The sequence below is a fragment of the Physeter macrocephalus genome, unplaced genomic scaffold (assembly GCF_002837175.3).
Source record: "Physeter macrocephalus isolate SW-GA unplaced genomic scaffold, ASM283717v5 random_456, whole genome shotgun sequence".
Classification (NCBI taxonomy): domain Eukaryota; kingdom Metazoa; phylum Chordata; class Mammalia; order Artiodactyla; family Physeteridae; genus Physeter; species Physeter macrocephalus.
In genome coordinates, this window is record NW_021145742.1 from 3,452 (window position 1) to 57,280 (window position 53,829).

General features: G+C 55.0%; 3 protein-coding genes across 6 annotated transcripts; all 3 read right to left on the bottom strand.

The window, feature by feature from the left end:
• Positions 1–12,553: 12,553 nt before the first annotated feature.
• On the bottom strand, positions 12,554–20,366 carry SHISA7 (shisa family member 7). The gene is made up of 5 exons (XM_024117592.2): positions 20,351–20,366; positions 18,631–19,340; positions 16,970–17,124; positions 14,765–14,914; positions 12,554–13,200 (listed from the first exon to the last, which is right to left on the bottom strand). Exons 2-5 carry the CDS (start codon positions 19,308–19,310, stop codon positions 12,554–12,556), a joined length of 1,632 nt encoding a protein of 543 aa, XP_023973360.1. The 5' UTR covers positions 19,311–19,340; positions 20,351–20,366.
• Positions 20,367–25,594: 5,228 nt separating this feature from the next.
• On the bottom strand, positions 25,595–32,439 carry ISOC2 (isochorismatase domain containing 2). 4 transcript variants are annotated; one of them, XM_007103233.4, is made up of 7 exons: positions 32,343–32,435; positions 29,033–29,076; positions 28,592–28,729; positions 28,261–28,470; positions 27,895–27,965; positions 27,621–27,738; positions 25,595–26,006 (listed from the first exon to the last, which is right to left on the bottom strand). In XM_007103233.4, the coding sequence occupies exons 3-7, from the start codon at positions 28,724–28,726 to the stop codon at positions 25,926–25,928; spliced, it is 615 nt and encodes a 204-aa protein (XP_007103295.1). In that variant the 5' UTR covers positions 28,727–28,729; positions 29,033–29,076; positions 32,343–32,435; the 3' UTR covers positions 25,595–25,925. The 4 variants fall into 4 exon arrangements, with proteins under 4 accessions (XP_007103295.1, XP_007103296.1, XP_007103294.1 ...); XM_007103234.4 differs by having other exon boundaries at positions 29,016–29,076; positions 32,343–32,432; XM_007103232.4 differs by lacking the exon at positions 29,033–29,076 and having other exon boundaries at positions 32,343–32,439.
• A 1,516-nt stretch (positions 32,440–33,955) lies between these two features.
• On the bottom strand, positions 33,956–40,755 carry CUNH19orf85 (chromosome unknown C19orf85 homolog). The gene is made up of 2 exons (XM_024117609.2): positions 40,583–40,755; positions 33,956–34,349 (listed from the first exon to the last, which is right to left on the bottom strand). The coding sequence occupies exons 1-2, from the start codon at positions 40,753–40,755 to the stop codon at positions 33,956–33,958; spliced, it is 567 nt and encodes a 188-aa protein (XP_023973377.2).
• Between the last annotated feature and the right edge of the window lie 13,074 nt (positions 40,756–53,829).

Below are 53,829 nucleotides of genomic sequence, written 5' to 3' on the forward strand. Positions count from 1 at the left end.
ACTTGCCCAGCCCCCCCCCCCCCCCGCCACTTGGGACATGGCGGAGGTGGTGGTCAGACTGAGCTGTATCTCAGAAGTCCACCCAACAGACGTAACTGATGATGGTCATGAGAGTGGTGGTGATGGATCCGGTGCTCGCTGGGCAGGGCAGGGTACTGTTCTAGTTTCTTTGCATGCTTCATCTCATTGAATCCTTGCAACAGCCCTGTCGGGTGGATGTTATGATCCCCCTCTGGACACCCTCAGTCGTTCAGTACGCTTTTATTTTTGAGCACCTATCACGTGGCAGGCAGGATCCTCTGGGGATATGGCTGAGCGTAAAAGGGACAAAATCCCTGCACACTCAGGGAGCTGACATCTTCGTGGGGAAGCCAGACAGTAAGCAAGTAAGTATATCCTATCATGTCAGCGAGTGATAAAGACGTAGAGGAACAGTCAGGGCCAAGGGGATAGAAAGGGAGGGGTGGGGGCTGCTCTTTGACCTGTCTGAGGAAGGATCGCTTGGGCTCCATACGGGAAGGTCTAGGGGAAAAGCATTCCAGAAAAGGGAACAGCCCATGCAAAGGCGAGGCGAGGGGATCGCGCTTGGTGTGTTTGGGGCGCCACCAGGAAGCCAGTGAGGGTAGGTCGGACGGAGGTGCTGATGTCCCAGAGGTAAGGGGGGGCAGCGGTTACGTCTCGTCTCTCTCGCCTCTGCCGAGGTGGGCGGTGTGTTGTTTTCAATCCCTGGGGAGCCATTGGAGGCTTTGACAGGGCGGTGGGCGGTAACAGAGAGGGAGGCCAGCAGGTTGGTGGCAGTGGGGATGGGAGACGTGATGGGGATCGGTGACGTCGACAGGACCTGAGGGAGAAGGAAGGAATCGCCTGCACCTTAAAATTGGGGTCAGCAAACCTCAGTAAAGGCTTTTGATTTTGCGGGCCATCAGTCTGTCCCAGCGTACACAGTTCTGCTGCCATAGCCCCGGAGTAGCCAAGCCCATGTGCAGATGTAGGGGCTGGCTGTGTTCCCATCAGTCTTTGTTTACAGAAACAGGCAGTGGCAGGGGTTGGCCCTCAGGGAGGCTGCTTTTTACTGACCCCTGAAATCCCAACAGGCCCCACCCCTGCTAAGAACTTTTCAAGAGCCCCCAACACACTGCGTTTCGAATAAATCCCAAACTCCCATGAGATCCATAAGTACACTCTCCCTGAGGCCCCCTTGGCCTCTTTCTGTCTGTCTCCCTGCTATAAGCCAAGCTCTGTCTGACCTGAGGAAGTTGACACGGGAGTCCCCTGTGCCAGGAGAGCTTTCCTCCTCCTCCTCTGTCCTCATGGCCCAGGCTCACCTTAAAATGTCACTTCTCATGGGACTTCCCTGGCAGCCCAGTGGTTAGAACTCCTCGCTCTCACTGCCAAGGAACTGAGTTCCGTCCCTGGTCGGGGAACTAAGATCCCACAACCTGTGCAGCGCAGCTGGAAAAAAAAGGCACCTCTCAGAGCAGCTTCCTCACCTCCACTCCCGTGCTCTGTTTACTTCACCCTCTTTGATCTTCCTGGTCCATAAGAATTTATTATTATTTGTTTGCTTACGTGTTTGTCTCTGTCCCCCGATGAGTACAGCCCCAGGAGCGCAGGGACCCTGTTCTTAGACTCTAGCAGAGTGCCTGACAGATCAAGGTGTTTGTTCAACAAGTATTTATTGAGCGCCTACTGTGTGCCAGGCACTGTTCTGGGTGATTGGGATACGTAAAGATCTTTGCCCTTGTGGGGCTTACTGTGGTGAGAGAAGACAGACACAGAAGTGAAATGTAATAAATAAATAAAATACGTGGTATGTTAGAAGGGAGCAAGTGCTGTGGAAAAAGAGAAAAGTAGAGCAAGGGAGGGGCTCAGGGTGTGCCAGGTTGTCAATTTTAAGCCAGGTGGCCAGGGAGGCCTTACCAAGCAGGTATCATGTGAACACAAGTTTGAAGGAAGGGAGCAAGTGAGCTATGTGCTTATCAGGGAAGAGCATTCCAGGCAGTGGGAACAGCTGGAACAAAGGCCTAGCACGCGCGAGGAACTGCAAGGAGGCCGGCTTGGTTGGAACAGAGCAGGCAAGGTGGAGGGTGTGGGGAGCTGAGGTTAGAGAGACGTACGTGTGGACGGAGTTGGGGAACCGGTATCATTCAGGGCCTTGAAGGCTGTGGCTAGGACTGTGGTCTTGTCTCTGGGGGAACAGGGAGCCATGGCAGGGCTTTGAGCAGTGGAATGCTGGGGTCTCACTGACTGCTGGGTGGAGAAGAGAATGAAGGGGGATGAGGGTGGAAGCAGGGAGGCCAGGGAGGAGGCTGTTGCAATAACCCTGAGGAGAGATGGTGCTGGTGGTCAAAGAAGATATATAAATGTCCAATAAGCACATGACAAGATGCTCAACACCATCAGCCATCAGGGAAATGCACATCAAAACCACAGTGAGCTACCACATTACACCACCAGGGTGACTGTAATTAAAAAGTGAGATAATATGTGTTGGGGAGGATGTGGAAAATTGGAACCCTCACACAGCTGGTGGGAATGAAAAATGGTGCAGCTGATTTGGAAAACAGTCTGGCAGTTCCTCAGATGATTAAATCTAGAGTTACCATATGACCCAGCAATTCCACTGCTAGGTATATACCAGAGAAATGGAAACATGTCCACATGAAAAGTCATACACAGATATTCATAGCAGCATTATTTGTAACAGCCAAAAGTGGGAACAACCCACATGTTCAGCAACTGGTGAATGGATAAACTAACTGGTATTTACTTACAATGAAATATTATACAACCATAGAAACGAGTGAACTACTGTTATCTGCTACAAAGTAGATGAACCTCCAAAGCGCTATGCTAAGGGAAAGAAGCCAGTCACAAAGGACTACATGTTGTATGATCCCATTTATATGAAATGTCAAGAACAGTCAAATGCATGCAGACAGAAAGTGGATTAGTGATTGCCTAGGGCTGGGGGATGGAGAGTTGATAGCTAATGGGTAGATTTTCTTCTTGGGGCGATGAAAATATTCTAAAATTGTGGTGATGGTATAGATAGATGCACAGCTCTATGAATATACCAAAACACTTTAAATTGGTGAGTTTTATGTATGGCATGTGAGTTATATGTCAGTAAAGATGTTATTTTTCTAAAAAGAATTTTTAAAAAATACTGAGATGGGAGGAACTGAAAGAAGTCCAGAGGGGTGGAGAAAGAGGGAGGGAGAGGTCTGAGGGAAGAATGTTCTGAGCCGGTACAGGTAGGCATGGAGGGGCTAGGCTTGGTAGAGCCCTAGGGAGCCAATGAGGAATTCTCACTGGCACGTGTGAGTGGATTTGGTACTGATGTTGAGATTCTGGCTCAGGGCTGCTGGGTAGAGACTAGATTGGAGGACCCAGAGTGGAAGCAGGAACTCCAGCAGGGAGTTAGTTGGTCGTGGGTTGGGCCAGTGGTGGCTATGGCCGAGAAGTGGGCGGATCTGAGAATGACTCAGGAGGTGGCCTAGTGATGGTCCTTTTGTGTTAGTTTGGGAGACTGGAATCTGCAGGGGATGGGCTGGGGGAGGGCTGTCCTTACTTTCCTAAATATTGGAGACCTGGAAACTTACTTTTGATCAATGAAACCCAAATTGTCCCCTCGGCTTGAATTCTAGCTTCAGAAATTAATCTTTATTTTTTCTGTTCATCTGTATTAAATCACTAAAGAAATACATGCTTGGAAGGAAATTCACACAGTTACTGCAGTGCAAGAAGTAAAAGTAGGAGGTGCAGCTCTAGCTCTCCTTCCACTCCCACATTCGCAGTCCCACCCCCTCAGGTACCCGCTGTTAATATCTGGGTGTCTTCTTCCCCACACTACTTGGACGTTTACATTCCCACACATCCTCCTTTGGCAGCATGCACAGCGGTCCTTGATAAGAACACAGGAGTTTCTAGCATTCTCCAACTAACGGGTGTTTACGCCGGTCCAGTCTGTGGCTAGAAGCTGCAGTGAGCATCCTCGAACGTTTATCTTTGGGCAAAAGTGTGAGCTTTCCTGAAGGAGAAGTTCCTAGAAGTGGAATCTCAGGATCAAAAGAGCATGAGTGTTTGCAGTTCTGCCGAGTAGCCCTTGGCAGGGTTCTACTTATTTAGATCCTCACCATTAGGCTCTGATCCATTCATTCAAGAATTCATTTAGAACCAGCTGTTTGCCAGGCCCTGTTTCTGTGTGCTTGGGATACATCAGTGACCAAAGCAGGAAGCAAGACACCACCTTCCCGGGGCTTCCATTCTGGTGGGGAGACAGATAAACAGTAAGCACTAAACCCAGGGTGGCCAACTGTACGGGGTTGCCCAAGATGCTGGACTTTCAGTGAGTGCCAGCACTGGGAAAGTCCCGGGCTAGTGGTAAGAAAAGTTGGTAGTATAAAAATATATTACCATAAAAATTAGAGCAGTTAAGGTGAGGCGGTTTGGGAACACTGGGCGGAGGGGGGGAGAATTTTAGATGCGGGGAGTCAGGGTAGATCTTCATTGAGAAGGAAACAAATATTTAAAGGAAGCGAGGGAGCAAGTTTTGTGCTTATCCAGAGGAGAAAGACTGTTCCAGGCAGAGGAAGCAGCCGATGTCAATATTTTGATGCAGAAATGAGCCCGAATATTAGCAGTCTTCAAAATATGTGCCAGTCATGGGCAAAGGTGCCTCATCTTTCATCGGCATTTCCTTCCTTCCCAGTGAGGCTGAGCATCTTTTCATGAGTAAATGCCTCCATCTTTATTTCTGAGTTCACAGTCTGTGGTTGCTGATGTGTTCTCTGCCCCTCAGTGGCCTTAATATTTTTAAGCGAGTTGACTGTAAGGCTGTGGTCGGTAATTAGCAGGAACCACTTTCCTTTGTGCCCCTGAACAGAGGTTAGAGCTCTCCCCCAGTGGGAGGGGCCCGCATTAATTGCTAAATATGCCTGCAGTGGATCAGGTGCTCCCTCTAGTGACAGACAACAGCAATGAAACGCGTTGCTCTTACCCGCTCCAAAAGCCCTAGACAGCAGAGCACAGAATTCGTGTTGGACAAAAACAAACTTTAGTAACTAGGGGCTTCCTATAACGGCCGTAAAACAGACACCTCTGAGGCACATCAAGATTAAACAGAATAGGGCTTCCCTGGTGGCGCAGTGGTTGAGAGTCCGCCTGCCGATGCAGGGGACACGGGTTCGTGCCCCGGTCCGGGAGGATCCCGCATGCCGCGGAGCCTGCGCGTCCGGAGCCTGTGCTCCGCAACGGGAGAGGCCACAACAGTGAGAGACCCGCGTACCGAAAAAAAAAAAAAAAAAGATTAAACAGAATAATGCCTGCTGCCGGCGAGAGTGGGAGCAAATGGACGTTCTAACATACATGGACTTGGCAAGGCTCTCGGAACTGCATCTTGGCGTTGTGTAGCAAAAGTCTTAAAAACGCACCTCCCTCCGACCCAGAAGTTCACCCTCCTGGGAGGTCATCCCAGGGAAAAGTAAGAGAATGCTCCCCATGGTGTGCAAAAAGATATTCCTCAAAGTATTGTTCATAGTATTGAGAAATGGGAAAACCCTAAACGTCTGGTGGTAGGGACTGGAATAAAAATTATGCTGCTGCCTGGACTCCAGAAACGTGTGTCGTGAAAGAGACTGAGGAACTGTTCAAGTCCAAGGAGCCTCGAGAGACACAATAACTAGATGCGACACCTAATCCCAGGGTACCAGGGACTGAAAAGAGAATTTCTCCAAAGGACAATACTGGGACAGTTGGTGAAACTTGAACATGGACTTCATCAGTGTTAAGTCCTTGATTTTGATAACTATACTGTGGCTGTGTAAGAGAATGTCCTTGTCCTTCAGAAATTTCCCTTAGGGGGCAACTTACTCTCAAGTGTCTCTGAAAAAAAAATATTTACATGGGAGGAAAATCATAAAGCACTGTGATGAAATGTTAGCAATTAGTGAATTGACAAAAGCTGTTCTTGGACTTATTCTTGTAACTTCTGCACGTTTGAAACTGCTTCAAAATATAAAGTTGAAAAGAAATGAAAAGAAAAAAAGGCACATGCACACAACATCTGGTATAGATTTCATAAGTTTGCAAGCCCGCCCCCTCAAACTTAGGTTAAGAATAGCTGCTCAGAGGCTGTATTTATCAACACAGTGGAGTTGCAAATTGAGCAAATGTTAGGTTACAAAGGCGAAAATGCTTATGCCAGATCTTATCCTTGACTTGCTCAACTAAAGCATGGTACATGTGGATCAGATTGCTTTCTTCTTGGCTGAACAGAAATGAAGTAGTTGACAGGCACATAGAGGCCATGTTGAATGAAAAGTACATACGTTTAAGCCTTGGCATTACAGCTCAGACTGGAAGCTAATCACTTGCATGGGAGGGGAATGAGGCTCTTTGTCTCCTGTGTCAAGCTCGCCCCTGGACATCTGCTCAGTGAGGGGAATGGCAGTCAAAGCCGGCACCGTTGACGTTTACATTTAGACTTTATTTTTTTTTTAAGTAGATAACACGCCTACAGAAAATTCAGAAGTGCAAGAGTGTACAGCAAAAACGCCATCCAGTTCCCCTCTCCACAGGCAAGGCACGTCGGCCAGAGTAGGCTGCACTGTCCTGCAGTAACAAGCAGCCCCAGAGCCTCAGTTGTTAAAGCAACAAGTGTTTGTATCTGGCACATCTAACATCTGGGAGGCAGGGAAGCACGGTCCTAGTTTGTGCCCAGGAGGAGACTCTCTGAGTGCTCAATGATCCCATACTTAGACACACTGCATCACCTCTCTCTCTCCCCACCCACCCCCAATTTTCTATAGACAAATCGCCAGCACAAAGAGGCGATTTCTAAGAATGGGCGAACAACCCTTACACGCACCAGGTGGGGCATTTCACCAGTGATCCAACACCAGTACTTGAAGGCACCACCCCTCTCCCACCCCACTAACCTATGGTCAAACAGATGGACCTCAGCAGGTGAAATCTAGCTGGTGGTGAACACTTAACTGCACCGAAGGGGGGCAGGCTTTCTCAACCACAGATCACACTCCTTCCAGCAAGTACTTCCCTGCGAGGATGGTTAGGTTTCATGTGTCCACTTGGTCGGCTACAGTGCCCAGCTGTTGGTTCAAACACAGCCCAGGTGTTGCTGTGATGGTATTTTGTAGACAAGATGAACACCTACAGCCAGTTGACTTTGAGTAAAGGAGATTATCCTAGATCATATGGTGGGCCACGTTCAATCAATCGAAGGCCTTAGAGCGGAAACTGAGGTTTCCTGGAAAAGAACGAATCCTGCCTCAAGGCTGCAGCCTAGAAAGCCAGCCCGAGCTTCCACGGTCACATGAGCCAGTTCCTTAACAGGAATACACACACACACACACACACACACACACACACACACACACTGGTTCTGTTTCTCTGGAGAACCCTGACTGATATGGAATAAAGTCTAATATCTGAGAAGCAAACACTTAAATACACTAGAGAGGAAGGGGTTTTCTTAATGATAAAATCAATGCTGAAATGCCCTGCACACACAACCCAGAGGCATGAGCAAACTAATGCTTTGATGTAATATGAGTCTGATATTCTTAAACAAACATTGAGATGCTCCTAGAGGTGCGCTGTCCTAAAGTTCATAAAACCAAGCCTTAGAGGCACTTCCTGAGACAGAAGGAGGGGGCAATTCTAGTCATCACTATGGAAATATTTTAATGCACTGGGTGGGAGGAGAGAGGTGTGGAAAATGTTTCCCAGTTATCATAAAAACTGACATTTAGACTATTCTGTCACACCCCGTTATGGGTTGAATTTTGCTCCCCGCCCACAGATGTTGAAGTCCTAACCTCCAGGACTTGTGAACGTGACCTTGTTTGGAAACAGGGTCTTTGCAGATGAAATCATTGGGGTGGGCCCTAATCCATCATGACTGGTGTCCTTATAAAACGAGACATTTTGCCAAGGAGACACGCATACAGAGGGAAGATGATGTGTCGAGGAATGCCAGCATTGCCAGCAAGCCACCAGAAGCTAGGAGGGAGGCACAGACAGATTCTCCCACACAGCCTCAGAAGGACTCAGCCCTGCCGACACCTCCCTCTCAGACTCTCAGCCTCCAGCACTGGGAGAGAATACATTTCTGTTTAAGCTGCCAGTGGTATGGTACTTTGTTACTGCAGCCCCAGGACACTAATGCAGATGCACCCCCCCACACACACACTTCAGTGATGTTCAGGCAAATAATTCAAATATAAGGAGGTGCAAACAAATAGAATCTGCAAACAAATGCTTACCTGCTCAGAGGGAAGAAGCTTTCTTAGGAAGAAACTAAGGATTTGAAGGCACCTTACAGTGCATCTCCCTATGCCTGACTCCTCCCTTGGTGACAGCTGGAGCAGCCCTGACCACCTACCTGTAAAGACACTTAGATGCCCACCTCCCTCGGCCACAAAGGGGACTCCCCAGTGAACTGCAAATGCGGAGATGGAAACCCATCCTTTCCCGACAGTATACTTGAGACCGGGGATCAGGAAAACATCTGTTTATTCAAAAAAATACCAAGTTGCAGCTCGGCTGGCTGTCCTCACCAAGGAACTGGGGCAAGAGTCCGGTGTTGAGGGGAGGAATAGGGTGGGTAGGGATAAGGAAGCAGGCAGAGCTTCGGAAGTTCTTTTGGTCCAGAATTGATCTTCTTCTTTCTGTACCACCCTCCAATGCCCCCTCACTGGAATGGGAGTGTGTGTGTGTGTGTGTGTGTGTATACGCACAAGCCTGTGTATGCATTTATGAGGTGGTGGGGGCTGGTGGGGGAAGACTTCGATGGCGAGGTCCCAGCTCTGGAAGCATCAAGGGGATCTGGCAGGACATGCCCACTTCCTCACCCACCTCGAGACCCCTCCCTACTATGGCTTATTTGAGATAAGAGGTCAAGCAAGGCCCCAGGGTCAGGCAGCCTGTGTCAAGTGAGTGGGGGGAGGGGGCAAGATACCTGGAATCCAGGCCGGGAAAGAGCAAGTTGAGGGGGGCATACAAAAGCTGAAAGGCCCCGAATCCCCCAATTCTGGGGGCTGGAGAAAGCTGAGGGCTCCTTGAGGGTGGTGAGCAGAGGGGAGGGGTCTGGGAGGGGCCGGCGCCCAAGCTGGCTCCTTTTGGGGGAAGTCACAGTCTGCCATAGGGACACTGGGCGTGGTGAGGCCCTCAAAGGGATTGGGGGAACCCACAGGAGCAGCTGTAAGCGTGGAGTTGAAAAACTGGCAAACTGGCACTGGGGCCCGGGTAGATTGGGGGTAACCCCTCAGTTTCCTCAGTGTGGTGGGAGCTGAGGGTCAGTTATCTGCCTCAGGCTGCTGATGAGAAGGGATGAGCTGAGGTGCCAGGATTTGTGGGGAGAGAGCAAAAGGAGGGGGACGGCCCAGGGGAGGGAGAAGAGGCCCCCTCACCTCGCCCTGGGGGCTGGGAGAGGGGGCATGTAGCCCTTTAAGAGTGGGGGAATGGCCGCCCCAGAACATGGCTATATACAGAGAGAATTGGGGGCAAATTGTGCGTTGGGTGTTGGGGAATCCCCGAAACCCCAAAGGCTCCCCAGTGTGTGAGGGGGAGATGAAGGAGAGAATGCTGCTTCTCTGCCATCTTGGGATGATGCGGAGCACCCCCCCCCACCCCCACAGGTGGCACTGGCAGTGGTCGTGGCTCTCCAGATGTGCCTGCCCCACGACCAGGGCAGCAGAGAAAACCACTGAAGGCCTCAGGGAGGTCGGCAGCTGTTGGCCCAGCCCAGGGGGGTCTCTAGGGAGAGTTTGGCCCAAGCCAATGGAGTGCAGCTCTGGGTGGGGATCCAGGTAACAGGGATTGGGCAAGGGGCAGTGACATCACCTGAGGACTGGAAAGCCCCCGCTCTGGTGATGATAAGAGTCTCTTTGTTGACCCTGTCACCGATCAGATGGTTGGGTGAAGGGCAGTTATCAGGAGGGACCTGGATGCCCTCACCAGGGGGAGATGGAGGACTGGCCAAGGCCAAGTCTGTGGTGCGGTTGATGCAGGCAGGCGTCAGCCTAAGTCAGGAGCACAGCAGTGACATCATCAGGAAGGGCCAGAGTAGGATGATGTCATCAGAGGGGGCCCCATCCCACTCCATTTTTGAGAGAATGGGAAAATGATGTGTATTGTGCTGGTTCCTCTTAAGGGAACAACTGTAGGTGACCCCAGAAGACAATTGAAATACAGCTGTCATAGTACTTGGCTCCCAAGATGATGGATCCTGGAAGGTGATGATACATGGTTGAAGTGGATCCTGCTAAAAGACATCATTGGGTGTCCTGGATCCTGGGAGATGATGATGCCATGGTTATGGTGGATTCCAGTAGATGGTGATACCATGGTTGAAATGGATCCTGGGAGATGATGACACTAATTGGATGTCATGGGTTCTGGGACACCATTGACTCTCATGGATGCTGGGAGGTGGTGACATCACTGCTGAGTTGAATCCTGGGAGGTGATGACACCATGGCTGTGGTGGATCCTGGGGCATGCAGACATCATGATTGAAGTGGATCCTGTGAGACAATGACACCACAATTATGGGGGACTGTGGGAGATCGTGGCATCATCAGTCTTAGTGGATGCTGGTAGAAGATGTTACCATCAGCTACAGTGGATTCTGGAAGGTAATGACACCGTTGGTCATGGTGGATTCTGGGAGATGATGATATATCATCAGCTATGGTGAATCCTGGGAGATGATGATACAATGGTTGTGATGAATCCTGGGAGATGATGACACCATGGTTGTGGAGGATCATGGAAGATGATGACACCGTTGGCTATAGGGAACCTTGGGAGAAGGTGACCCTGTAGTTACGGTAAATCCTGGAAGAGAATGATATCCTAGTTGTGGTGGATCCTGGGAGATGAATACACCATAGGTCAAAGGGAATCCTGGGAAATGATGTCATGATCCTGGGGTGCATCATGGTTAACACTGGACCCCAGGTGCAACTTACCACCAGGAGTGGTGGAAGTCTTGTGGTGCTGATGATGTCATCAGCTAGATCAATAGCAGGCATACGCCCACCTCCCCCCACCCCGCAACAGGAGGCCAGGACTTTGTTTACAGAGGTGATGATGTCTGTAGTTGCGGCAGAGAGAAGTAGCGCCACCTATGGGTCCCAGGACTCCAGGAGCCTGGCGGGCCAGAGTGGGCTCCGTGGGAGCAGAAGCCAGTCTGGGAGTGCTGTCCTCCAGGAGTCACACAGGACCCGTGGCCCAACCACCCTTTAGGTGAGGTTCTGGTGGAAATCCCGCAGGGCATGTCTCTAGGGTCAGGGGAAGGAGTGACCAAGCCAAGTCATGGTGGGACAAGGCAGAAACTCTGGTGATACCATTACAAGTAATGGCCTTCCAGAGCAGGCAGTGTCTCTGGTGATGACATCACAGCACTGGGGCAGAGCCTCAGCTGGGGCAGGGCCACTGCCAACAATCCACAGACGGACTGTCATCTGTGGCAGAGACCTCTCCGCCGGGGCAGCCTCCCCAGTGAGGACACCCCTAGATGACACCTCAGGACAGGGCACTTTCTCTGGTGACCCCCCAGGATAGTCATGGACTCTGGGTGTGCCCTGCCGTTCCGGGACTTGGCAGCAGCAGCGGAGGTGTCTCACAGCGTATGTAATCTCGGAGCAGACAGAGTCTGGTGGTGACATGGCAGAAGGGGCCTCGTCTTGGAGATGTCCCCAGAGTGGGCTGCCATCTCTGCTGATGACATCACGGAAAAGGCACAGTCCCTCTGATGACATCATAGGGCAAGGCACCTTCTCTGGCGATGGCATCACAGGAAGGAAGCAGAGTCCCTGTGATGATGTTGTAGAAAGGAGGCCTTATGTCTAGTGAGGACACAGCTGGTGAGGCTCTTTCCCCTGTGATGTGTCCCAGGAAGATGGCTTTGTCTGTAGTGGTGACTTCAAAGACAAAGGCATCTTCTTTGGAAGAAAATATTTTCCTGGTGATGATGATGTCAAAAGAGGCCTTTTGGTGCCAGAGATGACATCATAAGGATGAGATTTATCTATGCGGTGACATCATAGGAAGGACTCTCTTTCTCTAGGGATGATGTCATAAGACAAGGCATTGTTCCTCTTATGCCATCACAGGAGGGAAGTCTTTGTGGTGACACCATGGAGCGTAGACGCCTCTAGTGATGACCTTAAGGGTGGGCCTTTTCCTCTGTGATGACCTCATGGGAAGGAGGTTTTGTCCCTGTGATGAACAAAGACGTTTTCACTAGTGATGACCTCACATCCAGGCCTCTTCCTCTGTGATGACGTCATGGGAAGGAGGTCCTGCCTCAAACCGTGACTTAGGAGGAGGGGTCTCATCTGCCGTGACATCGCAGAAGGAAGCTTTGTGTCTGGTGACGGTTTCATCCAAAACAGTGTCCTTGGAGGCAGCCCTCCTGGCCACCGCAGATCTGGTCCCAGGTCCCTGGAGTGTGTTGGGGGCTGCAGCCTGGGATGGGGGCCCCAGGCTGCAGCCCCCAAGCCCCTGGCCTGACCTCAGACACTCAGACAGTCACCTCATTCTTGCTGGCAGTGCGGAGGTGTTGGGGCAGGTGATGGCCGGGGATGAACTGCAGCTGCTCCAGCGTGCCCTGGCGCTGGAAGGGCGGCCTGCGGGCCAGCGTGCCCCCACCTCCACCGGTGTCTGACATCCAGGCGGGCTGCGGCGAGCCGTGCAGGCCATGGTGGTGGTGGTGCGCGTGCAGGCCGGGCGGCGGGGGCAGCCCGTGCAGCGGTGTGGGGGGCCCCCCGGGCCCCAGCAGCAGGTTGGAGTGGGAGGCGGCCAGGCTGGCTCGGGCGGCGGGCTCAGGGGGCAGCACGGGGCTGCGCGGGGGTGATAGCAAGTGCTCGCGGCTCTGGCGCAGGGCCTCGGGGGACGACAGGAGCAGGTGCTCCTGTGACACGAGGCGCGCGCGTGGCAGTGTGAACTCATAGCGTGCCCGGCCCCCGTCGCCCAGCAGGTGCTCCTGGGACATGACGCGCCGTGGGTTGGGCGCGGGCGCCAGGCCCAGCTCCTCAGGGCCACCCCAGCCATCCATGCGATAGCCGCCCCCTGTGCCAGGTCGCCGCAGCGCATGCAGGGGCAGCGTCCCGCGGGGCATCTCCGTCAGGGGCCGGCGCTTCAGGTAGGCCTCGTCCAGATCCTTCTCCGCTGGGGGAGAAGGGAAGAAACCACAGAGGTGGGTCCTCAGCCAGCCCAGAACGTGCTCCCTTCCCTGGGGCACCCCCCCCCACCCCAGGAAGACCCCAGACATTACCTGGAACTTCCTGGTCATTAGCCTGGGCAGGGGCACAATTTTAACCAGTCAGAACGGCCAAGCTAGCAGAATGCAGATTCCCAGGCCCAGATTGCAATGCTGTGATCGTAGATGAGGGGGGACCTTTTTTTTTTTTTAATTGCCTGGGAACATCCCTTCTTTTGGGAGTAGAACCCAACTCTTGCTTTTGAGGAACCACTTTCCCTTCCCTTTCATCCTGTAGCACGTATTTTTCAAACTTGGAGATTCGACCCATTCATGGGTTGTAAAGGCAGTTTTGTGGGTAGGGACCAGCATTTGGCAAAAGGAAATAGAATAGAAGATTATCAGAAAGTGTTCCATAATAAGAGAATAAGGGTGAGTACCATTCACAAAATTTTTATTTCAGTTGTGTTGTTATTGACATATTAATGGATGAAGTGACATGCTATCTGGGGTTTGTTTTGAAATAATGCACCAGAAGATGGCGTGGGGGGAGGAGAGATTAACAAAATGCTGCCCGTTGTTAAAGCTGGGCGACAGGGACGTGGGGCTCATCGTACAATTCCTCTGCTCTCGAGGGTGTTTGAAAATGTCCATAACAACAACTTTCAAAACTTTACTGTAATTGAAAAGTGTGCCGGTGTATGTGGGTCTCATGGGACACAATATAAAAATCCTTTCTTACTGTGGATCTCCGTTTAAAATGTTTGAAGGCTGCTCCACTACCAGGGATCGGCCACTGACCCAGAAATGTCCAATCAGAGTCACAGTGATTGGTTCTGGGACAAGCATGTGACCCTTTTTTGGCCAGTGGGATCCAGGCTTGGGATTTTTGCTGGAATCATTGGGAGAGACTCTTCTGGTAGAATTGCCCTGAAAATTCTCAGGACAATCTTTGCCATCACAAGGGGAGATTCTATCTGAAAATGAAGCCAGCCCACTGTTCAGCAGAGCTGAGAGATGTAGAATCCTGGAGACAACTTTTGAGCACCTGGCTTCAGCCACACCTGAAGCTTGTGTGACTTTCTGTTATCAAACCAGCATAGTCACTTTTTTTTTTTTTAAGTTGTATTTCTGTTCATTGCAAATACAAGTCCTGATGAATGCAATAGATCTTGGGGGGAGGACCATGGGTTTGCTTTTTTTTTTTTTGTTTCTGACCTACTGTAACATCTTTATTGGAGTATAATTGCTTTACAATGGTGTGTTAGTTTCTGCTTTATAACAAAGTGAATCAGTTATACATATACATATGTTCCCATATCTCCATGGGTTTCCATTTTTAAAAAAAAGCACCCCAAGTAATTGTGATACAAAATTACCTCAGGTAATTCTGGAACAAAGTTGGAGAAAAATCTAAGGCGGGGGGGCGGGGAATCTAAAGCTTTAGAAGGCTATCGGGTCACTGTCCATTGTCCTGAACCCAGGCCCTGACCCCGCCCCATCGCCCAGGTAACTCCCCTTCCCGGGACTCACCCAGCCTCTTGAGGGAGGAGTAGCGGTTGAGTTCAGATTTCACAGCGGCCTCGTAGGACGGGGGCAGATGCGAGAGGTTGTGGAAGGACCGAGAGCAGGACAGCGTGGAGTAGTGCAAGGAGGGGCTGGGCGGCGGAATGGCCCGCCAGTCTGGGGCAGAGGGGCATGGCCGGGATCAGTCCAGGCCCTCCTCCCTCAGACCCAGCAGTTCCGGCCCCCAGCCCCCTTAGAGCATTAGAAATCTGGAATCCCAGCCCCTCAGAGCTGCAGCAGTCCAAGCTCCCTCTGCTCCGCCCCACCCCGCCCTCGGGTGCTCTGCTGGGGAAGGAGGAGGAGAAGGGGCAACCGGCGTTTGCTCAGCACTCGTTGTGTGCCCCACCCCAGGCTAGAAGGGATGCACTCCATGCAGCTTCCCGCAGACCACTTCTGGCATAGAGATGAGGAAACTGAGCCTCACTGGGTTACCTGGCTGGGCTGTGAGGACAGGCTCCCAGGGTCTCACACCTGCCCTATGCTGGGCACCTGGCTCCGGCTCAATACAAGGGTGGGAAGGGAAGGAGCCCTGCCCTCCCCGCAGCCCCACCCTGGTCCATACCCAGAGTGGCAGCGTGGTGTTTGGGGCTGTTGACGTTGAGGTGCAGGTAGTTGTGGTGCAGGTTATCTGTGGGGACCAAGAGGGGAGGTGGCATCACTGCCGTTGCCTGCTCCCAGCTGGACCGCTGTCCTGGTCTTGTGGAAGGATCCCCACTCATGTCCACTTGGTCCCCAGCTCTGGTCCCTCCTGCCTACTGAATCTTTGCCCTGACTTGCTTCTCCCTCCTGGATCATCAAACCAGGCTTCTGGCCAAATGGCCAGCCCGTCTCCAAGATCAGCCCCACTGTGGTACTTCTGACATGTACCCCTGCCCCTCTCCCCCTGCTGCTCGAAACTCTGCCCATGTCTCACCATCACCCGTGGGCACAGTCTAAGCTGGGGGCGGCATTTGAGGCCTGTGTGACTTGTCCCCAACAGACATCTATCTGCAGCCTCATCTCCCATCCCTCCGCTCAAGCCATACTTCTCTCTGACGCCCAAATGATCCAGCTCAGTTCTGCCACAGGGCCTTTGCACATGCTGTAATGCTGTTCTCTCAGCTTTGAATCCCTTCCTCTCCTTCTTTGCCTGAAGACCTCCTACTCACCCCTCAAGATCCAGGTCAAATGTTTCTTCCTTATCACTACTATTCAAACCCATCTCCTCCCCTCCATTCCTGATCCCAGATCAAGCCTTGTCCTTTACTGCCTGGATCATCATGCAAGCCTCCTCTGGAGCCTTCTTCCTCTCATCTGTCTTCCTTCATATGGGTTCCAGAGACATAGTTCTTCCACCCACTTCTGACTTTGCTGCTCCCTTGCTCTAAACTCCTCCATGGCTCCCCACTGCCCTCAGGACAAAGGCAGAGCCACTCAGCTCAGCCGGGTACTCAAGGCCCTTCCTGAGGTACCTGCCCACCCTCTCCTCAGCTTCAGCTCTGGCCACCTCACAAGCTCTGCTCCAGCCACTCAGAGATCCTCCTGCCCAAGAAACTCCCCTCCCCCTCCTGGCCCCTGCTCAAACATCACGTTCGGAGGGAACCTCCTCCCCCTCACACCAAATGAGACCCTTTTCAAACCCTCTTCTAGCTACCTGGACTTCTCCACTGATGCACTCATCATAAACTATAAGAATAACAATAATATGAAGTGAGTACTGTTATGATTCTCATTTTATGGATGAGGAAACTGAGGCCCAGAGAAGCGAAGTCACTTGCCCTAGGTCACAGTGGTAGAGCCAGGATTTGAATCCAGGCGTCTGGCTCCCGACAAATTCTAATTCAGTTACTAAGTGCGTCCTTCTGCGTCACTGGCTGTTGGGTGGTCTGACATGAGTTTCTCAAGTGTAGGGGCTGAGAATGTCTAAATGTAAATCATCCATCGTAGCACCCAGGGTTCCCACCCAGGGTGCCCACAGGAGGTCAGGGAGGAGGTCTGGCTCACTGCAAAGTCCAGTGCATTGCCCAAAGCAGGTCTCGGCCGTAAAGGTTCCGGGAAGGCAGAGACAGCGGGCTGTGGCTAGGGGCAGGGCCTGCGCAAGGGGAGGCGGAGCCATCCGTGGAGGGCGGAGCTACGGGGATGAGGGTTGGGGCGGCGGCAGAGGCGGCAGCCGAAGCCCCACTTCTCACTCACCGAGATTGGAGGGCTTCACGGTGTTGTAGAGGTTCTTGGGCGTCCTCGGGGGCATGCTGTCGGGACCCCCGACCCCCGGGGTTAGGGAGCTGCTTCGTGCCCGGTCCGGGCGGGTCCCAGGCCCCGCCTGATGCCTCAGGATGTCCACCAGAGCCCTAGAAGTGGCAGAGGGACGGTCAGTGGCCTGGGGACTGGGGGTGGGGGTGGAGAGAGGGGGGCGCAGGCCTCTTTCCCCTCCCCGTTCTCACCTTTGGGTGTATCCGTGAGCTCAGCTCGGCTTCTCGCCTTTGGCCACGCCCCTTGCTAATATCAGTCTGAGGCACCGCCTGCCCCAAGGTCCCTCGGACCACACTTCCCGCTTGAAGCGCCCCTTCCCCTATTTATCTGGACCCTACCCCTTCTGCGGTCCCTCCCACGTCGTCCTCTCTGTGGCCCTGCCCCGCCCTGAACCTGGGACCTCACTCCTGTTCCTTTTGCTGCCTTCCCCATGGCAATAAAGGGTGCTGTGTGGACCCCAAACCTTAGAATCACCCTTGACTCTTCTTTTTCTTCCCTGCACGGCCCTTAGCGATCCTGTGGATTCGCCCTCCAAAACGTATCCCAACTCGGAGCACTTGTCACCACCTCTGCTGCTACCAGCCCCATCTCTCACCATTATTGCCACAGTCTCCAATTGGTCTCCCCATTTCTGCCCTTGTCCCATGCAGTCTAGTTTCACACGCACGGCCCAGGGATCAGATGGTGACACATGGAGCTCAGGACACTCTAGTGGCTCTCGCATCACACTTAGGATAAACCTGGCCTCTGCCTACTTCTGTCCACCTTCTCCTCACCCACTGCACTCCAGCTGCATGGGCCTCTTCGCTGTCCCGCAAACACTCCACCTCAGGGCCATTGCACTTATGGCTTCCTCTCTGCCTGGAATGCCCTTCCCACAGATATCTGCTTGGTTCTCTCTTTTCCTTCAAGTCTCTGCTCAGAGAGGCCTTTCCTGACCACTTCGTGTAAAACAACACTGTCCCTCCCATCCACAACTCGTTATGCTACTTTGTTTTCTTCACAGCAGTTATCAATATCTAAAAGTATATTGCACATGTGTTTCCTTGCTTACTGTCTTAATGATAACGGTAGCCAGCATTTACTGAGGGCTTACCATGTACCAGGACTCAACATGAATTAACCCAGGTAATCTTCATTACAGTCTGACTAGGTGGGGAACAATTATTAGGCCCATTGTACAGACGAGGAAACTGAGGCATAGAGAGGTTTAAGCAAATTTCCCAGGGTCACACAGCCCGCAGGCAGCTGACCTGGGATTGGAAACCAGGTTTACTCATCAGTGCAGGGACTTTGTTTTGTTCACTGCTGTGTTCCCAGCTCCTGGCTCACAGAAAGTGCTCAAGAAATATTTGTTGAATGAATGAAGGCCTGAGCCTACCTGGTCACTCCATAGACTGCCACTTAAGTCACATATATTCTCATGTCCCGCCCATCTCTCCAAGGCATTGGCTTCTGCGCTCCTGGTGGCTGCCTCAGTCGCTGGCCATACTCCCTGCACCCTGCCATCCCCCGCCACCGGCCGCACTCCCTGATGGCTCCACCTCCCGTGGCCCCGCCCCCGCCCCCAGGTTTCCCACCCTCCGGCCCCAGAGCACACACACCTGGGTACGTTGATCTCCCGGTGCGCCCTGGGCGCACGGGACGCCTTGCTGAAGGCCACTTTGGCGCCGACGCCCACGGCCAGGGCGAAGCTGATGACCCCGCATACCACGTAGGCCGTGCTGCCCCCTGGGCCCTCGCCCCCACGCCCCCCGGCGCCACCCGCCCGGCCCCCTTCCAGCCACCCGGCCTGGCCGGGCCCGGGTCCCCCGCCCGCACCCCCGGCGCCCCCGGCGCCCCCGGCCAGTGGCGGCGGCGTGGTGGCCCAGCGCGGCGTGTCGTAGTTGGAGCAGGAGGCCTGCGCCAGGCGCATGTGGCGGTGCTCGCAGCAGAAGCGGTAGTGGCAGGTGCCGCAGCAGAAGCGGTAGGAGCCAGTGCTGCAGTTGAAGGTGGCGTCGTACTGGCCCATGACATCGTAGTAGCCGTGGCAGAGCTCGGCAGGAGGGGGCGCCCGTGCCGCCGCGCCGGCCGAGCTCGGGGTGCTGGTCCTGGTGCCGTTGGCCCCCGGGCCCGCCGCGCCCCCACCGCCGGTCAGCGCCCCGGTCAGGCGCCGCAGGTGCGCCAGCAGGGCGGGCAGCGGGCCCGGGGGTTCGGTGCTTGTGGCGTTGGACGGGCGCGCCCCAGCCTGGCCGGTAGTCGAGGCCAGGAGCAGGAGGGTCCCGAGGAGCAGGAGGGCCGGCATGGGGCAGCCAGGCTGGGGGGAGAACCGAGGCTGGAACGGTGGGCGGGAGAAAGATGGCCAGAGGTGGAGAAATGTGGAGATGGGGGCCGGAGATGATGGAGGAAGGCAGGCCAAGGGAAGGTAGAAGAGGACGGAGAGACACAAACCAGGAAGCAGAAAAGATGGAGCGGGGGATACGCATGGGCCCAAAGTTGGCAGTCCCACGGGACAGTGCACGGTGATGGGGGAGCAACAGGAGGGTGTCCAGCCGCCGCGGAAGGAAGGAGAACGGACATGATAACGGCAGAGAAAAGATCAAAGTGAGTGGTGGGTGGTGGAGGAAAGAGTGGGAAAGTTGACGGTGACATCAGGGGTGCAAATAAATGAGAGAGGTGGACAGAAGCCAGAGGAAAGGTGTGATGGAGGGAGAAGAGACCATGGAGGCAGGTGGAGGAGAGAGGGCGGAGGGGAAAGCCAGAGGTGAGATGCAGGTGAGGGAGAGTGGGGAGGAGGTTGGGAGGGGTCAGTGGGGACCCAGGGAGGCAATGCAGGGAGACGCATGGTGGGGTGGGTGAGATGGGAGGAGTCGGGGAGTTGGGGAAGGAGAGAGAAAGAAAGCAGATGGGGAGGAGAGAAGGGGAGAGAGAGATCGGAGTTGAGAACCTGAGTTTATAGACCAGGAGGAGGAAAGAGGGAGTGCAGGGTTTCTCACCCTGGGCGCTACTGCCATCTGAGCACAGAATGCACTTGCTTGTGGGGGCCCGTCCTGTGCATTGTAGGGTGTTCAGCAGCATGTGCTGGATGCCAGGAGCATTCACATTCCCCCACATCGTGAAAACATAAGATGCCTCCAGGCATTGCCAAATATCCCCCCGGGGGCACGTTTGCCCCCAGTTAGAACTGCTGCCTTAGACCCATGTGGCCCTCAGTTCCCCCAGTGCTTATTTCTCTCCTGTATTTACGTCTGATAATCAAGGGATCTTGAGCCTCAGTCTCTCTCTCTGCCTCTGTCTCTCTGTGGTTTCTCTCTCTCTCACGCACACACACACCCCCACGCTCACAGTTTCAGGTCTGACGTGTCTCCTCGCACAGCTGGAGAGTCAGGGTAGTAGTGGTTCATCCCCCAAATCCACCATGTGCCAGGTGCCTGATGCTGGATACACCGAAGTCCCCGTGTGCCTCAGTTTCCCCATCTGTAATCCAGGGGTAAGGATGGCTATCACTGGGTGGTTGGAAAGACGAACCGGTTTCATATGTGTAGAGAGTTTAGGGCAGTGCCTGGCCTAGCGCAGGTGCTTTACTTATAGGAGGGAGAACAGGATGGGAGGGGCCAGATGGGACAGGTCGGCCCAGCTGTTTTGTACGGCAACAGGCTGGCAGGAGGGGTTCCTTCAGCAGTGTTTACTGAGGCTGGGGATGCAGCAGTAGATGAACCACAGGGTTCCTCCTCTGTCTTTATGGGGTTTTCCTTCTGGTGAGGGGAGAGAGCCAGTACGCAGACACAAATTAATGGGATGCACGTTGAAAACTGTTATGAAGAAACACTAAGAAATTATGGAGGCCATGACGAAATAAAAGCAGTGCAAGGAGGTGGGAGAGAGGGTGGGTGGGTGGGACTAGTTTAATAAATGTCGTTCGGTATTATTTTTATCCTTTGTTCCTTCCCATTGAGTGCACGTGTATCTAGGGACCACACCATTATCAAAAACTGCTGGGGCCTGGGATGGGGAGAGGGCTCTGGGAGGCTGCACTTGGGGCCTCAGCGTTCCCTTTTAGCTCTGCTCCGGCCCCTCCCCTGAACTCGCCGCCAGACTGCCTGCTGGATGCCTCCACTTGGTGTTTAACGGGCATCTTAGAAGTGCCTTGGCCCACACTCTGGAAAGCAGTTTGGCAGTTCCTTAAAAGTTAAACATAGGGTTACCACGTGACCCAGCAGTTCCACTCCTAGGCATATGCCCCAAAGAATTGAAAAACATGTTAACACAAAAACACGAATGTCCTTAGCAGCATGATTTGCAACAGCCCCAGACTGGAGACCACCCAAATGTCCATCGGTTGATGAATGGGTAAACAAAATGTGGTCTGTCCATTCAATGGAATACTATTCAGCCACAAAAAGGGATGAAGCACCAATACATTCTACATCATGAAGCACCTCAAAAACATCAAGCGAGAAAAGCCAGACACAAAAAGTCACATATTGTATGATTCCATTTATATGAAATGTCTTCAATAGTCAAATCCATGTAGACAAAAGCCGATAAGTGGTTGCCTGGAGCTGGGGACAGGAGGGAATGGGGAGTGACTGCTTAATGGGGGCAGGGCTTCCTTTCAGGGTGAAGAAAATATTCTGGAACTAAATAGTGGTGGTAGTCGCACAACATTGTGAATATATTAAATGCCATCGAACTGTACACTTAAAATGGTTAAAATGGTAAATTTTATGTTATGTGTATTTTACCACAGTTAAGAAACAAAAACCAACCAACAAAGGTCAAATGATGTCGCAGTGCCCAAGCAATGGTGCTAGGCTTTGAACTCAGGGCACCACCACCCACAGAACATGGATGCCTTATCCCACACAGAGAAACATGGGTTGTCATGCACACAGACACACCACTTCTGAGAGTGACACGTGTGTGGCGATGTGGATTCCTTCATTCATACGAAGGCTGCCACATATGGTTGGGCAGGTTGTGTACTGCACAAGAGGGTCTGGCTGAGAGGCTGGAATCCAGCCGGGCTCTCCTTCCTAAGAATGCAGCTGGTGGGGCTGCATCCATCTGTGGGAAGGGGCACCTTTTCAAACACATGCAAGGGTACCATCTGTCTGCTAAATCATAGATGCTAGGGAGCTGCACTGGGCTGGGGGCACCTTTGTCTCATCTGCCCCACAGGGGTAGCAGTTTGCCCTCTCAGTCCCTGTGCTGTGCCAAGCCTCTGGCTGGGCTCCATGGACAGAATTTCTCCCTCTGCTAACAGAGTCCCATTGTCCCTTCCAACTTCACACACATGCACATACCCAGGGAAACGAAACTCTTGGCCATTGACAACTCTAAGGAGTGGGGCAGGAGGAGCGGTGGCATACACCCCCTCAGACCCAGCAACACACACACACACACGCGCGCACACACGGCCCCTCTGCCGGGGGTGTCCCATAGCCTCCTGTCCCTGCCTCACACCTCCTGATTCAGGGCAGCACCTCCAGGTGGGGAGGAGTCACACTGCAGACACAGCAGCTGGTCCAGACACAAGGATACAGGGAACCAGTTCTTCCTCTACCTCACACAAAACTATACACAGACACACAACAGAGCTTATATATGCACAATGACACAGAGCACAGGACACCCACACAGTGTCCCAGACACAACACGCAAGGACACCCAATGTCATCCTGGCGGCACACCTGAGCCTCCCTCCTCCCAAAACACACACAACACAGCTCCGTGTGGACACACACCATGCATTTCTGGGCATTCCCACCCACAGCACACAAGAGTCAGACACAATCTCGAACACCTTGACACACTGGGACCACACACAGCTCCAGAACATGGCCAGGGACCTGCCCCAGCCAGCTGCACGTGGGCACGCAGTGGCACACATCACAGCCCACAGTCACGCAACCTCGTAGGCACACACACCAGTGAGAACCCAGTGGTGGAGAGTCTGGAAGCAGGCATGTGGCCCTCCACCAGACACACCCAGACAGCCCCCCCCCCACACACACCGGAAGGCACACTCCTCCTCCACAGCTGGAGAGGAATGCCCCCCAAACCCCGATCTCCCTCCCCACACCACACACACCTAGCAGATCGGGGCCAGAACCCAGCACCCCCGCCCAGGACCCGAGAGACAGAGATGTGAGGACAGAGATCAGGAGAGCCAGTGTGAGGAGGGGTCCCAGAGCAGGCCCCACTCGGTCCCTGGGCTCCCGGAGAAGCCCCTCCTCCACCTGCTCCCCTGCAAGCGCTGTGCCTCACAGCCCCCCCTCTCACCCCTCTCCTGACCCTGCCAGCTGGGCTCTGGGGGCAAGGACTGCCTTCTGAGATGCCTGGCAGCAGAGAATGAGAGCTAGAACAGGGCGCGGGGGCGGGGGCAGGGGGAGAGAGCCCTCGGGGTGCGGGTAGAGGCCCAGAGAGAAGGATAAAGACCCAGGGAGAGGGGAACAGAGACTCAGGGAGAGGGAGACAGAGACCCAGAGAGAGAGGGACAGAGATGAAGAGAAGGGAGTACAGATACCCAAAGAAAAGAGGACAGAGCCGTGGGAGGGCAGAGGCCCAGAGGGCGAGCAGTGACGGGGTGGGGGTGGGGCAAAGACCCAGGGGACTGGGGATCCGAGATTGAAGGACAGAGAGAGAGAGAGCTCAAAGGGAGAACCAGAGGAGGATAGAGACCCGCAGAGGGCAGGAGACCCAGAAAAAGCCAGAAGCCCTGACCTCAAGCGACTGGGTGCTGGAGAGGGGTCCGCAGGTGGCAGCGGGGTGGGGGCTGAGAGTGGGCGGTGTCCGAGTGCAAAGGGACGGCCTCCTAGGAATCTCTGGGGTTGAGGGTGGGTTTGGGTTAGGCCTGTGGAAGCAGGCGGCATCTGGGTTCCAGAGGAGGCGGATCCGGCGGACCCGGCCGGAGGGGGAGCGGAGGGAGAAGGGGAGGGGTCTGGATGCGGGGGCGGGGATCCAGTTCCGGGCGGGGGAGGCGGGTGGAGGGGCCCAGCGCCGCCTCCGGCTCGCCACCCGGGAGGAGGGAGGTGGGACTGAGGGAGAGACGCAGCGGCCCGCCCAGGCCCCTGGCCTTCCTGTCTCTCACGCCTCTGTCTCTGGGAGTCTCTGCGTCTCCGTGTCCTTACCTCCTGCCGGGACGTCGCCTCCCACCGCCTCTCCCTCAGCCTGCCGGCGGGTCTCTCGTCTCCGTCGGGAGGTGCCCTGGGGCGCGGCCTCTCTGCCTGCCTCTCCCTACGTGTCTCACCGCATCCCTGCGTCTTTCGGTCCCTGTCCCAAGTCCCCTCTGCGCGCCAGCATTTTCTCCTTTCCTCTGCCCAGGCAGTCTCCGTCTCTCTACATCCCGTGTCTTCCCCGCTTCCACATCCCCATCTCTCGCTACCGCTTTGACTCCGTGTCTCTGTCTCTGTGTGTCTCTTTCCTAGGTTTGCTGTCTACAGATCTCTGTCCCCCTGAGTGTCTCTGTGTCTCCCCCCGACCCCGGACCACCAGTCTCCCTCCCCGGGCCCCCCACTCTCGCTCAGGCTCAGGTTGGAGGGGCGGGGTGGGGGGGCGCTGCGGCGGGAGCTGTGTGTTCCCAGCGCAAAATAGACTCCTGTTGCCATGGCGACGCGAGCGCGGCCTCCGAGACGCGAAGCTTCAGGCTGGGGGGTGAGGAGGGGGGGACACCTGGATCCGAAAAGCGGGGGCCGGGGGTGCCGGCGCCCGGTCCCAGGGGCTCCTGGAGGAGGGGGGAGGAAGGGACTCCTAGATCCCTGCGGAGAGAGGGGGTACTGGGCGCTCTGACCGCGGGGTCCGGTGACCGGGCCTTCTGGGAGGGATCTGGGATCCAGGGGCGGGGGGGGGCTCTTTCCCCAATGGGGGGCGGTCTGGCTGAGAGCTCTGATGTCTGGGTCCCTGGGGGACTCAGATTGCCTTCTTGGGCACCCAAGGATGCGGTGGGGGCGGGGGGAGGACTAAGACTCTGAAGGGGCTGAGGGGCCCTGACTGGGGGGTCCGTAGAGTCCCAACTCCCAGATTTCCGAGGGGGCTGCAGAATTCTGGGAGCCCCTATGTGGATCCCCGGGCTCCTGCATCTTAGGGGAGCAGGGACCACTCAGATGAAGCTGTCTGTCCTTCCCATCCATTCATCCATTCATCCGCATGCCTGTCTCTTCCTTCCTCCCCGCCCCCAAGTCCCTCGTGCCTCAGTTTCCCCCTCCGCACCGGGGTGCGGTCACGCTCACCTCACTTTCCGGATGCGGGACCCTGGGGGAGTCGGGGGTGGTGGCGACGTGGGGGGCCGGCCAGGGGAGGCAGAGCCAGCGCGTGTCTGCGAGCCAACCCGGCTGGGCGTGTGCGCGCGCTGATGGGGGGGCGACCGGCAGCGAGTTGGGCGACCCCGGGCCGGCAGTTCTTTTCCGTGCAGATGCGCGCCGGCTTCGGTGCAGATGTGACAGTGGCCAGCCCTCGCCTTTGCCTCGCGCCGGCTTGGAGTTGAGAAGAGGCACCTCCCCCTCCCCACCTGCTGAGGACCCCTCTTCCCCCACCGCCCGCAGCCCCCAGTCGCCCCCGGGATACCCCCCAAACCCAAGAATGGTTCAGTCCACAGTCACATCAATGTTTATTCTCTGAGACCGGGTCCCACACAGCCTGTGACACTCCCTCCCCCTCCCCTTGCCACCCCTTGAGGTGGCCCGGGGGCCGAGCCCCACCTCCAGCTCGGCTCAGCCAACCCCCGCCCAGCTTCCAGGAGTCTCATTTGCATTTCCGGGAGCTGCTGTCCAATGCAAAAGCAGCACCCACAGCCCCTCCTGAGGGGGCGGTACCCCCGGTGGACTGCACCACTCTGGGGATCCAAGAATGGGGGGGAAAGCGCTTCTGCCAAGGTCCCAGGGACAAGAAGGTGGTCTCCCCTCAAGGTAGGGTATGGAGTTCAGCGGAAGAGGGGGTTCTGGCCATGGAAGAGGCCCAGCAGCCCGCTGTCTGGGGCGGGCTCCTTGATGATCTTCTGGATCTGTAGGGTAGGGGTAGGGAGTCAGGCAGCGTCAAGGGTTCTCATCCCCATGACAGATCCAAGGGATACTTCTCCATTTTCATCTCCCTTGCCCCCTTAGTAGCAACTGGCCAAACCAACCATTGCCTCTTCTCAAAACTTTTCTTAGGGCCTCCCTTTCACCATAGCCACCAGGGTTAGCACCTGATCATCTGCCATCTTGGTCCACCTTGCTGACTTGGACCACTAAGGGTGACCGACTCTGTCCTGGGGCTTCTTGTCTATACATGCTTCTTCTTAAGTAATCTCCTCTCTCAAATCCAGCCCGCGCCTTGCCCCTCAACTCTGGACTCACTTATCCAGCTGCCTCTTAGAGGTTGGTGGTCACTTGACCTCTCAACCTCATTGCCGCCACTGCCACCCCCATCAGGAGAGAGCTTGAGCAACTGCGCTCAAGCCGGATCCTCTGTGCTGCCTTTTCACACCTTGCACCCATCAGCAATCCCTGTCATGCTAACCTGCAGAGATTAAAAAATGAAAATAAGCAAAGCCTGTATCCCCGCTGCTGCCTCCACCCTGGTTTCCCCCCTTCCTACCACATATCCATTAGCCACCTGGCACTACACACAGATCTGACAGTGTCCAGCCCCGCTGTGCAAACCCCCATGGCTGCCCCTCCCCACCCCCACCAAAATCTTTGGGAAGACTTGGCTCTGGCTCCTCCCTGCCTCCCCTCCTTCCACACTCACTCTCCACTCACCGTGCCCTGCTACCGTTCCTCGAATAAGTCAAGTTCAGTCCCACGTCCAGGCCTTTGCCCTAGCTGTCCCCTCTGCCAGGACCACTTTTTGGATGACTGGCTGCTCCTGCACTTTCAGGTCTCCACTTTACGGCCACCCCCCAGCTGCCAGCCCCCATCTTATTTCTCACACATTCTACATGTTCCCTCCCCAGCTCCAGGCCACAATGCGAAATTGAATACAGACTGTTTTTTGCTACTGCCCCTGGACCTGCCACAGTGGCTGGCACACAGTAGGTGCTCAATTAATGCTCAACAGACCTGAACTAAGAGGAGGGGAAGGGGCAGACCTCAGAGGGCTGGGAATCTCAAGTTCGGGCATGTCCCGTTATCCTGAGGGCCAAGGGTGTGAAGCAGCGGGGACTACCTGGCCAGACCTGGGTACTAGGAAGGCCACTCGGGTGGTGGGTGTGGAGGCTGGACCTGAGTGCCACAGACTGGAGGAGGGGATGGCGGGAAAGGGTCAAGGGGGTCCTGTCTACAGGGCCCCTGCTGGACTGTTCTCTCCCGTCTGCCTGGCTCCCTCCCATCTCCACCTCACTCTAAAATCACCTTCTTCCGGGAGGCCTCTGGACCACCTTAGGCAACCCCTTCTCTGCACACCTGGCCCCCTCCCCTGCTTTATCTCTCTCTACAGTCCTCGTGGCCAGCTTCTCCTTTCATTGATTTATGGTGTTGACCCGCAGTCTCCCCCCACTAGAACTTAGCACCCCTGGAGGCGGCAGCCTTCTGTGTTCCCGGATGTATTCTGTGAATATGTGGTGGGTGCTGAAAAGATATTTGCCGTTTACATGGGAGATGGGGGAGGTCAGAGTGTGGGGCGTGGGGGTCAGTACCTCCTTGAACTGGGGGTGGGCGGCATCGCCGACGAGCTGCAGAATGAGCCCTTCGCTGGTGGAGAGGAAGGCGCCGCTCTGGCGCATCCGGGACAGCGCCACCAGCCGGTCCACCTGGCTGCGGGGGGCAGGGGGTGTGTGTGTGTGTGCGGTGTCAGCGCCTTGGTCTGGACACCCAGACACCTGGCAAACTCGGCAGGGATCCCGCCCCCTGGTTCTTCCTGGGTGCTCCAAACCCATCCCACATGCACCCCACCCGAGGGGACCCTCTCACCTGCGGGAGGTGCAGGCGTCCACCACCACGTGGACCTGCAGCCCTTGGTCCAGGAGGTCCAGGGCTGTGTGCTAGGGGCAGAAAGAGGTCAGGGCTACCCCCAGACAAGAACAGGGATCCTGGGTGAGTGATTGGGGAACCGGGATGGGGATGAGGGAGGCTCGGATCAGGGCAGGAGGTCCCCAGATTACAACGGGATCCTAGGCAGGATGGGAGCCCCAGGTAAAGAGAGGGGTCCTCAGTGAAGGTGAAAGTCCCAGGTCAGGAGGGGAGGATAGAGAGTTCTGGGTCAGGAAAGACACGCTTTTTAGGTTGCGGAGGTCCCAGGTGTGAATGGAGGTCCCCAAGGTTCAGCTGGGGTCTCACCAAGATGCAGGCTTGTGTCTCCAAGCCACAGAGGAGCACAGAGCGCAGCTGGGGCCGCGCGTCCAGCTCCTGCTGCACCACGGGCACCATGCTGAAGCAGGTCTTGGACCGTGGCTGCAGACCCTCGGCCCCCAGCTCGGGCACTGTGGGGCCCAGGCCTTGTGGGTACTGCTCAGTCAGCACAACTGGCACATCCAGGAGCTGGGCCACCTGGGTTGGGGTGAGGAGCAAAGGCCTGAGCCCAAGGAAGGGGCTGGGGGCCCAACTCCTAGGTCTGAGGGAGGAGGGCTGGGGCCCTGGACTGGTGGGTCTGGGGGAGGAGGGGCTGTACCTTGAGCATGCGGGCAGCCACAGAGACGATCTGGGGGAAGAACGAGGCATGGCGGAACTTCTCCTGCATGTCGCACAGGAAGAGGATGGATGATCCAGGGATGATGCGTCCCAGGCCGGGCCTCACAGCTGCCATTTCCTGGGGCGGGCAGAGGGGCTGAGTGGGATCCGGCAGCGAGGGGGCTTCTCTGCGTGTCCAGGGTCCACACGCCTACACCCCAGGCTCCAACTGTGATCCCCCCCCCCACCGGTAAACCGAGGTCTAAGTAGTGGAGTGTCCTGACTGAGGGCCCACTGCCCACAGCAGAGCCAGCAGGACTTGAGCCTCAAGGCAAAAGGAGCTGCATCCTCCCAGCTGCACCACCTCCCTCCTTCATGGCCTGGGGTCCCTCAAGTCTGACTGCCTCCTCTGAAATGCAGTTTACCTGTGTGGAAAACTCACCAGCTGAACCCCCCTCCAGGTCTTAGAAAGAAAGGCTGGGGTACCTGTGGAGTGGAATATTATCCAGCCATAAAAAGGAATGAAGCAGCGACACAGGCAGGCCACAGCGTGGAGGCCCCTCACCGCGAAGCGCGGTGAGAGAGGCCAGGCACAAAAGAGCACATGCAGGAGTCCATTTACATGGACTGCCCAAACCCCAAACGGCTGAGTCCACAGAGACAGGGAGCAGGTTGGTGGTGCTTCCACCTCAGGGCAGCGGGGTGGGGCGGGGTGCGGGGGTGTGAGGAGTGACTGAAAAGGGGCACAGAGTTTCCGTCTGGGGAGATGGAAATGTTCTGGAGCTAGAGAGTAGTGGTGGTTGCCCCATATCATGGACATACTAAATGCCTCTTAATTGTACACTTTGAAACGATCGAGATGGTAAAGTTTAGGTTATATGTATTTTACCACAATTTTAAGAAAAAGAAAGAAAGGGACTTCCCTGGCGGTCCAGTGGTTAAGAATCTGTGCTTCCACTGCAGGGGGCAACGGGTTCAATCCCTGGCTGGGGAACTACGATCCCGCATGCTACGAGATGTGGCCAAAAAAAAAAAAGAGAGAAATATAAAAATTAAGCGGGGGGGGTACTGGTAGAGCCACCTGGCCAGCAGCCCTTTTAAAGGGGAGGACACTGAAGCCCATGGGAGTCCATGAAGGCCAAGGTCCTGTGGGGACTAGAGGGGAGACTGCCCCTCCCCGCCCCCGTCAGAGTGAGCATCTGGGACCTGGACACCCCACATCTCACATGTCCCAGCCCATGTACCCAGAGGCTTGTGTCCCTGGGTGCCTGAGTTGCTGCACAAATGGGGGTCCTGGCTTTTGTCTGCAGCTCCCTCCCTCTCTGCATGTTACTCACTTATTTGTTAATTTATTTAGGCAACGGAGACCCTGTGGACCCAGTGGACCCAGTGGAGGGCAAGCCGGCTGACACTCACCTGGGGAAGGTTTCCGTGCTGGCTGGTGAGTCCCTACAGGTGTCTATGATTATTCTTTAAACTGAACACATCTACCGTTGAAAATGTTTTCTATGTGTGACATATCTAAAGTTTAAAAACTAGTGGATGGCTAAAATGGTGAATTTTATGCTGTGTGAATTTTGTCGCAAAAAACAAATGGAATGGAAACTCTCTCAAAAACAAAACCACACTGAATTAATTAATTGCATAATTACAACTGTGACCAGTGCTAGGATTTCTAGGGAACCTAATCCATCTTGGCAGAGTTCTCCCTGAGGAAGTGAAGAGAGAGGGAAAGAAAACAACCTTTTTGAAAACACAGAGCTGACCCTATTTCTCAGCTCTCCCCAAGACCCCGTGGCTTCTCTCCGTCCTCAGGACTACGATGTACCCTCCTCCCACAAGGCGCTGGACCGGGACCTTCCAGCCTCGGTGGCCAAGTCTCACTTCAGGGCCTTTGTCCAGGCAGCTCCCTCCACCTGGAGTGCTCTCCTCACTCCCATTCAGGGTGTTAGCTCTCCAGGGGACAGGAGGGACAGGGTCAGGTGGGGGAGGGGGCGCTGGAATGTCCGGAAGCCTGTGACAGTGACAGGAGTCTAGAGTGAGGAGGAACTTCCCTTTGGGCTGTAGGTGTGGGGACTGCAAGAACCCCTAGGGAGAACCATGTGCCCACATTTCTCAGAATTACATATGCACAAACCCTGTGACCCAGAGAACTCACTCCTAACTATCCTAAGTATTTATCCTGCAGACATACCTGTGAAATGACACAAAGGTTTTCATTATGGGACAAGGTTATTCATTACAGGACAAGGTTATTCATTATGGGCGTCTTCCCAGAGCAAAAGAATAGAAATAAATCCAACATCCACGGTTAGGGTACTGGTTACATAAGTTATGGTATATCCATACTATGGAATTCTTTGCAGCCAGGAAGAATCACAAGGGAGATCTTTAAGTAACGACGTGGAAAAGTGTCCAAGAGATGCTAACAGTGAAGAAAAAAAAAAAGCATAATAGTGTGTATAACAATGCTCCCATTTGTGCCAAAATGCAAGAAAAAAAAGTGTAGGTACTGTTCCAGTCTCTATCTGCTCTCGCTGGAAGGCACATAAGGAACAGGCTCTTTCTGCAGGGACAGGCCTCTGAGGGGCAGAGTGTGAAGGACATTTGATTTCACTGGGTACTACTCTCTTCCTTTTGAATCTTGGACAGTGTGTAACAGGCTGTCTAGTCAGGAATAAATACAATACAGTAAAGGATTTACATAAGGCAAGAACCCAGCAAAACCAACCTGTGGCATTAAAGTTATGATAACAGTTATCCTTGGGCGGCAGTGTTGAAGGAGGGGGTGCAAGGGGGGTTTCTGGGGTGTGGGGGACGTTCGGCTTCTGGATTTGGATGCTGTTCACACCAGAGCGTTCTCTTTGTGAAGTTATTTGAGCTGTATATCTGTGATTTCTGTTTTCCTACATATGTGATATACTTCCATAAAAAGTTTTCAAAATATACAATAAAATAGGGAGGCCTCGCTGGCCGCGGTGGGGCTGGACTGGAGGTGGAGACCAGGGTGAAAGTGGGGACTGGGGTCCAGGTGGCCAAGGGTGAGGCCTGGGCTCCAGTTCAGGCAGCGGGGACAGAGCGGGGAGGGGGCAGCTGGGCCTGGCTGTGGTCGGAAGGGGAAGAAGGAAGATCCTCAGGTTGCCAGTGGTCCGAGGGTGGCAGGTTCCAGGGACTAACTGGGGACCTGGAGAGGGGAACTGATTTGGGGGAGAAGATGAAAATGTGTTTGCGTGGGGGGTGAATGTGGGGAGGGGGTCTCGGCTGGAGATAGAGTTGGCGGTACTCTGGGGAAGTGATGAAAATTCAGAACGCAGCTCGGGGGGGAGGGAGCCCGAGGCCGGAGGAGGAGGAGCGGCCCGAGGTGGGCGGCAACCTGAGGAGCGAATGGGGCTGTTTAGATCCCCACGTGGCCTGGGGAACCCGGTTCTGCAGCCGAGACTAGCTGGCGGTGTGACCTTCGGCAAGTTTCAGCTCTGTCTGAGCCTCAGTTTCCTTCTTGAGGAAATGGGAGCCAAACCCACCTACCACGCAGGGGTGACGCGGAAACTTGGTAGAGGGCGGAAGCGGCCCGTGGAGAATTCGAGCCCCTGGCTAGCCAATGCTGGAGGGCCCAGGCAGGAGTCCTCCCCCGGCTGTCCTCCACCAGCAAGGCGGGGAGGTTGGTCCCCCCGCAGCGCCAGAGGGGCCTTATCAGGAAGGCGCCGGGACGGGGCCCGGCCCGTCCGCCGCAGGTGAGGCCTGGAGTCACTTACCTCCCGCAGCCGGACTTCGCCGCTCTGGCCTACTCGCGGCGTTCGCAGGCCTGGTAGATGTTTCCCAAAGCCCGGACCCTTGGCCCGCCCCCGGCTCCGTCCGCGTCCCTCCCACCCGGGCTGAGCCGCCCAATAGGCACTCGTCTAGCTCTGCTCAGCCCCGCCTCCGCTCCCAGCCAATCCGCAAGCGCCGCTGCTTCTCCCTGGTGGGGTGGGGGCTGCGTGTGGGCCAGACTGTCCTTCCTGAGAGCGTGATTGGCCCGTCAGGGGGCGGGAAAGCAGCCAGTCTGACCAATGGGGAGTCGTGACAGGCGTGAATGGCGGGCCTTAGGCGGAGCGGCGCGGTGGGTACCGAGAACGCGGACTCCAGCTGGAGAAGTGGGTGGGTGGGTCGCCACCTGCCTGGCTGTAGAGTTCAGACCCCGGGGGCCGAGAGGGAGAGAGGGAGGGAGGGAGGGAGGGGCTGTGCCCAGGGCAGGGGAAGGTCTGGGGTTCGAACCCTGCCCTTCTGTTTAGAGACGGAAACTTAGCAAAGAGACCCAGGCATTTTCCTGGAAAAGGTTAAAGGCGCGAGGAAGCCAAGAAGTCCCTCCCTGTCCCCGCATGTTCGTTCTCTGTGCCTCAGTTTCCCCATCTCACAGCACCTGCATCCTACGGTGGTGTTCGTAATATTTAGACTGTGCTTGGAAATGGGGTTGAAAGAGATGGAGAGTGAATTTGCCATCAGTCTTGGAATAAAATCTAAACTACTCCCAATTCATGGTGTGCCTTTGTCAGCCTCTCGACCTCGCCTCTTACCACTCTCCCTCGTCTCACTCCACTCCAGCCATGCTGGCCTCCTTTACTGTTCCCCCAACGTCCCACCTCAGGACCTTTGCACGAGCTGGTTCCTCTGCCTGGAATCCCAGACTTTCGCAGTACCAGCTCCTTCTTGTCATTCAAGGCCCTCCCTGACCACCCTACATCAAGTAGTCACCTGATCAGGTCGCTGTTCTATTTTCTTCACAGCACTAATGCCAATCTGAAATTGGAAATTTATCTTGTGTTTAAAAAAATGTATGGATGTACTCATTTATTTTCAGTACCCCCGACTTCACCCCCTCCATGTGAACTCCACGAGGGCAGAGATGTTATCTGTTTTATTCACTGCTGAATCCTCAGCACCCAAACCTGGGCCTGGCACATAGTAGGCACTCAACAAATCTTTGGGAATAAATAAGATGACACCAGATACTAGGCAGAGGTGAACCAGGGTAAGAGGGAGCTGAAGGGACAGTTGCCAAGGAGGTGGGGCTGCGAAGAAAGAAGGGAGAAGGTGGGGGAGGGAGAGCGTGACCCCCCCCCCGAAGGGGCTGTGGTGGGGGCACTGGACCTGGGAGAAGACCCATGAGACCGTGGTCAGAGTCTGGGCTTGCTTCATATTCCCAGAGGCTGCCAGGAGGGTAGTGGATGGGACAGGGGGCTCCTGTGGGGGCGGTGGCTGAAGAGCTGTCACGGAGGGAGGGGCAGTCTGGTTTGTCTGGGGGCCTGGGCTGGGTTGTGATTGGGTGTCATGGGGAGCGGGTCCCCCAGCCTTCAGGGATCCTCTGAGAATGGCAGGCACAAGACACCTCTCACCTGCCCACCCAACCCCCCTCAGGAGCTGAGAGCTCATTCCCTCCCCCCAGGGCATGCAGGGCAGGGAGCAGGGGGTCGTAGAAGTGTGGGTCCTGCCTCAGGTCCGCCTGGCCCAGCACACAATGGGACAGGTCAGATGGCACTGAGGGACACTCTGGGGGGACCAAAATGTCCTCAAAGAGGTCGTGGGTGGAGGCGTCCAGGGCAGTGAGACTCAGGCTGGGGCCAGCATGGGGTGCCTCAGTGGGGGCCACAGCACAGGCCACCCCCAGGAAGGGGGATGGAGGTGGTGGAGGTGGCCTTTGGGGTGGCGGTCTCTGGGGGGGTGCCTCCTGGGACAGGATGGATATGGCCAGGTGCTGGGTGGCAGCTTCGATCTTGGCAAACTGCCTGCAGAGAGAGCCAGGCATTAGCTGGGTGACCACGAAGGATTCCCCTCCCATTTGCCATCCCAGGAGTGATTTGTCCCTTCTATCCTTCCACATTTTTCTTCTCTGTGCTAGTGTCTCTGCCCCTGGGTCCATTTTCATGAGTCTGACAATGTAATCTTTTTAACCCCATTCATAGGGAAGCTCTGAACAGCTGTGGGGTTTGTGCACTGCACAAGGCAGCACATCTTGTCCAACACTACGCACATTTTTTTTTTTTTTTTTTTTTTTTTGCGGTACGCGGGCCTCTCCCTGTTGTGGCCTCTCCCATTGCGGAGCACAGGCTCCGGACGCGCAGGCTCAGCGGCCATGGCTCACGGGCCCAGCCGCTCTGCGGCATGTGGGATCTTCCCGGACCGAGGCACGAACCCGTGTCCCCCGCATCGGCAGGCGGACTCTCAACCACTGCGCCACCAGGGAAGCCCAACTATGCACATTTTTGACATTTAGATTTAATATGACTATATTCCAACATGTAAAAGTAAAAAATGTTTTAAGGAAGGGGCGCCTTTAAAAAAATTTTCACACAAAGGCGCACTGTGCGCTGGCAATTTGACTATAACATGATGCCCTGTGGATTCTACTGCCTAAATAGTTATGAATCTGCATCTCCACCAACCCTCTCAGTATCTCCACTAACCCCTGGTTGGAGTCCCCAGCTTCCCCCACCTGGATGACTGTAATAGCCATTGCACGGGTCTCCCCCCAGTATTCCTTACCCCTCAGTAACAATGCAGACGGATCTCACAAACTGTTAGGGGCTGAACTGTGTCCCCCTAAAATTCATATGTTGAAGTTTTAACCCCCAGGACCTCAGAATGTGACTGTATTTGGAGACAGGGTCTTTAGAGAGGTGATTACATTAAAATGACATCATCAGTGTGGTCCCTAATCCAGCAAGAGGAGATTAGGACACACAGAGGGATGACGACATATGAAGCCAAGGAGAGAGGCCTCTCCCTGCCAACACCTTGATCTTGGACTTCAGCCTCCAGAATCATGAGAAAGTATCAATACATTTCTGTTGCACCGATCTGTAGTGTTTGATTATGGAAGTTCTAGCAGGTTAATGCAAAAACATAATGTTGAACAAAAGCGGTGAGACTTAGAATAAGTGGATACGTGATGCCATTTAAATAAAGTTCAAAAACAGGCTAACTCAATCGACAGTGAGAGAAATCAGGATGTGTGGCTCATGGGAGGGAGGTACTACCAGGGTCTCTGGGACAAGGAATGTCCTGTTCCTGGATCTGAGCGTTGGTTACGTTAGTGGGGCCCCTTTGGGAAAATTCATTAAGCTCGACACGGATGATGTGTTCATTTTTTTTGTACTACGTTAAACTTCCAGGAAAAGGTTTAATTAAAAATGTATCTGGGCTTCCCTGGTGGCGCAGTGGTTGAGAGTCCACCTGCCGATGCGGGGGACGCGGGTTCGTGCCCCAGTCTGGGAGGATCCCACATGCCACGGAGCGGCTGGGCCCGTGAGCCATGGCCGCTGAGCCTGCGCGTCCGGAGCCTGTGCTCCGCAACGGGAGAGGCCACAACAGAGAGAGGCCCGCGTACCGCAAGGAAAAAAAAAAAAAAAGTATCTGATATTGTATGACTCTGTTTATGTGAAATGTCCAGAATAGGCAAATCCCTGGAAACACAGAGCAGATTGGTGGTTACCAGGTGCTGGCGGGGAGGGGAGGATGGGGAGGGAATACTAATGGGTGCCGGTTCTCCTTTGGGGTTGGTGAAAATGTTCCAGAACTAGGTGGAGGTGATGGTTGCAAATATTATGAATATACAAAATGCCTCTGAATTGTACACTTTAAAATGTTCAAAGTGATGAATTTTATGTTATATATATGTTTATTTATTTAATTTATTTAATTTATTTACTTTTGGCTGCATTGGGTCTTCGTTGCTGCACGCGGGCTTTCTCCAGTTGCGGCAAGCGGGGGCTACTCTTCGTTGCGGTGCGCGGGCTTCTCATTGCGGTGGCTTCTCTTGTTGAGGAGCACAGGATATAGGCGCGCGGGCTTCAGTAGTTGTGGCGCATGGGCTCAGTAGTTGTGGATCGCGGGCTCTAGAGCACAGGCTCAGTAGTTGTGGTGCAAAGGCTTAGTTGGTTGCTCTGCGGCGTGTGGGATCTTCCCGGACCAGGGCTCAAACCCGTGTCCCCCGCCTTGGCAGGCGGATTCTTAACCACTGGATCACCAGGGAAGCCCAATGTTATATATATTTTACTATATTTAGTGAGAGCTGCCACTGTGACACTGCCTTTGATGCCAAGGAGGATAGTTATGCTCTGAGTGCCCCAGGGAAAGTTTTCAGTAATGGGAGGTCAGGTTAAATGACAGAGAGGATGCGGGGGTGGAGGCGGGGGACTGATTTAAGATTCGTGACAACTACATGCCATGTATGGTCCCTGACCTGAACAAAGTAAGGATAAATGGTGTTTAGGGCTGAAGAGTCGTGACATTTGTGGTTTACTTTTAAACTATTTAAAAACATATAGATGAAGGAAACAGGCTAAGATGTTATGGACAGTAAAATCTAAGTGATGTTACATGAGGGGTCAATAGGCCAGTGGCTCTTAAACTTCAGTGCACAACAGGAAGGACACCTGGAGGGCTTGTGGGAATGCTAGTTCCCGGGCCCCGAGTTTCTGGGGTGGGTCCGAGAATTTGCATTGCTAACACGTTCCCAAGTGATGCTGAGGTGCTAGTGGTGCTGATCTGGGGACCACCTTTTTAGAACTGCTGCACCAGACAACTGTCTTGACTTTTCTGTGGGTTTGAAAAATGTTCACAGAAACTTAAAATTTCATAGCGTGGGTGGGAGGGGGTTCCTGGGGGAGCAGGGCCTGAGCGGACCTGGGGGGAGGAGGAGGGCGTGGGTGGGAAGATGCTGAGGAGAGCTTGTCTCTGACCTGGATCTTCCTAGGCTGAGCTTGAGTGCTGAGGGGAATGTGCTTCAGAGCTGCCTGGGCTGCCCTCAGGGCCACTGGTGGGCAGCCTGTGTCTCTGGCGAGCATGTGGCAGAACCGGGCTTGGGGGTGGGGAGGTTTGGGATGCTCTAGCAGAGAAGCTGGCCCTGGGGAGCAGGGAGGACAGACAGGGAGCCTGGGAGGCCAGAGGCTGGCATTATCACAGGGTGCAGATTGGGGGGAGGGCTGAAGATGGGCAGGGGTCCTTGAGCAGTTGATGAGGAGGCCGAAGAGGAGTTAGGAGGCCAGCTCTGGAACACAGGGCTGGACCCTGTTTGGGGACATGAGTGTTTTCCTCTTCAGTGGTGTATGTGTGTGTGGGGGGTGAGCATTCTGGGTGTGGCCACAGCTGGGCATCCTGGTGGAAGGTGGCTTGCAGTATGGGGGCAGTGGTTAGGCTGGACCGGGTTCCCATTTACTCAAATTTGGTTCCACGACCTCCTGAGGCAAGGTCCTGGGCTGGCTGGGAGGAGCCACCTACTTACAGAAAAGCAGGTCCTTTGGCAAGTCACTTTACCTCTCTGTGCCTCAGTTTCCTCATCTGAAAAAGGAGGATTATGAGAGCACCTACCTCCTGGGGTTACTGTCAGGGATTAATGGGTTCATACTCACTGTAAATGAGTACAGGGAGTTAAAACGGAAGTACTTAGAACAGTGCTCAGCACATATTAAGCATCAGATAAATTTTAACTACCATCATCGCCATCACCACCATCATCACCATTATCACCACCATCACCATCATTGCCATCACCGTCACCATCATCATCACCATCGTCATCCTCACCATCACTATCACCATCATCAGCATCACGATCATCCTCTTCATCCTCACCATCACCATCACCACTGTCACCATCATCCTCACCACCATCACCATCATCACCATCATCGCCATCACCATCACCATCATCACCATCATCACCATCACCATCACCACTGTCACCATCATCCTCATCACCATCATCGCCATCACCATCACCATCATCACCATCATCACCATCATCATCATCACCATCATCATCACCACCCCCATCATCATCCTCACCATCACCACTGTCACCATCATCCTCATCACCATCACCATCATCACCGTCATTGCCATCATCCTCATCACCATCATCGCCATCACCATCACCATCATCACCATCATCACCATCACCAATCATCACCATCACCATCATCACCATCACCATCATCACCATCATCACCATCATCGCCATCACCATCATCACCATCATCACCATCCTCACCATCACCATCACCACTGTCACCATCATCCTCATCACCATCATCGCCATCACCATCACCATCATCACCATCATCACCATCACCATCACCAATCATCACCATCACCATCACCATCATCACCATCACCATCATCACCATCATCACCATCACCATCATCACCATCATCATCACCATCATCATCCTCACCATCACCATCACCACTGTCACCATCATCCTCATCGCCATCACCATCATCACCATCATCGCCATCATCGCCATCACCATCATCACCATCATCACCATCACCATCATCACCGTCACCATCACCATCAGGTCCCTGAGATGCTATATCCAGGCAGGACTATAAAGTGGTCCAGAGCATGGGCTCTGGATTCAGACTGCCTAGGGTTGTATCAACTGTCTAGCTGTGTAGCCTTGGACAAGTCATTGAATCTCTCTGAGTTTCCTTGTCTGTAATATAGGGGAAAGACAGAACCTACAGTGTGAGTTTGTTGGGAGCATTAAGTGACGTAGTGTATGGCAAGGCCTTAGTACACTGTACCTGGCACACAGCAACCTCAAAAAATAGTTACTGTCAGAGGGTGAGGGGAGAGCACAGGGCAAGGTGGGATGGTGCTGGGTGGGTGTGAGAGGGGGGACAGGCTGAGCAGAGACCTGAAGGAACAGAGATCTCCATCCACATTCCTGGAGACAGGGAAAGGCATTGTACCACAAAGGGAAGAGCATGTGCAAAGGCCCAGAGGCTGAATGGTGAAGTGCTAGATGGGGAGCTGAGGCTGGCAAGGGGAACAGGGGCTAATAGGGCAGAGCCTTTGTCCTGAGGGTGATGGGGAGCCATGGGAGAGGGGCCAAGTGTGGTGTGTGGGTTAGAAAGGTGCTACCTTCAAAAAGCCCCAGAGTCGGACCCCATCTCCACACCCCAGTCCCCCACCCATCATCTGAGCCACCATTATCCCTCACCTGGATCACTGCAGTAGCCTCCTACACAATCTGATCTCCGCTCAACAGCCAGAGGGATCCTTTCAGATTGTACCACATCCCAGCCCAGAGCCCAAGTCCCTCCAGAGGCCCATGAGGTCTCCACGATCAGGGCCCTGTTTCTTTTGAACCTAATTCCCTTCCCCTTTCACTCTGCTCCAGCCACCCCAGCCTTCTTGCTTGCCCTGGAACACACCAGGGATGTTTCTGCCTCAGGGCTTTGCACGTGCTGTCCCCTTCCTGGGATGCTCTCAGACATCCACAGGGCTCCTTCCCTCACCTCTCTCAGGTCTCTGCTCAAATGTCACCTCCTCAGTGAGGCCTTCCCTGAAACCTTACCTAAAATACCAACCCTCTCCCAGCATGCCCTCCGCAGCACTTATCACCTTCGAACACACCATATTATTTGTAAAAATCGAGGTAAAATTCATATCACTTAAAATGAACCATTTTAAAGTGTGCAATTCACTGGCATTCAGCACATTCATGATGTCGTGCAACCACCACCTCTAATTAGTTCCAGAACTTTTCATCACCCTGGAAGGAAAGCCGGTACCTATTAGCAGTCTCTCCCCGCCACCCCCCACCGGGCCCTGGCACCCACTAATCTGCTTTCTGGCTCTGTGCATTTGCCCGTTCTGGATGTTTCACAGAAATGGAATGATACAGTAGGCTGCCTTTTGTGTCTGGCTCCTTTCACTCAGCACTGTGTCTTCAAGGCTCCTCCGCTTTGTAACATCATACCGTATCATTCGTCTCTTTATTTTGACTGTCCCTTATCAGCTGCCTGCCCACTGGAACACGAGCTCCATGAAGACAGAGAATTTTGTCTGCTTTGTACTGATGGGTCTCTGGGGCCTGGCGCACAGTCGGTACTCAGTAAATGCATACTGGTGTTGATTGCATCCAGCGCCGGGGTCCACTTCTCTCTGTTCGGTCTGGGCCTGGTCTCCCCAACACCAAGGGCTCCCCTCCCACCCTGCCCCCCTCACCTGCAGATCTGTTTGTGCAGGAACCTCCTGTGGTTGGGCCTCCTTTTGGGGGGCCGGGTCCGCCGGGGGTGCAGGGTGCGCAGCACATAGGCGGCTGCCCCAGTCACGAAGGCACACAGCTCCCAGGGGCCGGGCTCGGAGATTCCAGGGGCTGCCGGAGCCCCGGGGTGCATGGCCAGGGTGATCTGGAGTAGCTCCCCACTATACTGCTCATAAAGCAGCTCCCCCCCAAATCTGTGAGGGGCAAGGAGCAGCCAGGGCTGGGGGTTCAGGGCTGGGGGGTGGGGGGGACAGGAAGAGAGATAGGCTTTGGGAGGGTGGGTGGGCTCTGCAGGGAAAGGCCCTCCCCGGGCTGGCAGAGGCAGGTCCTGGGCAATTAGAACAGGTCCTTCCTCCTGTGCCCTCGCCTCATCCCTGAGGTTTGAGGCACCTGTAGGTGGGGGTCTGATATAGGAAGGCAAGGGGGCAGGGAGGGGAGGGGTCTTTCTGTGTGCCCCCCAAGGGCCCAATGAGCTCATAGTTGGACCTGCGGTCTGGGACAGTGCAGTGCAGGTGGGGGGCCAGAGAAAAGCGCCTGGAGATGGCCAATTAAGGGGACAAAGCCCTCATTAGGGAAGCGAGGCCAGGAGCCGAGTCAACCGCAGCGATTAACAGCGATTAGCAGCGATTAGCGTGGAGGAGCCATGACTGCAGGCTAGCGGAGGGGCGGTGGAAGGCTTGGGTGTGGGCTGGGAAGGAGGGGAGGTGGCCCCGGGGGCATGCCGGGAGCCCCCCGCTGAGGGCAGACAGCCCACATCCACCCACCCACCTCCAGACCCACTTGCTCTGCCTCCTTGCCTCCCTCTGCTCCGGGCCTGGCGCCCCGGGGAAACAGCCTCAGGGAGCAGCTTGCCGGCGCCCAAGGTCTTCCAGCCTGCAGGAGGGGTTGGCTTCGGGGGGGAGGGTTGACCTTCCCAAACCCTGGGTTTCATTTCATACCCGAGCTTCTGAGTGAGCACGGGGGAGGGGAGGGGGGACACCTGTGGTATGGGCCTGGCTGCTCAGGTGGGTGACATGGGTGACAGCCAGGCTGTGGCAGGAGGGGAAGAGAAAACATGGGCATGGTTCCCCCCAAGGCATTTCACTGGGGGACTGGGGGGCCCTGGTGTTTCCAGGGGGCTGGGACGTGGCAGGGAGGCGGGGCTGGCTCCTGGGGCTGGGAGTGGGGTCCTCTTGCCTCTGAGAGGGTGTTGGCCAGAGTGGGCAACCTGGTCTCGGCGGGTGCGGGAGGGGGCGTCGCAGCGTTTGCTCTGAGAAGACTGCATTGGGGGTTTGTGTCGGGAGGTATATGAGCGTCCTGCGGGTGCCCTAACACATTATCGCAAACCTAGTGGCTTAAAACCATGCACAGGGGCTTCCCTGGTGGCGCAGTGGTTAAGAATCCACCTGCCAGTGCAGGGGACGCGGGTTCGTGCCCCGGTCTGGGAGGGTCCCACATGCCGCGGAGCGGCTGGGCCCGTGAGCCATGGCCGCTGAGCCTGCGCGTCCGGAGCCTGTGCTCCGCAACGGGAGAGGCCATAACAGTGAGAGGCCCGCGCACCGCAAAAAAACAAAAAAAACACCAAAAAAAAACCCCATAGGAGTCCTTTTGTTTATATATGTAATATATTTGTTTGTTTATTTGGCTGCACCAGGTCTTAGTTGCGGCATGCGGGATCTAGGTCCTTGACCAGGGATCGAACCCGGGCCCCCTTCATTGGAAGAGCAGAGACTTAGCCACTTCCACCAGGGAAGTCCCAAGGAGTCCTTTTGAAATGAAAGCTACCAAATGTGATAGTGTAATGTTAGGGAATAAAGAAACAAAACAAAACTCAGTGCCACCACTTGGGAGATCCTGTGTCCTGATTCCAGCTTCCATTACCTCACTGGTAAAACTGGGATAAGAAGGTAGCACAGAGGGGAAATTCTCCAAACTCACACAACGAGTAAGTGGCAAGGCTGGGGTCTGAACTTGAGATAGCCTAGGCCCGAGAGCAGGCCTTTGCTTCCCAGGCCCGCTCACCATCCAGCAATGCCAAAGGCAGCATCGGCACAGCGGTGGCATCCCGTTGGGCAGTGGTAGTGGCAGAGGCCCAGCCAGGTGCAGGGCTCAGGGTCGGGACCACCAGGCGGAGGTTGCCAGAGGTCCAGTCCCCTTGGGAGTGTATTGTGAGCTGCAATCAGTGAGGCCAGTAGCAGCGGGTGGACCAGATGCCAAGTACCACCCGTGTGCCTCACCACAGCCGAGGACAGGGCAGCGTGGACACAGGTGTGGGGACATGACGGGCCCCCTGCGCCCTGCCCCCGGCTCCTGTGACTCTCCGTCTGTCTGTGACTCTCACCAGCTCTGGTGTTGTCTCTCCATCCCCCTTGCTCTCTCCTCCTCTGCCCCCTGGCTCTCCTGCCCCTCGCTGGGTTGTCTGCAGCCCTCTCCTCTTCACTGTGTCTCTGATGACGCCTCCCACCACTCGTGTGCTTCTGGCTTTTCTCACCGTCTGTCCCTTTCACCACCTCTCGAGTGTCTCTCAGACTTTGACTGCCTCTCTGTCTTGGTCTGGGCAGACTGTGTGTGTGTGTGTGTGTGTCTGGGCAGACTGTGTGTGTGTGTGTGTGTGTGTGTGTGTCTGGGCAGACTGTGTGTGTGTCTGGGCAGACTGTGTGTGTGTCTGTGTGTGTGTGTGTGTCCTGGACACATGTGTGGTGTTGTGGGTTGGCATGCAAGGTTTCCTGTCCTGTTGCTCTCAGGCCCAGAGGGGAGGACCCAGGGTCCCTTGGCAAGGGGCTAGGAGGGGAGTAGACCCCGCTGAGGCCCCAGGACAGGCAAGGGGCCACCCCTGCATGGCTGGGGCATGACCTTTGCTAACCCAGCTCCAGGAGTGGGCTCACATCCAAGACATCAGGAGCCAAGGGCAACATCTGCTGGCCAGCTCTGTCCCACCGCCAGACCAGCCTGGAATACACTGGGGGCCACCGGCCGGCCGGCAGGGTCTGGCCTGGGGATGTTCCACCAGGGGGCGCCAACGTCCCAGGCTGGCGCTGGGAGTCCTCAAGGTGTGGCCCCCACTTTTGAGCCCTTCTGCCTGTTTTCGATCTTGATAAGCGTTGCTCACAGCTGGGCGCCGGCTGCATCTGCTGTTCGTTGAGGACCTGCACCTGCAGGTGTGAGAAGGTGTTCACAGGCTCTTTTCTCCTATCCCAGCCCTTGGAATTGGGCGTGGGTGGCGCGCATGTAATCATTCAACAAACATTTATGGGGCCTTCCCTGCTGGTCCAGCGGCTAAAACTCTGCGCTCCCAATGCAGGGGGTCGGGGTTAGATCCCTGGTCAAGGAACTAGATCCCGCATGCTGCAACTTAGAGCCCGCGTGCCGCAACTAAAATATGCCGTGTGCCGCAACTAAAAAAAAAAAATAAGAGATCCTACGTGCCGCAACGAAAGATCCCGCTCGCTCAAGGAAGATCCTGCGTGCCGCATCTAAGGCCCAGCGCAGCCAAATGAATAAAAAAAAAAAAAAAGCATTTATGAAGCACCTACTGTGTGCAGAAGCTGCGGATGGAGTGGTGAGCAAGACAAACACCGTCTGTCCCTGTAGGAGTCTGGGAGGGAGACGTCTGTAAACAAGAAATTATGGTTCTGGATGTGCTGTGAGGATGCTGAGACTGGACAGTAAGTTGGAGGCTGCATGGGGCAGGGGTGCTGCTTCAGTTGGAGAGGCCCTCTCTGAGAAGGTTATAATTGTCTTGCAACCTTAATGGAAGAGGTAGCAGCCAGGAACTTCCCACGCAGCGGGCACAGCAGGTGCAAAGGCCCTGAGGCAGGAGCAAGCTTGAAGGGAGTGAGAGAGGGAGAGTGATGGGAGGAGGTGAAGTCAGAGAAGTGGATGGGGGCCAGACCCGCGGGACTTTGTAGGCTAGGCAGGAGTTGGGTTATGAGGGCAAGAGTGATGGGGAGCCATGGAGGGTTTGGGACAGAGGTAGCTCCCAGAGCTCAGGGCCCGCCCCAAACCTCCTTTGCAGGCCTCGCTGATCCTGCCCCTACATCCCTCTCCAGTGTGGGGAGGGGGAAACTGAGGTGACAGGGCCAAGCTGGGAGCCCAAACAAGTCTTGTTCCTCCTTGCCTCCATCCTGCTCCTATGCTGCCTCTCTTCACCCAGTCCAAGAGGGACTTTGTTCCCCATAAAATTTTTTGTAAAAATGTACAGGTGGCAGGTTCCTGGTGTCCCCAGCCCATAACTCAGAGGGGCCAACAGTGTCGTATTTGTTTTACATCTTTTCTTCTGAGAAGAGCGATGGGCTGAATCGTGTCTTCCCAAACTCATGTGTTGAAGTCCTAACCACCATACCTCAGAATGTGACTGTATTCACAGATAAGGTCTTTAAAGAGGTAATTAAATTAAAATGAGGTCAGTAGAGTGGGCCCTACTCCTATATGACTAGTGTCCCTACAAGAAGAGGAAATTTGGACACAGACAGGTGCAGAGGGGAGACCATGTGAGGACACAGGGAGAAGGTGGCCGTCTGCAAGCCAAGGAGAGAGGCCTCAGGAGAAACCAACCCTGCTGACACCTTGATCTTGGACTTCCAGCCTCCAGAATAGTGAGAAAATAACTTTCTGTTGTTTAAGCCACCCAGCCTGTGGCACTTTGTTATGGCAGCCCGAGCAAACCAACACAAGAGGTGTATTAGTTATCTGTGCTGCATAACAAATTACCACAAACACAGTGGTGTAGAACAACATGCATTAATTTTCTCACAGTCCCCGTGGGTCAGGAGTCCAGGCACCACAGTTGAGCTGGGTCCTTAGCTCAGGGTTTCACAAGGCTGCACATCAATGTGCAGGCTGAGGTTGGGGTCCTCTTCCAAGCTCGCATGGCAGAATTCATTTCCTTGCATCTGTAGAACCCTTGGAGGCTGGTGTCTTCAAGGCCAGCAGGAGAACCACTGATATTCCACTGCTCTGACCTCTAGACCCAGTTTTAAAGATCTCGCCTGATTAGATCAGGCCCACCCAGGAAAATCTTCTTGTATTAGTCAGGATTCTCCAGAGAAACAGAACCAATAGGCTCTATCTGTATCTATCTATCTATCTATCTGTCTATCTAGAGAGATTATATATATTACATATAGAAAGAAATCTAGGAAATTTCCTGGTGGTCCAGTGGTTAGGACTCCGCGCTTTCACTGCTGAGGGCCTGGGTTCCATTCCTGGTTGGGGAATTAAGATCCTGCCTGCCACACAGCCAAAAAACAAAAAACAAACAGAGGGGTCAGTTTTCCCCACACAGATGGGACCCTGTGAACTGTCCTCCTCCAGGGAGTCTGCCCTAGTTTCCCCCCAGGCTGGGTGAGGGGTCTTCTCTGGCTCCCATGCCCTGGGCAGCCTCCATGGGCTTCTGACACGCATGTGAGACCCGCTAGATAGGCCTTGGATGGAGCTGGACCCTGGGGCTGGAGACACTCCCAGTTAAGTCCTTTCCTGGTTGCAGGAATCACTTCCAGCTCTGTGCCTGGCCAAAAACCTTCAGAGAGCCTTTATTTGCTGCCCCGCCAACCCGTGAACTGGGGATGATGCCGCTTCCATGTGGAGAGGCCTGGCAGGGCAGGGCAGGCTGGGGCACCCCATGTGAGCCCCTAGAGATGCTGGAAAGGAGCATCCTCAGTCTGTGGGAGGCACAGGCTGGCCCCTTGGTTCCTTCTTCCTGGGACAGCTGACAGCTGTGGCTTGGGGACTTCTCTTGCCCCCCCCCTCCCCCCGACTTAAAGTGTATCTCTGCTCTTTTTACTCCACTTATGTGAAAAAGGATATTTTATTTATTTTTATTTTTTTATTGGAGTATAGTTGCTTTACACTGCTGTGTCAGTTGCTGCTATACAGCAAAGTATATCAGCCAGACGTATACATATATCCCCTCTTTTCTGGATTTCCTTCCCCTTTAGGTCACCACAGAGCACTGAGCAGAGTTCCCTGTGCTCTACAGTAGGTTCTCATTCGTTATCTCTTTTATACGTAGTAGTGTGTATATGTCAGTTCCAATCTCCCAGTTCATCCCGCCAGCACACCCCACTTTCCCCCTTGGTGTCCATACGTTTGTTCTCTCCGTCTGTAGGATATTTTATTTTTAGTCTCTGGCCTTGGGAGTCCTGTCTTTGCCCCGGACACCTCGTCTGGGGGGTTGGGTGAGGGCTGCTCCGGGGGGAGGTGTCCCCAACCCCAATCCTCTCTTCTCCAGTGAGCGCAGGCTGTGCTGTCACCAAGGTGTTGGACTGAGTGGCCAAAACCAGAATCGAATGTCCCCACAGCAGGACCCCCCCCCACTTCCAGAGGGAAGGGAGGCTGGCCGAAGGGCTCAGGTGGCTGGGGTCCGGGAGCACTGGTGGGGGCACGGTGAGTGCCCTGAGCCCCTCCGTGCTCTGTGATCAGAGTGGGCAGGGCCCAGACTCCGGTCCTGGGTGAGCCACCTTGGAGCAGGACTGCCCCACAAGCCTGGCCCTCGTCCCCCACTACCTGGAGTGTGGCTGGGAGGGATGGGTGAGGGAGAGTGGGGGAGAGGGAAGGGCCAGGCTCCCCAGTTCCTACCAGGGTTTCTCCTCTCCTTCGACTACTTCCTTGGGATGGGGGTGCAGACCTTGCCAATCCTTTTGGCTGGGATGGGGGTAAATGCAGAGACACCCCACGCGCACACAGGGCTTGTGGGACGTGAGTGACAACCTGGGGCCCAGGGAAGTGCTGGGTAGGTAGTCTTGGCCACCTTCAAAGACTGCAGTCCTCACTCCCATCCCTGTCCCCCATGGGAAGAGTGGTTCACCTGGCTGGCAAGGCAGGGGGCTCAGAGGGACTGGGGCTGGATGGGATGCCTGATCTGGTGGGAGGGGCTGCGAAAAGTACCTGGGGCGGGGTGTTGTTGGCCAGAAATAAGAACGCCTGGGGGGACTTCCCTGCCAGTCCAGTGGTTAAGACTCTGCACTTCCACTGCTGGGGGCGTGGGTTCAGTACCTGGTGTTTGATCCCCGATCAGGGAACTAAGACCCCGTGTGCTGCGTGGCACGGCCAAAAAAAAAAAGGATGCCTGGGGACTGGACAGGCGTATGTCCAGATGTTTGCTTAGTCCCACATCAAGCCTTCACCCACTGCCCCAGCCCTGGACATGCCCCCACGCCCATCTCTCCTAATGTATTTTTCCTCTGAGACGCTTAGCGGCACATAGCATGGGATATGTATATTTATTATGTTATGATATTATGATATGTTATTTATTATGTCTTGTTTATTGCCACCTTCACCCCCTGTAGATTCTGTAAACTCACTGGGACCGAACTTTTGTTGCCCCCTCCCAAGCCCCCGTTGCTATGTCCCAGCTCCTAGGGCAACATCTGGGAAGGGTCTTGGGTAAGGACTGAGGGTCTGGACACTACAGAATCTGGACTGGGTGCCTCTGATAACTTCCTCTGATATCTGTGTCAGCTGCAGAGGGCTCCACATACAAGGCTCCATGACAGGTCCAGCTCAGGGATGGATGGGGGGACAACTCCTCTTCCTGTCCGCGTCCCTGGAGAGCCAGACACGGTATTAGCGTCCCATCTCTCACCCCACAGGGCTGTCACTGCTGTCTTGAAAATGAGCCTGTCAAATCTGCACAACTTTTTTTTTTTTTCCTCCCCAAAGAGGCACCAGGCCCCGAGAGTGGGAGCCAGTTGCTCTTAGGGGATCCTCCTTCCATCCCCAAGCCTCCGTTAGCGGCCAGAGCCTGATGTGTTGAGGAGCCTTGGATACAGACCCCAAGGGGCAGGGCCTGCAGGTCTCTCCTCTTCCTAGCTTTCCCCTCTTTACTCCTTAACAGCTCAGAACTCTCCTCAGGTGTCCCTCCTCCCCCCCACAACCCTGCCCCGCCGCCCCCAGTGCCTCTGGCAGCTTCGTTTCTGGCAGGGGAGGTGAAAGCTGAAGTGAGAGGAACGTTTGGGCTGAGCTGGAAGCCAAGGGTTTTATATGCATGAATTCACTGGAGATTTCATAAAGACCCTGCCGGGCAGGGACAGGTCCAACAGCTTAGATCACGCCTGAGTCCCAGCCTGCCTGGGGGCCTTGGGAAACTGTATGGGAGGCTGTAAAAATTCACTCATTCAACAGAGTGCCGTCTGCTTCTGATTAAGCAAGCCCCTTGTTGGTTGTTGAGGACACCTGGGTGGCAAAGTCAGAGCCCATCCGTCTGTCCTAGAACAGAGGTGAGTGCCGCTGAGCATGTAATGGGACCCCACCTAGCACAGGGGCTTTCCGGTAGTTGAGAAGGGACGTGGTAAGGGTAGCCGTCAGGCTGAGGAGGATTGCCTTGGAACAGTGGTTCTCAACCAGGGGACCTGCAGCCAGGTCTGGAGACGGCTGTCATAACGTGTGGTGGAGGGGAGCCGGGTGGCGAGGAGGGCTATTGGCCTCTAGTGGGTTAGGGTTAGGCCACTATGCTGCTAGCCACACTACAAGGCACAAGACAGCCCCCACAGTAAAGAAAGACCGGCCCAAATGTCACCAGTGCCATGGTTGAGAAACTAGTTGGATGACCCGCAGAAAAGTCAGTTTGACTTAGAGGCCGAGGCTGGTGAGAGCTCAACATGGGAAAGAGGGAGAGGGGATTCAGGACAGCCCCGTTTTCCCCTAAGCCCCCAGGCTGCGAAGGAGGCAGGGGTCCCCGGTGCCCTGGGCAGCCCCCTGCATAGCAGGGCCCAGGTTCCCCAACAGCCGCACTAGCGAGAATGCAACAGACGCCTAGGAACCGCAAGCACGTGGTACCTTTGGGGGGCAGGAAGCACTGCGGGCCTCAGTTTCCCCAACGGGGGAAAAAATTGGGAGCCCCGAGGGCCTGGGCGTGGGGCCAGGCCAGGAGTGACCACATCCCTGGTGGCCGACGCCTGCTCGGGAACCGCGCTGCTGGGGAGGATTCTATCACAGACGAGAGAGAGTCAATGCTAATAAAGGGGAACGTGCGACCCTGCGTCCCGACCCAGCTTTCCCCGGCCTTGGGCCGACCCCCGCGACCGCTGCAAGGACCGAGTGGTCGGGGTCCCGAGAGTACTACAACTCCCAAGATGCCTCGCGCCGCTTGCGCCAGGAAGGGCCGCCACAACCGGCGGCCAATGGGGGGTACGGAGGCGGGGCCTCTGCGCACGTGGCGTCCTGACGCACTGACGGCGACGTTGGGGTTTGTGTGCGCGAGAGGCCGCCGATAAAGGTTGGGTGCCTCGCGCCGGGGGCCGTTGGGAGGGAGCGTGCCCCCGCCCCCTCCCCGGCCCCCACTCCTGCACCGCCGCTGCAGGGGCCCCGCCTTCCCATCGACCCCCGCGGGAAGGCCCTGGGTCTCCCCAGCTCATTCCCCGGTCGGGGCCGCAGGTGAGAGACCGGAGGGGCGGGGGTGGGGGAGGGACCGGAGGGCGGAGACGTTGGGGAAACGGCGAACGTGAAACCGGAAGGGATGCTTTAAAGGGAAGGGCGCTACTTCACCTCCGACTTTTGTCCGCCGGGCAGGCTCCGACCCCTTAAAGGGCAAGGGGCTGCTTTTTAAAGGGGCGGGGCAGGTTGTGCAGTTTTATAAAGAGCTTCCCGCTTCCTATCACCCCCCGCCTCCCACCCCTCGAGAATAAATTGTCTCTTTAAAGGCCGGTGACAGTGTCCCAGATACTGAAAGAAAAACTTCTGAATCCTAGTGGTTTCAAAGCAGTCCCTGGTTTAGCTCAGAAAAGGTGGAGATGGTTGTGCAGGAGCAGGATCCTCTTAAAGGGGAAGTCGGGCCTGATGGAAGGGTGTGGCCCGGCCTTTTGAAGAGGGTGCTCTTTACCAGATAAGATGGGTCCGGGCTCTTTCAGAGCACGGATGTTTCCTGTTTAAGGCATGCTGGCCTTCTGAAAGACACGTGCAGCTTCCTGAGATAGCCTCTTAAAAGGACTTGCTTACATTTTAAAGGGGACGCTCATCTTTTTACAGGGAATCTTTATGGCTTGTGCAAAGGGATGCCCAGCTTTCTTTCACTCAAGATATGTTCACTGAGTACTCACTCTGTGCCAGATATTATTTTAGGCGCTGGGATGCAACAGTGAACAAAATGCCACTAGCATCTAGTGGACCGAGGCCGGGGATACTGCTAATCAACTTGCAGTGCAGGAAACAGCCCCCTGTCCAGCTCCAATCTCAACAGTGCTGATGCTGGGAAACTCTGATTATAAAGTAGGTTAGAAGGTGATAAGCCCTATGGAGAAAAAAAATAAGTCAGGGAAAGAGAATGCGGCATGCTGGGAGGGGTTGCAGAGTTAGGTAGGGTGGTCAGGGAATAATTCCCCAAGATGACATTTCAACAAAGACCTGGAGGTGAGGGAGGGAGCTTACTGTATATTGGAGGGAAGGGGGTAGGTACTAGGCAGGGGCCTGTGTGGGGCCCCAGGTGGGAGTGGGCATGCCTGACCCGGCCCTGTGACCAGAGTGCTCTGAGGGTTGGAGAGGCTAGCAGGACAGTCAGGGAGGGAAGGAAGTCATAGGCTGTGGGAAGTCTGTAGGTTCTTGTAAGGGATTCGTTTTCTGCTCTCAAATGGGAGCAGTGGAAGACTTTAGCACAGAGGAATGAAATGGTCTGTCTGTGTTGGCAGTTTCCATTCAGTCTCTGTGTTGGGAACACACTGGGGGTAGGAAGAGTAAGGATGGAAACTAGTAGAGCTGTCAGAAGGCTGTTGCAGTTGCCCAGGAGGGAGATGTTGGTGCCCTAGAAAAAGGTGGTAATGGGGGACTTGGTGGGAAGTGGCCAGATTCCAAGGATGCTCCTGCAGGAATAGGGGAATCGGCTGACAGACTGGTCATAGAGAGTGAGAGAAAAAGAGGTGAGGATGCCCTGGGGCTTTTGGCCTGAGCAAGGATAAAGGTGTTTTTGGAGATGGAGCAGACTGGGAGTGAAAGAGATATTTGCGGGGGACGGAGAGGGGAGAGAGCAGGAGCAAAAACTGGAGCTAGGTTCTGGGCATGTTCAGTTTGAGGTGTCTACGAGGCACCCAAATGGCACAGTCTAGCAGGGGTGCAGGTTTCAAAGGACAGGCATCAAGTGGAGGTCAATTTTGGAATTGTCCAATTTATAGATTGTGAAGTCCCAGGAGTGGGTGAGGGCTTCCAGGGAGAGTGTGGATACAGAATAGGAGGGTTGACAGAGCCCTGGACTCTCCTACATCCACATGTAGGACTAGCACCCGAAACTGAGAAGGGTGGCAGGTGAGGAGCGCGGTATCCCAGAAGCCAAGGGGACTGGTTTAAGGAGAGAGAGAATAAGGCGTCCATTGACCACTGAGCAGAGACCACTGGATTTAGCAACTAGGAGGCCATGAGTGGAGGGGGCGGGGGGAGGATCTGGTTGACAGGGTTTGAGATGGGAAAGAGCATGTATTGATGGCATTTTTAAGTTGCTTTGCTGCAACGGGACAGAAATGAGGCCATAACTGGAGGAGGAAGGGGGGGTGAAGGGTTTTTGTTTCTGTTTTTAAAGATGGGAGGGCCTCCCTGGTGGCGCAGTGGTTAAGAATCCGCCTGCCAATGCAGGGGACACAGGTTTGAGCCCTGGTCCAGGAAGATCCCGATGCCGTGCAGCAGCTAAGCCCAGGTGCCACAACTACCGAGCCTGTGCTCTAGGGCCTGCAAGGCACAACTACTGAGACCACGCGCCACAACTACTGAAGCCCACGTGCCTAGAGCCTGTGCTCCATAACAAGAGAAGCCACCACAATGAGAAGCCCGAGCACCACAACGAAGAGTAGCCCCTGCTTGTCGCAACTATAGGGCCTGCAAGGCACAACTACTGAGACCACGCGCCACAACTACTGAAGCCCACGTGCCTAGAGCCTGTGCTCCATAACAAGAGAAGGCACCGCAACGAACGGTAGCTCCCGCTCACTGCGACTAGAGAAAGCCCGCGCGCAGCAATGAAGACCCAAGGCAGCCAAAAAAAAAGTTTTTTTTTTAAGTTATAAATGTGGGAGACCTGGCTTGTGGGTACACTGATGGGAACGGTCCAGGCGATGAGGAGAATGGCTGCAGGTGGGAAGTCAGAGTCTTTAGGCCCAGAAGTAGGCAGGTGGGAAGGGGTATCGTAGGGTTTCTCAACCTCAGCACCACTGGCATTTTGAACTGGTTGTTCTTGGCTGTTTGGGGGCTGGGGGTGGTGCCGTAGCGCATCGTAGGACGTTGAGCAGCGTCCCCGGCCTCTGCCCACTAGATGCCAGCGGCACCTGCTCCTCCAGTCGACAGCCAGATAACCAGAACAGTCTCCAGGCATTGCCACATGTCCGCTGGCGTGGAGGGCGTGGTGGTGGTGGTCGAGGGAGCTTCCATTGCCTCATTGAGAACCCCCGGTGTAGTTGTTGGAAGATGGGAATGTTCTCTTCTGGTTGCTTTTATTTTCTCAGCGACAAGATCAATGGCGGGTCACCTGCTAAGAGCAAGAGGGGATAGGAGGGAGATTTGAGGGGAAAAGAAACATGGCAAGTATCACCTGGTGGGGTGGGTGAATGGACCAGAGAAATGCAGCATGAGCAGGGCAGGGTGCTGGGGAGGGAGCTTTGAGATCCTTGGGCGTGAATGCGAAAGGAGGCTGAGGCCAGGCAGTTTCCAGTCACCAGCAGCATCTGTGCTGGATAAGGGGGGCAGTGAGGGTGTGGATGAGGGGGTGGAGGATGCAGAGCCCACAGGATCAATGGGTGGTAGATATGGTTGAACCTGGGGAGTCTAGGTGAGGGTCCCCAGAGGGAGTGGTGGAGCAGGATGGGTGGTGGTGGAGAGTGGATGCTCACAGAGGCTTTGTCTGTAGTGAAAGGGTTTGGGGTATGGCAGTGGAAGCGGGTATTGAGGCAGGATGGGGATGAGGTCTTTAGAGGGACCAAAGGAGCCTCTTTGGTCCCTTTAGAGGGACCAGAGGATCCAAAGTGCGGTGCTAGAGACCCCAGCCTTCTTCAGAGACACTGCCTGTCTTTAGAGGGACTGAGCCTAGCCGGAAAGGCAGTACCTGGCCTCACAAAGGCCACGTCCAGTGGTCCAGCCTCCTGGAGGAGATGGCCGGCAGGGTCGGGGGGGTGACCAGCTCCTCCCAATTTGCCATAAGTTTCCCTTTTAGCACCCAAAGGCTTCCGTCGTGGGCAGCCTCTCCGGCCAGAGCTGCCCTGGACTATAGGAAGCCATAATCCTGAGGGATGTGTCCCGTGCCTCTTACAGGGCCAGC

Excerpts from the sequence above, each read along its gene's own strand:
- SHISA7 (XM_024117592.2), bottom strand. The coding sequence starts at position 19,310 with ATGCCGGCCCTCCTGCTCCTCGGGACCCTCCTGCTCCTGGCCTCGACT. Across the intron at positions 14,915-16,969 it reads CGTGAAGCCCTCCAATCTCG|ACTGGCGGGCCATTCCGCCG; the intron begins GTGAGTGAGAAG and ends CCTCTGCCCCAG. Across the intron at positions 13,201-14,764 it reads CTCCTCCCTCAAGAGGCTGG|CGGAGAAGGATCTGGACGAG; the intron begins GTGAGTCCCGGG and ends CTTCTCCCCCAG.
- ISOC2 (XM_007103232.4), bottom strand. The coding sequence starts at position 28,726 with ATGGCAGCTGTGAGGCCCGGCCTGGGACGCATCATCCCTGGATCATCC. Across the intron at positions 28,471-28,591 it reads TGGCTGCCCGCATGCTCAAG|GTGGCCCAGCTCCTGGATGT; the intron begins GTACAGCCCCTC and ends ACCCCAACCCAG. Across the intron at positions 27,739-27,894 it reads GACGCCTGCACCTCCCGCAG|CCAGGTGGACCGGCTGGTGG; the intron begins GTGAGAGGGTCC and ends TGCCCCCCGCAG.
- CUNH19orf85 (XM_024117609.2), bottom strand. The coding sequence starts at position 40,755 with ATGCACCCCGGGGCTCCGGCAGCCCCTGGAATCTCCGAGCCCGGCCCC. Across the intron at positions 34,350-40,582 it reads CTGCACAAACAGATCTGCAG|GCAGTTTGCCAAGATCGAAG; the intron begins GTGAGGGGGGCA and ends CTCTCTCTGCAG.